The sequence below is a fragment of the Amphiura filiformis genome, chromosome 20 (genome assembly GCF_039555335.1).
Source record: "Amphiura filiformis chromosome 20, Afil_fr2py, whole genome shotgun sequence".
NCBI lineage: Eukaryota > Metazoa > Echinodermata > Ophiuroidea > Amphilepidida > Amphiuridae > Amphiura > Amphiura filiformis.
The window spans coordinates 45,503,930-45,576,018 of record NC_092647.1 but is presented as its reverse complement, the minus strand read 5'-3'; the positions used below and the strand labels follow the sequence as shown (position 1 = coordinate 45,576,018).

At 37.0% G+C, this 72,089-nt stretch overlaps 2 protein-coding genes across 3 annotated transcripts; both read right to left on the bottom strand.

The window, feature by feature from the left end:
• Positions 1 to 11,979: 11,979 nt before the first annotated feature.
• LOC140141825 (myeloid differentiation primary response protein MyD88-like) lies at positions 11,980 to 30,844 on the bottom strand. 2 transcript variants are annotated; one of them, XM_072163690.1, is made up of 6 exons: positions 30,097 to 30,844; positions 29,179 to 29,250; positions 28,309 to 28,383; positions 27,019 to 27,199; positions 22,808 to 22,899; positions 11,980 to 12,531 (listed from the first exon to the last, which is right to left on the bottom strand). In XM_072163690.1, exons 1-6 carry the CDS (start codon positions 30,782 to 30,784, stop codon positions 12,383 to 12,385), a joined length of 1,257 nt encoding a protein of 418 aa, XP_072019791.1. In that variant the 5' UTR covers positions 30,785 to 30,844; the 3' UTR covers positions 11,980 to 12,382. The 2 variants fall into 2 exon arrangements, with proteins under 2 accessions (XP_072019791.1, XP_072019790.1); XM_072163689.1 differs by lacking the exon at positions 11,980 to 12,531 and adding an exon at positions 18,452 to 18,644.
• Positions 30,845 to 36,129: 5,285 nt separating this feature from the next.
• Positions 36,130 to 68,426, bottom strand: LOC140142350 (monocarboxylate transporter 2-like). The gene is made up of 6 exons (XM_072164319.1): positions 68,183 to 68,426; positions 55,769 to 55,912; positions 53,986 to 54,081; positions 49,432 to 49,962; positions 38,482 to 38,703; positions 36,130 to 36,248 (listed from the first exon to the last, which is right to left on the bottom strand). The coding sequence occupies exons 1-6, from the start codon at positions 68,394 to 68,396 to the stop codon at positions 36,130 to 36,132; spliced, it is 1,326 nt and encodes a 441-aa protein (XP_072020420.1). The 5' UTR covers positions 68,397 to 68,426.
• Positions 68,427 to 72,089: the final 3,663 nt, after the last annotated feature.

The window sequence follows — 72,089 nt, the reverse complement described above, 5'->3', positions numbered from 1 at the left end:
TTGGTCGTTCACAGCATCTTGCGAATGGTAGTGAGCTTTGGCAAAAACTGCATTGCTCATTTCATTGCAAACATGTAGAAGAATTCAAATATCACAGATATATTTTATAGGTCCTGTGGTTCTTGAGGTATGTTGTAAAGAGGGCTGAAACAACAACACTTTTGTAAAACAGACATAACTTATTAACAACAATAAATTAAGCAAGTTTTCAAAGTATAGGATTTGTAGACTGAACTTTTGCAAATCATCAAGGTGTTAATTTCAATAATATATTGATTTAGATAATGAAAATTTATTTTTTTGGGTTGCTTCGACCTACAAAACCTCGTCTACCCTTAAAATGGGTGATGCACATTAACTTGCCTGGTCATAGAAGACAAAAAAAGTCCAAGTGAGGTTCAATTTTGTGATTTTTATTTACAGTTGATAAACTTCGAAGAACATAGGAAGTGGTGTTTTCTTGCATGAAAACAACTGACTACCTGTTATGTACCAACTCCAACTTAAATCCTGGTATACACAAGAACGGCACAAATGTATGTTTTCCCTCAAAGTGTTTTGATTTTGTAACAGGAATCACATTTAAACACAACATGAAATATCTGCAAATTCAGTTAATAGTGAAATGAAACAAGGCGGTTCTCGAACCACGAGTCTCGCCTGCTTTCGCGATCGCCTGCTTTTACGATTACTTTTGGTAGAAGTAAATGAACCTGCAACAACCCATGGCGATTTGCCTGTTCAATTTGAGCTTGATTGGACCAATATTGGAATTTTACCTTTGATCCCTAAATTTTGGTGGGTCTCGGCTGGGCACAATTACCTGGCTGATGGTGACCTCGGATGACCCCAAAATAATCTTCCGAACATTTGACTCTAAATGTTGATTGTACCCACCAAGTTTCATGCCCATACGACAGTTTTAGTAATTTGACCTCAGATGACCCCTGGTGACCTCAGATGACCCGAAATAATCTTCGAACATTTGACTCTAAATGTTGATTGTACCCACCAAGTTTCATGCCCATACGACAGTTTTAGTAATTTGACCTTAGATGAACCCTGGGTGACCTCGGATGACCCTGAAATAATCTTCTGAACATTTGACTCGATGTAGCACCCCAAAAGAGACCATTTTTGACATAAAACTCGTTTTAGACATTTTTTGAAAAAATGCTTCCTTCACCCTAAAAAGGTGGTTTTAAATGTTCAGTTTCCTATACTTTTGTACATGAGAGACATTCTTCAAAGTCTTTTTTTGGCCTAATAACTTGGCCTACATGACCGAAATTGATATATATCATGCGCAATATAAAAACAATATTTCATTAAATTTTGGACCCCCCCTCAACTTCGAGTGTGTGGGAGGGGGCCATATGGGGGGGGGGTACTAGTGTGCATGAAGACTACATTGTATGATAGACCATTTTTGACATAAAAACCTGTTTTAGAAATTTAAAAAAAAAAATGCTTCCTTCACCCTAAAAAGGTGGTTTTAAATGTTCAGTTTCCTATACTTTTGTACATGAGAGACATACTTCGAAGTCTTTTTTTGGCCTAATAACTTGGCCTACACGACATTAAATTTTTGACCCCCCCTCAACTTTGAGTGTGTGGGAGGGGCCACAGGGGGGGTACTAGTGTGCATCCTCTGGTCATACTACCCCTACCACATTATGTTGACCGTACCCACCAAGTTTCGTGCCCATACGACAGTTTTAGTCATTTGACCTCAGATGACCCCTGGATGACCTTGGGTGACCTTGACGCATTAACCAATACAAACTTGTTCTGTCTGAGGTGAAGATGCACCCACCCACCAAGTTTGAAGAACGTGCGACCCCTGGTCTCCGAGAAAATAGGTTTTTGCATATTATGCATAAATTATGCAAATTAGGTACTTAATTACCATATTTTGCGCTGAAAATCAAATCGGGTTGAGATCCTCTGGTCATACTACCCCCTACCACGTTTCATCATCATAGGGCTTAGGGATCTTACGAATCCCCCAGATACAGCTCCACAAGGCGGATTTCTTCAGATTTCCAACCATATTTGTAGAATCGTTCCGCATAAATTATGCAAATTAACAACTAAATGCGAATACTTATCGCCGAAAAACTAATCAGGTGATCAGCAGATGTGTATCATAGCTGCCACCAGGTTTTAGATTACCATGCGCCCGACGGATCTTGAGATAGTCTGTCCACAAACTCAGCTATCAATTTGCGCTGATTTTCAAGATAAATTATGCAAATTAGCTATGTTAATTTGCATATTTTTCCCCGGAAACATACGATTACGGAGCAAACTTGGATACCCTTCCTCCCACCAAGTAGCGTCGCCGTAAGTCTTACGGTTCCCCAGATACAGCTCCGGACGGACACACAAACATCCACACACACACCCCCACACACACCCACGGACAGACAGAAATAGTGATTACTAAGTCCCATCCTGAACAAAGTTCAGGTGAGACAAAAAGGGAATATCTTTATCTGCAGGAGATTGACTAATGATTGAGAATATGCTCTAATGACATGAAAAAGTGTGGGGGGATTACATCAGTCCCAGATCCAAATGTGAGAGATATATCACCCATCCCCATGTGATCTGCGGCCATCAGCCAGCTTTTGATCGGCAGATTTTGGTGATATTTTAAAGTAAAAAAACCTCATGCCAAACCAACTGACCAACGCTACTTAAAAGATCCACCCACTCTTAGATCTTGTTTTATTTTGCCGTCTAAAAGGAATTTCAGTTTCTTATCTCCCTTTCTTCCTCTCTTTCATTGATTTCTCCCGGGCTTTCTCTTCCTTTAAAGCCATATTGTAACATTTCCATAAGAATAGAACTGTATTCCTTTTCTACAAAATGTTAGTTTTCACTGTCAGCTATGTCCCCTTTTGATTTTGACTGGATGACAGATAAGGCAAACAAAGAAAATCGCTATTTAATAGTAGCGCATGTTGCTAATGTGTGTCACTCGTTCATAATGAGGTCAGTCCTTTTGGTGTGTTATTCCTGCATGACATGTATATACATACAGCATTATTTAAGAGGCTACTCAAGTAAACAATAGGTCCTATGTCACCTGATCGATAACGCAAAATAACGAAACATCCTAAAAAATAAAAAAAACCTAAGAAAACACAGGAATATTGCAAAAAAACACAAAAATTCACATTCTCTAAAATAACGGAAAATATCAGTAGATATTCTAGGATAACACATATTCTAAAATAACTTGATTTTTAAAGGATACTTTGCGTTATCGATCAGGTGACATAGGACCTCTTGCTTAAGATATGCCGGGTGAATTTCCATGTAAAATTACCTGCCTGGCAGGGTGGAAGCTATATTGTGCTACACATATTGACCGACCACACACACTGCGTTGAGGAACTCACTTCGATTTGAATTTGATCGCTTTTTTTTATTATCTCCAAGTCCAAAAATAATAGGGTATTTCCGCTTGCAAAAATCAAAACGAGAAAGATTTTTTTCCGCAAAAATGTGTACTAAAGTGAAAAGTTGAAGGCAAAAATGGGCACTTTCCTTAATTTTCAGTGCTTTGAAATTCAGGGGGTAAAAATATGGCCAATTTCGAACATATTATTTCCCCCAAAAAAACCCCACCCACCATACCCCCCTATTTGGGCAATTTTCAATTTTTGGTCATTGACGAGGCCCTATGTCACCTGATCGATAACGTAAAATAACGAAACATCGACATCCTAAAAAACCTATGAAAACACAGGAATATTGTAAAAAACACACAAATTCACAACATTCTCTAAAATATGGAAAAATATCAGTAGATATTCTAGGATAACACTGAATTTCAGGAGATATTGTTTTTTAAAGGATACTTTGCGTTATCGATCAGGTGACATAGGGCCTAACAATGAGGAAACTGCCTCAATGTAGCTGTGCCCTCAGTTAGGTAGCCAGGAATTTTCAGAAGAAAATTGTTAATAAAGGTAAAACTAGAGCGGTTACCGCACCATAGCTGAACCATGGGGCATTGGCAGTATATTGTGGTACATGTATGACCGCTTTATGACCCCTTAATGACCTTAAATGAATTTTAAATATGTTTAGTAAATAGAATGTCATAAGGATCATTGCATTTAAATATCAGCTCAATTGGAGCATTTTTGGAAACTTGACCTTTGACCCCTTAATGACATTAATTGAATATAAATTATTTTAAACATATTTAGAATGTCATAAGGATCATTGCATTTAAATTTCAGCTCAATTGGAACATTTTGAAAACTTGACCTTTGACCCCTTTATGACCCCTTAATGACCTTAAATGAATTTTAAAATATTTTGAACATGTTTAGAATGTCATAAGGATCATTGCATTTAAATTTCAGCTCAATTGGACCATTTTGAAAACTTGACCTTTGACCCCTTTATTGACCCCTTACTGACCTTAAATGAATTTTAAAATATTTTGAAACATGTTTAGAATGTCATAAAGATCATTGCATATAAATTTCAGCTCAATTGGAGCATTTTCGGTTAAAATGACCTTTTTTGACCCCGTGACCCCTTGGATAACCTCTGACGTTGGGAAATATTTTTATTATATTCTTTATGTTTTCCTCTTTCATATGACACCACTCATGGGGTCATACCTTCGTGGCATTTAGAGATATGTCCATTTCAGACCAAATGGTTAGTCAGTTAGTAAGCTAGTAAGCAAGTAAGCTAGTAACTTAGTAACATTCACTCATATAGGCTGATACCATTTCATGGTTCAGCAAAAATGGATTCTTTGGCATACCTTCGTGGCATTTAAAGATATGTCCATTTCAGACCAAATGGTTGGTAAGGAAGTAAGTAAGCAAGCAAGTAAGTAACATACACTATTATAGGCTGATACCATTTCATGGTTCAGCAAAAATCTTTAAAATCAGGCTATCCAGCATCGGGGGCCACTTCACACAGGTGGAGCAGCTGCCATCCTCTCCCCTTGGCTACACCACTGATGACCCTTGCTTGTATACCAGATGCAAAAAAAGCAATTCTCAATCCCAGGCTCTCAATTGCTGCAGACAAGTGTCAGAGCTGCATACTAAAGGAAAACAAATACATTAAAAAAACTGTCCTCATTTTGTCCTTTATCTTGTATTACTTCCACATTTGTCTCATAAAATGAGATTCCTACGTCAATTAGATTAGGTATCACCGATTAGATCTATTCTGGTTGAGGGTCATTTCCTTTAGCACTATAGAGTGGAGCTTCATTTTCCTGCCAGTCACTCTCATTGACGATATTGGTGGAAATGGGAAATCCCCTTTCTGTTATAATCATACCATTGTAGTGTCAGCCACTTTCTCCCACCAGATCAACAGTTTGATTGAAATTTCAATGTTAAAAAAACACAGCAGGTAATAGATGGTATCTCAGAGGCTCTGAGTAAGCAGTTAAAGCCATAATTTATGGTTTTGATCAAATTTTAATTTTGTTATTCTTCATGTTCTTTGCCAAAAAATATTACATAATATTATTGGGGCTCGAGCAAACTGGCATATGAAAATATTGAGAGAGAAAAAAATCAGGACTCAGCGGGGATTGAACCCCGGTCGCTGGATTACCGGTCCAGAGCTTTACCACTGTACAACCTGAGTTCACAGTCGGTACTCGGGCAATCTCAACTTAAGTCCCCATGATAACTCTCTCATTGTGTCTCAAGCGGCCAATTATATATTAAATAATGAAGAAGGAGGTGGCCTATATGCTTCACCCTGGCAGGGCGTAAGACAATGCGAAACACAAATGTTTCGCATTGTCTTACGCCCTGCCAGGGTGAAGCATATAGGCCACCTCCTTCTTCATTACATAATATTATTAGTAGTAACTGTCAATGAGGTTTTCTGATCATTCAAGCCACAATAATGAGGTAAATGAAGGAAAACTTGTGGGAGAATTGGCAAACAGTGGCGGCGTCAGAAATTTTTTTCCGGGGAGGGACATTGATGGGGCAAAGAGAATTTCGAGGGGGGCAAAATCAACAAATTTCATGCAAAATTACCGCAAAAAGGTGAAATTTTTGTAATTTTGGATTTTTACTGGGGGGGCAACAGGTGGGGCAAGAGTTCTGACTGGGGGCATTTGCTGTTGGCAAATAAAACATTATAACTCCAGTAATACACATCAAAGGTGGCATACATGGTACAAAGGCGATGGCATACTCCTATATCGTGGGCTAGAATACTTTGCTTTGAGTCACTTTATTCCCAGCCCCCAACTCAACACAAGAGTTGGCAACCATGAGAGTTACCAAATCTTTCAAAGACCCCCTTTGCAATGATTTTTCATCAAATTTATCCCCTTTTTATGCAAAATCGAGGACAAAATTTGGCCCAAAACAACCCCTTTTTTGTAGTTTTCAATGACTAGAATTTCAAACACCCATTTTCAATGACACTAAATGTTGACATAAAATTAGCGGATTTTCCCAAGTACCCCTTTTATCCAAATTTCACGGACAGTGCAAATTAAATAACCCTTATTTTGCTGATTTCACGTCAAATTTTGCGGACGGTCCAAATTAAATACCCCCTATTTTGCCAATTTTGCGGTCCTCGCTACTGGTAAAATGATTACCCCTTTTCCGCGATATTTGGTAACTCTCATGGTTGCCAACTTTTGTGTTGAGTTGGGGGGGGGCTTTATTTCTATAAACATGAATAAGATATTTGCAAACACTTCTTGCTTTCGTAATCAATTTATTTTTATGTCATATCAGATTATCACATTCAGGCAAGCCATTATAATAATACATATAAATAATTGTGATTTTATGTTTAAAATCAGATAATAACTGGTTTATTAAAACAATACTGATTTCTGAATGGGAGGGTATCTTTACTTTGGTAATCAGGTATGTGTGGGAATGTGCAGCTTGCAATGGTGTGAAAACTAAGCCCTTGAATAACGTAAAATTAAGCAAATCATTTGATTAATATTTACATAATTTCAGTACAAAACTAGAACTTTTTTGCACAAAATTTGCTGAACTGAAATTACGGAACAATTTTGTAAACAGTTTGATGCAATATTGACCCCTTTTACCTGCACATATCCCACATGTAACCACCTTTCCACTGGTAGATGTCTTATTTAAGACAGACCATCTCGATATGCTAATTAGGGTCAGGGGTTACGGGGGTTAGGGTTAGTAACCCCTAAACTTAATTAGCATTTCGTGATGGTCTGTCTTTAAATGAGCCTTTCCACTAAAGAGACCACCCCATGTTTATAAACAAACAACAAAACTAAGACGTAGATGTTTCAGTTTCAGAATCAGCTATTGAATAGATAGCTTCATTAATCTGTTAATCTTTTATATGAAAATACAACACAGCCATCAGGCCATACACAGGATATCATTTGGGGGGTGCTGATTTTGAAAAAGTGGACTTTTTTTTTCCACGGGGCGATTTTGTGAAAAGTGGACCTTCTTCCCAAAATTCAGACCTTTTTTGTCCAAAAGAGCGTAAAAAACCTGAAAATTCTGACATTTTGGGACTTTTTGTATACTTTTCCAAATGGGGGGGCACCCCCTGAGTACGGGCCTGACAGTCATCATTTAGAGTCATGTAATTTTAACAGTTGATACATTAAATACATGTTATCGGTATATAAAAATATTAATATATAAATATGCTATGTGACCCATAACTCAACACTTGGCAGTTGTCAGAAACCCACATTTAAAAATAATCATTTATGAAAATAGGTATGAAAAATATAGATACTTGTTGTATTTTTGGAAAACTCCTCATTTGAATCCATGTGTAAAATGTAAACTTAATCTAAATGTATATTTTCTATGACACCAAGTGAAAGTGTAAAAAAGCTGCATAAAGTGCATAAAAGTGAACAAAACTGTCATTTTTAAAATGAAAAATTTGGCAAAAAAAAAGTAAAACAGCAGTATTATCGCCAAAGTTGAAGCACTGAAATGCTTGTCGCTAATTTCTCTACTAAGTAGAGAAACCATAGATTCATGTAAAATGTCTGAAAATGTCACAAATGATGTTTGAAAAGCGGGATATTTATAAGTAGCTACTGTGTAACTGGTAATGTTCGCGGATGCCCAGTTTATGCCCTATACTTGCAATACTAGTACATTACATTTCATATATATATATTTGTGAGGTGTTAAATTTTTGGATGATACTCCAATCATTGCCAATCATGAATTCCGCAAAAATAAAACCCTCACGAAAATTACCATTTATACAGTACTTATAGATGTGAACCCTCAATTAATTTAATAAAGGTCAAAGTAAACCACAATAATCATAATTTTTATCATTTACCAGTACAGTAAGCATGTATGCAGAACTGGGAATTCCACTCGGTGCACTCAGTGACAAAAAATTGACGTAAACCCATTGTTCGATCCATTTACAATTGAATGCAAGTTGTAGTCTAGTTGTATAGTTCTAAAGCTACAGACATCTGACCTTTCCAAGTTTAATTGTTGTTTAAAATGAATAATATGAAGGGGAGATTTCTTATTTATAATTTCATGCTTTATCATACTCGTAAATGACTTCATTGTAAGACATCATTTCCCTTTCCAAATCTTGGAATTTCACAAAAACAAAGTTATATTCTTTTCACTCCACCCAGTGTAAAAGTAAAGTTGTTTTATACTTGATCACTGCAACTGGTAACCACTAAATAAACAACTATTCAACCAAGGCACGCGAACAAGACCAGGGTCCTACTTTTCCTGATTGTTCTTTACAGATAAAATCCCCCCTCATGATTTAAAGTTCCTCACAGTTGATGCCGGGAGTTGATGTTGGCTATTTTTAGATATATTACTTTGAGAGAAAGTTATCTGATATTCAGGCCCGTATGCAGGATTTTTTGGGGGGGGGTGCTGATTTTGAAAAAGTGGGACTTTTTTCAAGAGGGGGGGGGGGCAATTTTGTGGAAAGTGGACAAAACATAAAAAACCTGAATTAATTGCTTGCTACACTCACAAATTAAGATATTTTGGGACTTTTTGTACACTTGGAATGATTTTAACATTTTCATCTATAAAGCAACATTAGATCTCTGTCAAAAATGAGTACAAACAAACGCACTAATATGTTTAGTGGTTCTTGAGATAGCTCCTAATATTTTGAGAAAACATTTCAAATCTTTTACTTTTTATGTTGAAGCATGTTGCCAATGCGCAGAGCTAGCATCTGTAAAGCATCATTCAGAGAACCGTCATCTCTGATGAACTTTACCCACACCTCTCTGTTGTTTATTATTGTAGTATACAGACACCCGGCTGAAAATGAGAAATGAATAAGTTGGAAACTTAATTTTTGTGTTACTTGAAGAGACACAAGTATCAAGCAGTTCTTGCTGAATTTTTCTTCATGTTGTTCTTTTGCTTTGTTTTTTGTCTTTGAGTTCTTTGTGCTAAAATGTTGCAGCGCTATAGAAATATTTAAATATATGTATTCGTAGGTGTGTGTGTGTGTGGGGGGTGCGTGTGTGTATGTAGGGGTGTAGGGGTGAGTGGGTGTTTGCCAAAATAAACAAAAAAAAGACATTTTGCAAATGAGTGTATTTCTTTGTAAAAATACAGTACCATCTCACCTGATATTTGTTGTTTACACTTATTGATCAAACAACAAACCACACTAAAAAGGGAAAGTTTTCGGGCATAAAAGACAACAGAATTTACAAACATAAATAGATTTTGTAAAAAAGAAAATATGTGTAAGTGGGTGTACCAGACCACCCTAACTTTTTGAACAATAAAATAAAAAGGCTTAGGTCATTCAGGATACAACAACATCTATTTCTTAGTAAACACCCACCAAACCATCATGATTAGACTATAGCATCTCACCTAATGTGGGTTTTTTACACTTTTTGATCAAACAACAAAAGACACTAAAAAGTCTTAACAAAAATAAAGACATGAAAAGAAAGTGGGTGCATCAGACTACCCTAACTTTTTGTAAAAAGAACAAAAGACTTTCCCTGTTTTACTTGTTTATTATATTTCTTTGGATTAGGTGGCATTGTTAAATAGCCTCAAACTAGTCAACCTTGTAGACTGACTAAGGTTGGACCTGACGTCAGCAAAATATTTGAGCTAAAAAGGGCAATTCAAAACTCAAGTCTTTTGATAAACAACTTAATCAACTAAAAGCAAGTAAATGAGAATTTTTTCAAAATTCAAAGGTCATGTGAAGGGAGGGGTGTAAATGTTATCATTCATCCTGGTTTTACATGACCCTTCAGAAATCAATTATCTCCATCATGAGTACTATATACCTGCTGATTGCAGGTGGGTCGGGAGGTGGGTGCAGGGTCTTAGCTAGAAATTGTGGGTTGCCCATCATTTGAATAAAATTGCCTGTCCTAATTTGACCTTTAAAACATTTACCCAATGTCTATAGCCTATTGGGGGTTCAAAGAGTTCAAATGTGTGCTGATTTGGCCTTGGGTCTACTAAAAAGGTCAATTAGCTTATCAAAACATACAATTTATAATATGGCATCTGTCAAAGGCATTAATTTTGCCCGTCCCAGGAGCAAACTGGCCGTCTGAAATGACGGCCAGACGGGTGGCTAGCTAAAACCCTGGGTGGGTGGACTGCAAAGGATTCTATTTTAAGTTAAGTTTTAAGTATTTAATTAGTGAATCATATGTCACAAAAAACAAAAGGAAATCAAAGGAGATATTTCCTTTATTTGTATATATCTTAAAATGAATATTTTTGACTTCCTACTGATTTTCCTTGATGACATCATAATATTATGTGACATGATCAAGGGGAATGAGTTGCATGTCGGCCCTGGTCTAAAATGAGTTTCACATGTTTCTAACGAGGACATTTAGAGCTTTTAGAAACTGAAAATTCCATGTTAATACGACCTTTCTTTCTGAAATTACATCGATTTATCAATCGCTGAAAACACTATAAAACAAAAGAATTTTAACACTTTCTTTGCCAATATCTCAAAATCAATATTAGCGACATCCGACTCATTTCCCTTGATCGTGTCACATATATGCATATATTGAATAATTAACTAATTAAAAAGGCAGTAATTCAAATCCCTGATTGTACGATAATGTTGTTTACATCTCATTACCAATACAAATAAAATACTACCAATTTCTTTGAAACTCATTGCTTCAATGATAATAATAATACCAATAATAATATAATAATAATCAGTTTAATAATGATAATGATAATAACAAAAATGGTAATAGTAGTAATAGTAATAATAATTTTGTGCAATTATCTATTTCGCTTTCATATTTCAAACTTGTATCAGTGCACTGTTCAGTCGTCATTGGAACATGTTAATAAAACTTGTCCTCAGTTCAGTCGTCATTGGAACATGTTAATAAAACTTGTCCTCAGTTCAGTCGTCATTGGAACATGTTAATAAAACTTGTCCTCAGTTCAGTCATCATCGGAACATGTTAATAAAACTTGTCCTCAGTTCAGTCGTCATTGGAACATGTTAATAAAACTTGTCCTCAGTTCAGTCGTCATCAGAACTTGTTAATAAAACTTGTCCTCAGTTCAATAGTCTCTTCCATATTATCAGACTTGCCGATTTTAGTCCTCATATTGTAACATGGTTGTCCTCATTGGAATACCTCAGACTATAGCATAATGCACTTCATTTATAAATTTTGTCCTCATATAATTTTCAGATGTTATAGGGGCACGGGAGGGAGGTTGGCACATGCCCCTCTCCCCATCGATTGCAAAATCCCATAGGAAAATTGCCAAAAAATGTCTTATGCCCCCCCCCATCATAGTTGGTTCACCCCAATCTGATGACCCACGCTACACCACTGCATTGAATGGTCTTCGTCAGACTTTAATACATTGAGACACAATGAAATCATCATTGAATGGTCTTCGTTTGTGTGTATATTATTTTCATTCATTTCAGACGCAGTTTGTCATCATTAGAATGGTCTGTCCTCATCTGTTTATCTGCTACACTCAGGAATGCATTTATAAATTTCATTTGTCCTCATTGTAATATAGTTGTCCTCATATAATTTTCAGACTTATATTGGGACACAATGAAATCATCATTGAATGGTCTCCGTTTATGTGTATTGTCTTCATTCATTTCAGACACACAGTTTGTAATCATAAGAATGGTCTGTCCTCATCTGCTGGTCTGCTACACTCAGGACTGCATTTATAAATTTTGTCCTCATATAATTTTCAGACTTACATTGGGACACAATGAAATCATCGTCAAATGGTTTTCGTTTGCGTGTATTGTCTTCATTCATTTCAGACGTACAGTTTGTCCTCATTAGAATGGTCTGTCCTCATCTGGTTGTCCGCTATACTCAGGATTGCATCAATGCACAATAGAGCCTTTGCCAAAACCATGGTCTCATGTCTTCCTTGGTGTAATCACATAGAGTGATGTGTTTTAGAATACTGGGAATATCACACCATTCCAACATCACTGGTACTATTAGCTTCTTTCTTGCACCTGTAGAAAACAATGACAATGATGTGTCAGTTTCTAGACAATTTGAGACAATAATGGGTAGGTACTTGATGACCCAATTACTTCACTTCAGCAATTAAGTTACATTAAAGAGGAAGCCCTACAAGAGCAGTCCTGCTAGGGTGTACCAAACCTGCATGGTTATCAAAATAATCAGTGACAAGGTTATCTCTGAAGTTGACAGTGCTAATTGATGCAATAGCATTAGCACCTGTCAAATTCAGAGATAACCTTGTCACTGATTAATGTGATAACCAGGCAGGTTTGGTTCTCCCCCAGAAAACTGCTTTGGTGGGGCTTCTTTGTATATATTTTAAAGGGGCATAATCCAATCATTTCACGTTCTGTTTTCTATCTTCATAAATTGAGGCCTATCAATAAAAAAATATTTGTCAGCATTTTGAGTTGTATTGCTTCAGCAGTTTTTATCAAGAAGCAGAAAATAATGTACAATACAATGCCCACAAGGATAGTTCATTCACATCCAAAGTGGTCACCATAATTCACCAGGTTTTTGTTCACACCATCTATAAGACTAAACATATCCTGGGTGTTATTAAAATTTTACTGGGGTAATTAGAAAATTACAAGCTTTCTTCTGATACCAAAATCTCAGTTTTTATGAAGAAAAATGGGGAATGACATTGTCAATCGGGTGATAACCCTTTAACTGGTTTTACTGTTGTTTTATTTTGTTAGTCATGGTGTTGACATTATGAGTGTAATGACATGGATTAGTAAACATGTTTGAGTTATCACAATTGTGTCTCCAGGGGCGGATGCAGGAATTTTCAATAGGGGGCGCCGAGCCACCACCGCAGCGCCCACACAAAGTCAGGCGCCGCGCTGCAAAAATACACAAAATCCGCCCTGGTCTCTCTTGCGCTAGCAAACTTGTTTCATCTGACAGTGAGTATCTTTAAACTGCTATGACTCCTTTGGGAATCATTTTCAGGTTGAAAGCAATATTAACATACTGGTAATGTACCGGGTACTGTTAGTTTTCCATGAGCCACCACTATTACCACCACTGAAGCTGTTGTTGGGTGTTATCATGATTTAAGATATGATGCAATCAAGCAAAATCAGACATTTGTCAGGCAAATCCAAAAGTAAGTTTTCAAGTTCAATCATTTTCACAGCTTTATTTTGATGAAAAATCCAATGGACGTACAGTTACAGAGATACAGTCATTTTAGTGTTGCATGAACAATAGAATACAATGGAAGTTGAGCGCTTTTATTGACTACTACACTACAACAATATTAGCGACAAATGACTCATTTTGCTTGATCATATCACATATGTGTACATCTCTATCAAAACAACGTACTTGTCGGCTGCTACATGTGTCTCATTTTACATAAAAGCTAGGAATAAATACGAGACTCATCTCAAATCATCCCAAAGTCACATAGTTAAAGTCATAATGTACGATCTTTTTTCAGAATTTACCTTTATTTTTTTCAAAACCGATTTTTTGGCATATTTGTAATACTTACATATGTTCTAACTTAAATCTATGAGCAAACTGTCAAATTCGTCCTATTTGTAGTAAAACGGGACGATTTTCTGTTGGTCCGACATAAAGTCATAATTTTTTTAGATTATGACTTTATGTCGGCCACGATCGTCAACCGTAGTCTCGTACAAAACTAGCAGTTACGCTCCCTCCACATGTGGAGGGCGTAACTTCAAACTGGTCACAGAGGAGACTAACTCTGAAGCCGCACTCGCTGTCCTAATTCCAAATAGTGCGAGATGTTTCGAGTGATAGAAGTGAAGATTATGATGCTGTTTCTTTGCAAATTCCCAATGTTTTTCGCGTCCAAATGTATTGGGAACTTTCATAATGATTGCATATTATCATTTTAGAAGAAAAAAAGAAAAATCTAAAAACTTAAAAAGATCGTACATTAAGGCTTTAAGGAATGTTCTCTATATTCCTAAACCATGTGACTTGGGATGATTTTAAATGACCTCCACTTGAGATGAGTCTCGTATTTGTTCCTAGCTAAAAGAGATGTGTAGCAGCCAACAAATGCGCGGTTTTGACACGGATCTACAGATATTATATGATGATCAATTTCAGTCTACTTTTCAATCTAATATTTAGATTGATTTCTATCATCAAAAATTAAAAGATTGAAATATTTCAATTTAGAGTAAGTGACAATTTTTTAATAAATGCATTTAAACACATTCATAAACACCCATACAGACCAGCTGCTGGTGATTTTATTTTATTTTTTTTCACAAGGGTTTTATATTTGAGAACTTCACGAGTAGAGGTGAAGGCACAAAAATACGAAGATGCAAAATACAGTTTTTATATAAGGCCAAGTAAAAAAATATTAGTTTCTCATCCCAACTTTTTTCAGACAGGAGGATAAGGGCACCCCACAGTTTTTTCCCCAAAGATGATAGATCTAGTGTCTTTTCGGCAAGACTTTCATATGTATGGCTATGAATCACACAAATAAAGTCTGCACAAAAAGTAACTCAGCTGTTATAAATACGCCTATAGATTCAGAACTAATAATTGTTTTCACAATATTTCAACATAGAAAGAAGCATGATTTATTTACACGCATTTTTATACCCAATTCGTCAAATGTCAGTCAATATTAACAACACAGTAGTGCTATTACAGAAAAATACCAGAATCTAAAAGTTGCAGTTTACAGCGATCAATGGTTATTATTATAATGCCAGCACTATAAACATGTAAAGCCCGCCATTATCTTCGCGCTTACTTCCAATCAATACAAATAACTGTAACTTTTAAATTGGGGTATTTTTCTTTCAAAACACTGCTGTATTGTCAATATTGAACAAAATTGGACAAATTGGGTATCAAAATGCACGTAAATAAATCATCCTTCTTTTTATGTTGAAATATTGTGAAAACAATTATTAGTTCTGAATCTATAGGCGTATATATAACAGCTGAGTTACTTTTTGTGCAGACTTTATATAGGTAAGGAACAAACTAGCTGCAAACAAGACTAGAAAAGGTACTGACAGCAAAAATCAATCAAAATTTCATCTTTTTAAGCTTTTTTTATAAACAAAAACTTTTTTGATGCGGCAGCCAAAAACGATGCGGGCAGGGACGAGAAACTTTTTTTTTTACTTGGCCTAAAGTTACTTTACACTTAATACATAAATTTTTGCAAAATAAACAACTCACACAAAAATTTCTAAAAACAGGGTATTATAGATTTTATGGAAGCTCTGGAAAAATACTTGTTTAGGGTCCGTTTTGAAAGCATGATATCCACATCAGTCAGGCTCTTCCATAGCATGTCATTCATAAAGAGCAAATTATTGTATTTCTCCATACACCAAATAAACTTCAGTTGAAAGTTTGTTCTATTTTGCAATCTTTGTGTACGCTCTTAAAGTTAAAGGTTGAAAAAAAGATAATTTTACTCTAAAACCATTGCCTAAAGTGATTTATACTCTAATGGAGACAATAACGAGACCCAAAGGTTTCCACAATTCCATACCACCATTTATTACTCTGGAAAAGGGTGAAATTCACTCTGGAAAGAGTGAGCAAAGAACAGTAAATCACTCTCAAAAGAGTGATCACTGAAGGTGATTGGAATTTCATTCGTTTACATTTAGAGGAAATGTGTTATGCAATTGTGTGGTGCAAAATCAGCTACATATGCATTATAATACCAATTATCTTTGATTTTTGGATTTTGATGACAAAATGTCAAAGGTACACTCTTTTGATCACCATGCATGATAAACCAATGTGGCAGATTTAACCCAGCTTTATGCATGGGGCTATCCTGAATCCAGAATCTTTAATGATGGTTGGATCGAATTATGGAAACCTTTGGGTCTTGTAACTGCTAAATTGTTGGTCTAAGGTATGTATTTAGATTGGCAAAGACTTGATGAATAAACCAAAGAGGTCAAATTTGGGTAAAAATGCTCAGTTTTGGATCAAATCCCACCACAAATGTGATTTTTTTAAATTAATTTTTAAACACTAGATATAAATATCTAGGACCAATAAAATAGGTAATGGGGCTACAAATCCTGATTGGTAAACTGTTCATTCTTTCTTATCTAGGACCAGTTATTTTATTTTTTAGTATTTTGACAAGTACTTTGAAATATTTTCACCAAATTTTTTTGAAAATGCCCAATTTTGCACAAAAAAAAGTATAAAAAAAAACATTCGTAGATATTTATATCTAGTTTTCGAAAACATTAATTTTAAAATACTTTTACTGAAGAATTTGTTTGTTATATGGTCCAAAACAATTTGGGTAAAAAAACAGGCTCCAAAGCTGAGGATTATATTTGCTCAAATTCGACCTCAGAGATGGATTTATCAAGTCTTTGCCATTCTAAATATGTATACTTTTATATACCTTAGACCAAACTTTTAGCAATTATGAGGCCCAAAAATTTCCATAATTTCAGGGTTAGAAATCCTTAAATCTAATCTTTGTATCATATGTCAAATATGTACAAAATTTACATCATATTTTACACAATCAATTTATTTATTTTATTATATTTATTTTATGATTTGCATCAAGAGGTGTGGCATCATAGGGAGATCAATCAGAGTGAACATTTGAACACTTATGCTACACCTCTCAATTCTAATATAACTATACAAATAACATCACAATGTGCAAGTTCTGTCTTCTCTCACAGCTTATCTCACTTCTGTGATCATTATTTTGCATACAATACTGTATCATTCACATTTTAGCATTTATTTTATTCCCTGCCGTCTTCTCCATACAGACCTGCCTTGGTGCATATTTACTCCCTTCACTTGAATTTTTAGGCACAATTTAAAAGTGCCCTCATTTAAATTTCCCATCAGCAACTACACCTATGTTTCAGATGGACATTTATTTTATTTTTGAAAAGACCATACATACAATACATAAAAAAATATTTCGTATAGCCCCTCACAAAAACTAGTGCATTGCATACATTGTACGTACTTGCTCAATTAGCATTTTGTGCAAATTTTATTACACAATTTATTGCCGTTCTTTTTTATGGACATTTTGTTACATGTAAAGTCTATGGAGATTAATATTAGACAAGGCTGGAAAGGGCGCCATAGCCTAATTTTAGGCCGTTTTAGGCACTTAAATACTCATAAAAAGAACGGCAACAAATTGTGTAATAAAATTTGCACAAAATGCTACTTGAGCAAGTACAAATATAATTAAAGGGGGCTATAGCTAAAACAAAAAATGTCATATACCTTAGTGGTTATGAAACAAAGGTGACTAAGGGCATGGACCCTTAGTTCTTGTTGGGATTGCCGGAGTAGGGAGCTTAAGTGAAATTTACTCTAAGGCAGAGGAGACTATGCGCACCATTAGGCGAATCTTTAAGGTACCGTACTTCCTTCCCCCATCCCAAGGAAATGGTGGGGCTTACTTTTAAGTACATTCATGTAAGCACTGCCCCCACTATCCCATTGGATCAAAGTCCATTTCAAATCAAAGTCCAAAATTTCAAATTCAAAATGTTGGAGAAAGTCAAGAGAATAGGTTGTTAATCATCAGAGGGATACCCACAACTCCGTAAAACAATACAAATGACCATACTATGATGTGCCACAAACTTGGGTCACATTTTCGGCCATTTGATATATCAATGACCCCTTTTTCTAGGCCAATTTTGGTATATGGATTTGATGGGTTGTTTTTGCTCTCAAATTTTCAATTTTTTTTTAATTGCTGAATTTTGCTTAACTGTAGCCAATTTTGTTGAAAAATTGGTACATATGGATGAGTTGACTTTCAAATTCTCAGTTCATCCCTACTCAAACCAAACTTAATCTTGATGTTCATCTTACTAAGCACTATTTCTCCCCAAGCATGAGAGTACCCCACCCTTAAAAGTCTCCTGATTATTTAGTGTCTTTAGCACTCTTTGATACAATAATCACTTTAGATCAAGAGCATGAAATAGTCGTCTCCAGAAGTACGGCCTTACTGCTTTCTTGGTGTAGTCGCAAACGGTAATATGCCTTAGAATACTGGGTGGTGTGCAAGGATTGATCATGATGGGTACCATGCGTTTATTTCGAGCACCTGCAATGGAGGATAGAGTGCATGAAAGAAGCAGGAAATCAGCCAGATGTTAGTTCAAAGATATAAGCCAGGAGGTGAATAATCCCTATGAGAACTACCTGCCTATTGGTCAAAAAGGAGTTTAGTTTTCAATTATGAATTGGACCAATCAGCAACATTGTTAGAATAATTTCACCATGCAAAAAAATGGGGGTGAATTGTTTGCAAAACTCAATTCTGATTGGTGATTAAAATGAAGATATCATGTAATTGACCAATTGTATTGCTCAGGGGGTTAATATCATATGATGCCTCATTTCTTAATAATACAGGCAAATCACAGCAGCTGAAGGGAGTATCCCATTATGCTTTGCAGTACCTTAATAGAACTCAATGTGCCATTGAAAATGTACACAAAATCCCTCACTTCAACTTTCAATAACTCACTTAAATCAGGGAAGCTTAGACTTTTGTTTGCAAAAATATGGCCCCTAAAGTATTGTGAAACTATCCATAGCTCTCAATATCTAAGCGGCTCTTGTTGATATTTTGTATATATTTGCTATGGGGCATGCAGATATACTGCAATGCTTGATGGGATAACTTGAAATTTAAAACAATCTGCCAATTCTAAATGTGAAAAGCTCAAAATTGTGTGATCGCTTCAACAACATTGTTGCTGGGTATGGCCATTTGGTGACCCTAGTTAAGGTACCCCTAGTTTTAAACCAGGGTAACCTAAAACCAGGGTCACCAAATGGCTGTATCCGACTTTGCGGCTAGATGAGGTAAAGAATTGTACCATAAACATATGTCCATTTTTTGGACGATTAATTATGACCCCACCTTAACCCCTCACTGGCTTTCTCTCTGATTATAAATGTTAGTAGACCAATGTTACCAGTAGCGTGCATTGAGGAATTTTTCAAGGGGTGTGATGATAAAAAAAATGAAATGGCAGCAGAAGGACCCAAGCGCGCAACAGGCGGCTTAGAGGTGTCTGAGGGGATGTGCCCCCCCTCAGAAGTAGGAAATTTTGCAAAATGAATACCTAATTGAAGTGATTTGGCGGACCATTTTGGCACTATTAGTGTGTAAAATATTAGTTTCAAAAAGCCGAAAACTTGTGAAATGACGGTCTATGAAGCCTTTCGTGAACAAGTTTTCCTCCTCAGAAATGTTGCAAAATGAAGGTCCAATTGAAGCCATCGGTGCATTATTTTTCCACTATTTCAATGCAAAATACTGTCTAAATATGCTTTATTTTAACATATTCTTTTGAAAAGCGATTAGATTTACATTACAAAGTAAAAATCATCTATAGCTTGCAACCGGTTTTCAGCTGATAACAGGGCGCAATGCGGTGTAAGAAATGCAAAAGCGTGATGATGGGGTTGACAATTAAAACCTTAACGTACGTAGGCCTACGTTGCCAGGGGTGTGATGATGGGGGGGGTTGACATGTATCAACAATTAACACATACATATGTTACCGGTTATGGGGTGAGATAATTTGTGTGGGGGTTGTTAAGGCTATAGACGAATCCAAATTCACGCATTCCTATACCTTAATGGCTGCCAAAGTTGGGTCCCCGTCGGCTTAATCTCACATAAAATGTGAAATAATGCGGCTTGGAGGGTATTTTAAACTGCATTCTATCACTCGTGTTACACGTAGACAAAAGAATGATGACAGTTTACAACACAAAAGAATCTAACATCGATTTTTAAGCGGCTTTAATCCACCCAATTGGGCAGTCACTACACCAGTTTGGTGCATACGGGGACCCGTCATGGCCGACCAAATCCTGACCATGACTTGGCTCGTTGGATTCGTCTATAGGCCTATGATATTATTGTGATAATCATCTCCCACCTCTCCTCTTCCTATCTCCCTCCCTCCATCACCCTCTCTTTCTCTTCCCCCCCCTCTCTCTTTCTTTGCCAAGTTTTCTTTTCCCTCATTTTATTTTTTTGACAGATCCAAGGGGGGTGTTTCACACACGTAACACCCCCCCTGCGTACGCCAATGAATGTTACCCAATGTAATTAGTCGGAAACAGCCCATTAGTCTGCCGAAGAGTCATTAGTCCGTAATGGGTTAGAGAAAGGGTTTTGAGGAAATTTGGGCATTTTATACTAGGATAAGGGTTTAGGATAAGGTTAGGGTTGGCATTAGGGTTAGTGTTAGGGATGGGGTTAGGGTATGTGTTAGGATTGGAGTTAGGGGTTGGGTCGGAAAACGGAAGAAAATCATGGATTCGGAGGTACAACACGGAAAATGACATTTTTGTATGATGTGACAAAAATTGTTAAAAGATAAGAGAAATAAATGCTAAAAACAATCATGAGTTGTGTATGTCAATTTTTATGATAAAAATACTGATCAATAATACCGAAATAAAGGTATATTACCAAGGCAAGAACCCCTATATCCCTTCAAACATTGTAATAGTCGGCCTATTATCGTGAGAATATTCCAATCAGAGCATATTGCTCGCGATATTGAACACTTTATTGTGACATTAATATCATTGTTTATACATTTTAAGCTTTATTCATGACACGGATTTACAAATTTTACAACATGGATTACAACACGGAAAATGGATTTTAGAAAACGGTAAACTTCGGACTCTAAGTTAGGGTTTATAATAAAATTATTGGGTTTTCGGACTAATGACTTTTCGGACTATCGACCTATAACCTATTAGCCATGCTATTGACAATTTTCATCATGATCATGTTAGCATTAAGGGAAGGGGTATGAACGTTTGGACAGTATTTATTGTGGAACATTAGAGCACATCAGACATCAAATTGCATTCTGAATACGAAGAATGTCATTCTGATATCAAATAATTTTGATTTTTGAAATTATAATAATACACATTTTATGGCAAATCATTAAAATTGATATTTTTGATATTTAACAGTACTTGAAGTAAACTTTATAAATCTGATGATTTATACTTAAAGTGTATGTAGGTGGGATGAAAAGCCGACGATCAATTGAAAATTTTGACCTTTCAGTATTGAAGATATGGATTTTTTCCCAAAACACCAAAAAAAAATAGGTCTTTTGGGAAAAAATCCATATCTTCGATATAAAAGGTCAAAATTTTCAATTGATCGTCGGCTTTTCCTCCCAGCTACATACACTTTAAGAATATATCATTAGATTTATAAAATTTATTTCGAGGACTGTTATATATCAAAAATTTGAAAAATATCAAATTTTAATAATTTGTCATAAAATTTACAAGTATTATATTGTGAATTTCAAAAAATGAAAATTATTTGATATCAGAAAGACACGCTTCATATTCAGAATACAATTCGATACGTCTGAGGTGATCTCATGTCCCACAAAAAATACTGTCGAAATGCCATAAACGCTCATTCTAGATCCCTTAAAAGAGCATGTATGAAACAGTTTTGTTCATAAAAATTTTGTTTCCTCATATAGAGACTGGAGTTCAGCCTCAGAAAATCAATGTGTGAGAACAGGCGACTCTTGTTTCTTGTAGAGTCACCCAATATCATTGTCTCGGATCATTTAAAACAAGTCGCTAAAGTAACAGTATATTGCTGCTAAGTAAATTAGATGTTTTCGGTAGTCATAATTTATTTTTACATGTTGGCATTTAAATTGAAAGGAGTGAATATATTGAAAACATAACAATAACAATGACAATGCACATATATTCCCTGTTTCGTTTCATATGATATATCATGCACATCCCAAGCAAGATGGAAACCAGATAAGCCTGACATAGCACAATCAGTAACATCAAATTGATCAATTTGAATTTAAAAACTTATTGATACCAGGGGACTAGGCTGCCATAAGTGTTTGCAAACACAAATTTTAGAACAAATGTTGTGATTCTTTCCAATTTTTTTCCACCTTTTTCTCAAGTTATTTTTTGTCACATTATACTGTTTAAAAAAACTTTAAAAGTATTTACAAATCTTTTGAAAATGTTCTGTCCTTTTTTGTGTTTATGGTTTATCACCTGTCACTTGCTGGTCTTCCTATGGTGACACCCATGGCCACTTGACAAATTAAAAAATTTAAATTGATGAATTCCATGCTACTGACTGACGATGGTTACTCCTGATGATAATTATCGCCATAAATGTACATAAAAAGAAAAAAATATGCTGTACATGAATCTTACCTGGAGAAAGAGCAAGGGCAAACTTGGCCTGGAAATCACAGTGTCCACTTTCCAAAAATTCAGGGGACAGAACTACTATCATCCTCTTACATCTGTGCAATAAAAGAAGAAATAAACAAGATTACTTATTTTGTGTTACAAATCCAAAAATTGTACTCACCACAAATTAAAAAATTGTATTCACAACATGATAAAGTTTTTTTAATCCTACAATAACAAACGAATACCAATCTGAGATCAAAATTGATTTTAACTTGTTGTATGTAATATGTAAAGCCACAAGATACAGAAAAACAGAAAAATTCACAGAATTCGGGTTTGCCCACAGAAATTTGAAAATGCCACAAAATAGTAAAAAAATGTGTAAAATGTCTAACTTTTGTGCTGATTTGCAAAATAAAACAAAGAAAAGTGATTATTTAGCGGTAATCAAGCATTAAACAATACATTTTAGCATTAATTCTAGGTCTACTAGGTACTGTAAAATGTAATACAAAATACACTTGTTTGTTTTCACTTTTCAGTGCTTCATATTGGAAAACAGAAAATCACGGAAATCATCCAATTTGTAACACAGAATTTTAATTTTGTAACACAGAGAAATCGTGGCTTTAGTAATATGAACAAGTGCCTGTAAATGAAAACAAGTAAAATGACACTTTCATGTTAATTTGTTTAAAATAACAACCTTCAATGGTAAAAAATCATTTTGGACATACATGTATTTCAAACCATTTTTGGCATTTGACAGACCTGCCCCCTCCCAAAAATAAAATAGAAACAAGAGAAGGTAGTTTCTGGTTTTATTACAACTTTTATTGATATAAAGATCACTTTGGACATTATTTCATACCATTTACGGTAGCCCATATAGTCCTATAATAAACTTTGCTACCCTTCTAACGGAAAGGTATTGTGTGTTAAAAACTAGTATTACATCCGACAGGAAGGATGTATACTTGGGGAATGGTGGAGGTACAATTTACATAGGCATGTGCAAGATAGGCAACACCTTGCATCCTGAATTAACAATTGTATTTGGCTATGAAACCACAAAATGCGTCATTTGTAGATCGGGGGGGTTGTGAAAGAAACCACACATCACATATGTCTCAATATTATTATAACTGTTACATATCACAAACCTTTCAGTTTCACCTGCCTTTTTAAAGACATATTGATTCAACATTGAATATCAATGTGTAATAGATTTCAGTAGTATAACCACAGGATTTTTCAGGGGGAGCAAAATAAAAGGGAGCAAGGTGTCGACTGTCAAGGGAGGCAAAATTTGATAGAAATTGTCAAAATAGGCTTAAATATCTCAAATATACCAGTATCCCTCATTTTCTAAATTGCTAAGATTGGGAGAAAAATATGAGTCAGACTTACTTAAGAATAAGATTGAAATATTCAATCTTTAGATTAGAATCCAACCCAATTCAATTTAGGACTTGCTGCGGATTGCAATCACTTGGATTATTGATTTTGAATCTAAGGTAGTTTAGAGAGAGTGTGTGTGTGGGGGGGGGGCAAATTCAGTTATTTATAAAAAGGTCGTGCATGTATTAAAATAACACCTATGTGACCCAACATTTTCATGATGTTTGCGCTGAGCTCAAAAATGAAATTCCCGATGGCTACGGGCCTGCCCATCTCTTTAGTGAGTAACAGTATTATATCAGGGGGTGTCATTGGGTCAGCACAGTGGCGTAGCTATGGGGCAAAGGGGGAAGCTTCCCCCTTGTGAAAAGTCTGGCTTCCCCTTCCCCCCACCAATATTTGAATATTTAGGCCCTTTTTATACTTTTGAGCCCATTTTTGACCATTTTCGTCAATGTTTGCCCCCCCCAAAATTTGTCTTGCCCTCCTTTGCACACCCTCTGAAAAAGTGCTGGCTACACGTACCACTGGGTCAGCATCTTTTTAGAATTACTGACCCAGCTGGTGTTATGGTGCAGCCATATAGTAGCCGCAGTGTATGCCCGGACTTAGTGAGTGTGTAGCGTGAGGTGTTCAACCGAGTATACTAATAGCAACAGAGCCTGAAAATAGTGCTAGTGCAGCCATTGCATAAAAGTCAAACAAATAACTTTGGCTAAAAATATAGTTTTAAACAAGAATGTTGGCCAAAGAATCCAATTATTGATCTGCCATAGCTTTAAAGAAAATTATTACATACTATTATGTTGAGTATGTGATTTTGATTTGCACATTGTTCCTTTCCTTGGGGAATTCCTACAGGATTTATGATTACATAAATGAGTCAGTTTTCAACATTTTTATCATCATTAATGAAGGAAATGTCAATGATTCATATTGCTAAAACCACATCAAAAGCAATTATCAAGATATGAACAACTATTGTGCCACTGCAAAAAAGAAAGCAACAGGAAGCAGCACACTTCAAAATCATTACATTCTGCTCTTTTCTTGATAAAACATGGAAAAATGTGTACAATTAATCAAATTGGTACACAAATTCCACTAGTTTGAATCCAAGTTTAGGGTTAAGTGTTTGATTGTTATCAGATTGTTCCAGTGGGACCCTGGATGGAATTGTTCCTTGAGTTTGTCATTGGCATGGTATGTTGATATAAACATCAAAATTAGTCCAAAAATACCAATATGCGTAACTTCATTGAATATGACTGTTCTGGCATGTATCCCACTCACTTTCCGTGATTCGGAATCACACAGGAAAGTGCCCACTATTTTGAATCAAAGTTTAGGGGAAAATGTCCACAAATCCCACTGAATATCTGTATTTTCATAGAATTTTCAGGGTAGTCAGAATGAAACTGCAGATTTGATCTGTATGAAAGCATAGACAGTATGAAAGGGCTTTGAAATGGGCACATGTGCGCTGCAATGGTTCAATGGCTTCAAAGACAGGTTGTAGTATGCTCACACAGAGGGCCTTCTGCTTAGGCCAAAAAAAAAGGTTTGTCTCAAAGCTCACAAGTGGTTTGAAAACAAATGCGGAATGCGATTTTTTTTAAATTTTTTATTCTCGACTTTTTTTTACTGTATTTTGAGGAAAAAAGTCTGATTTTCGCCGAATTTTTCTGGAAACACTAAAAAAAAAAAAATTTCTGAAATAAAAAAAATTTCCGCATTTCTTTTTTGTCAAATTGCGCGATTTTACAAATGCGCGCGCAAGCTTTGAGACAAACTTTTTTTTTTTGGCCTTAAAGCAACATGGTTCTCGGGCAAAAGTTGAGGATTCTATTGAGTTGTATGGACAGTTGGACCCGCACACGATTGATTTTGAATCACAATTCTTGAGTATGCCGATCCATGAGAATTCTACGACCATCTGAACAGGACTACATGCATTGTATAGAAACCAGTAGTAGCTTTTCAACCATGACAACAAATATGTATGATTATAATACCCTGCGCTGCAAACAGATATATGTACATGACTTTGTATGTACACATGACTGTAATGTGAAATGCTTGGCATTAAAAGAACAATTATACTGAAACGCTTATAAAGTTATAAACGCAGAATAAAGTAATACAAATACAATGACAAGTTTCAGTTTTGCTGTAAGACAAACATGGTAATTTCAGCTCTTTTTTTAAATATGAAAAAAAAAAATCTTGTTTTTATACATATATGGTATTTAGTTCTTTTGCTTCTCAACAGGGTGGGCATACTAAATACTAGACATTCACATTTTCTGATAACAGGCCAAATAAAAAAGAGGTTTCTCTCAGGAAACTGCACATATATAGCTTTTAAAATTCAAATTATAAAACTAGTTTTTCACATTCAGAATAAAAATGAAAAACTAAGGGGGGGGGGTTAGCATGTAGCGAATAGCCATTTTTACTAAAAAGAAAAAAAATAACACAACCGCTTTGCCTTTTTCCATTTGCTCCTCAGAAAAAGCCTTTTTTTACCAAATAAAATTTTGACCCCAAAGCAAACTTATTACTTAGTCATACAGTGGGACTGCCAGAGCAGTTCCTTTGGGGTGAACCAAACCTACCTGGTTATTAAATAAATCAGTGACAAGCTTATCTCTGAATTTGACAGGTGCTAATTGATGCAATAATAATAAAACATCAATTAGCACCTGTCAAATTCAGAGATAACCTTGTCACTGATTAATTTGATAACCAGGCAGGTTTGGATCACCGCAGAATAACTGCTCTGGCAGGGCTTCATCTTTAAGTGGTACCCCTAGGTAATAACCTACCTGTTTTCAATAAGTTCTGCTGTTGCTGTAGCATATGAACCACCTGGTACTAAATCCCTCCAGTCAGTGCAGAACCGTAGATTATATGGTGGTTTTTCCATTGCGGATAACATGTCTAATACAAACTTATAATCCGTATCAGGATTGTGGCACACATAAGCATCAAAGGTTTCTACTGGACCTGGGAATAACAGGAAGAATAAAACATGGTCAAATCAACAGTGGTGGTGCTACAGGGGGGGGGCAAGGGGCATTTACCCCCTCCCAATATTCCCCCCTCCACTTGAGGCAAAACTGTCCAAATTATGTAAATTCCTACTTTTTGCAGCAATTTTGTGGAAAATTTGTTGATTTCGCCCCCCTTAAATTCACTTTGCCCCCAATGCCACACCCCCAAAAAACCTAGTGCCACCACTGCAAACCAAATGGTTATTTTGCACTCAAAATGATATTAATATCAAAAACTTCGGCCAACATTGTGACCATTTATAATGGGGTCATGGTGGCGCAGCTGTCTAAGACTTTATCCCATAATCGTGAAGTAACTTAAGGTTGTGGGTTTGAGTCCCTGTGGCATCAACATGTTATGCACTTAGGCATTGTTCTTCACCCCCATTGCCTCTCCTCACGCTGGTGTACAAATGGGTACTGGGCCCGACATAATTAAATGATGGGAAATTAATAGACTCACTGTGCAGGCGGTGTAGCGATCCCCATGCAGCAACATGAGGGATTGGAGTCTGGCTTTGAAAAAGAAATAAGCACTCCAGGGCCGTAGCAACGTTGAACACAGGTTTGTCCCCTAGTTTTTTTTACTAAACGTTTTTAATCTTCATTAGGCCTATTACAAAATGAGTACATATTTCAAAACAGCATTTAATGCCTCTATTTCCATCATGTGTCCTCAATAATTATATTGGATTCTGGACTGTAGGAATAGCTATTCCCATATCTCTGCCCGGGCTCTGCCCCAGATCTCTGCTATTGGATGACATCAGGTAGTTTTAATCTTCATTATTACAAAATGAGTACATATTTCTTAACAGCATTTAATCCCTCTATCATGTGTCCTCAATAATCTGGACTGTAGGAACAGCTATTCCCATATCTCTCCCCTGGATCTCTGCTATGTGATGACATCAGGTAAGGTTTCACCTATGCCTCTTACTTCTTGAGTTCACAGGTGCATTAACTGACACCAGATAGTGATATAATTTAGACCTCTAACCCATATTGTGATTTAAGATTCTTAAGCAGTGGAAGATCTACTCCCATATCTTTGCTACTCACCATCAGGTCTGTCATTGAGTGTTATGCCTCTTAGTTCTGGGGTCACAGGAATATTAGGGTAACAGGTACCAGATACTGTAAAAGATATAAAAATGATGAAAATCATACATGTACATCAATTTTGTCCTGTCACAAGATGAAATGTGTAAAAAGGGCTGAATTTATCACAGAGCACAGTGGGCCTTGTTGGTAATGCAGGGGCAACATTTTGGGAGATAAAAAATATCAATAAAAAAGAAAAATTAAAAAAAAGGAGGGGGATTTGGAATAAGTTGTAATGTGCATCTCTTCCTCTGGCCCAGTTTTAGGTCACAATTGTCCTCATTTTGCCCCCATTTTAGCATTAAAATCATTGCATTTGTCCCAATAAAGTCATTTGAGGAACTCAATCCAATCCTATGTGTAAAATAAGAGCTAGTCTATTTGCAAAGCACCTTGCTTGAGCAGTTCACTTATACCAGCACCTCTTTACATCTATATTAAAGGATATCTTCCTTCAAATTTTGGAATTATAAAACATGCTGATATCAAAAACTCAATTAATAATCAAACTGTTCCTGGTTTCATGAGACCAGGTCAACGTTACCCATCTCCATGAACAATGAGCACGGGGGTGAGGGGTGGGAATGGGGGACATTCCCACAATATTGTGCCTTGTACAGTACCCCTCCTAAACAATGGGGGGAAATTTCCACTTTTGGCAGGAAAATTTTAGGTAAATTAACCCCCCCTAAAAAAATCAGTTTGTCCTAGTGGTCCTAGTGCCGCTGTACCCCTCCCCATAATGATGATTGTCAGTAGCATTATAAAAGCTATGAATCGCATCAGTCACTCTGTCAGGGGAAGATACAGGGAAGAAAAGAGACTCACCTACTGGCACCTGTACTGGTCCAGGCTGCTGCTGCTGAGCTGTCTTCTTTGTCCAATTTTTGGCATCTTTTTCTGTAACCAACATTAGAACATTGGTTTCATTAATAAATCTTTACAGATACACAATTAATTCACAATGTGATGTGAGCTATTATAGGGCCTTAGTACTGGATCTAAAATAAGGCCTTGAAATAACTTTTCTCTAACTTGTCATCAAATTGTATTTTACTTTTGTACAATGTCATTTGAATGGTGAAGTGCAATATAATGCCAATAATTCTTGTACATCCTCAAAGTCAAATTGTGATGTGATCGCGATACAACAAATTTTGAAATTATCTAATCTCTACTACACTCTCTCCCAGGCCCATAACTAGGGCGGCTGATCACCAAAGGCCCAAATAGTCCTCTTTTTTAACCCAAAAAGTCCAATTTGTGAGCGTAGCAAGCGAAAAAAATAGGGTCTTTTTATGCCTTTTTGGTCAAACAGGTCCAAATTTTGAAAAAGAATGTCCACTTTTTCAAAATCCGCCCCCATAGTCCAAAAAGGTCCACTTTGTCAAAATCAGCCCCAAATAAATCCTGGTTACAGGCCTGCTGCCTCCTGGACCTCAAGTTGATTTTTTGGGTACAAAACAAAAGTTACAAAATTTAGTCATCTCAACTTGTAAGGAATACTGTCCTCATATAGGGCCTACATCTGAACAGTGGTGTAGCCAAGGGGTGGGGGCAAAGTGGGGCAGCTGCCTCCCTGTGAGAAGTCTTGCCCCTCCCCCCTCTTGGATGCTGGTTGCTGTCCACCCTGATATTTTTTGTACTTTTTAGCCCATTTTAAACTATTTTCGTCAAAGTTCCCCCCTAAAATTGTCCCCCCCCCCTTTTGCCCAGTGTTGGCTATACCACTGCATCTGAACTTACTTAATTGCTCTTTCAAAGCCATTAGAACATCTTCTCTCTCCAGATCAGTAATCATTTCAAGCAATGCTCCAATTGTACTATCCCTCCTTGTCACCCATTCCTTCATCACCTGTTCCATAGGGTCCTTATTCAACTCAAAATTCTGAATTTCCAACATGCTAAATCCCATGTAATCTGCTAAGCCTTTCCAGTCATTGCCCATCAGTTTTGGAGGGTTCATATGCATAGCAAGAATCCGCCGTGTCATATGTCCAATGGCAGTAGCATGTAGCTTCATTATGGTGTCCTGATCAGGGAAGTCTGATGGTGATTCTACCACTCTATGACAAGGTGCTGTAGTTTGTGAAGAATACGTTAAGAATTTCCCTGCTTTAACTGGCGGGGAACAACTACATGACGTTCTCCTCTCCTTTGGTTTTGCCCCGCTAGAGTCCGACCCATGAAGTGTTCTACGATGATCAATGTTCTTTGGCGTAGTTTTGGGTGAAGTGTGCGGGTTGCTTGAACCCATTTTGGCTAATTCAACCTCAGAACTGTCTATCCATTCCCACAAACCTGCCTCTGGTTCCTTGAATTCAATGATCTCTCTACCACTGGTACCCATTTCTGCGGGGATTACTTTAGACTTTTTGGTGTACCAGTTCACGAGGCGCTGGTAGTCAAAGGTGAAAAGATCATATATTTTCATTGCAGTGCATTTCGTGGCACGTTGTGTTAGATACTGACATCGTGTGTAATGGCGTGCTAAATGAAGCGTTGGCGTATTTATACCATTTTACAGAAATGTTCGCATTGACATTGACGATTTTGTACGTCATTTTGTTTACTTTTTATCCCTATATATAAAGCAGTTCAAGTTCTATATATTATATATTTCCTAAATAATCTTGATCAAATAACCTTAGCATCAACACAAAAACAGAATTGTATATAAAACTTCTTTTGTTGCAAATTTACTGCAAAACTAGCCGGTATCATTGAATATTTACTGTCGAAATTTTAATTGTAGCAGGGTGGAGAGAGAATTCCCCAAAATGGACCGGACGATTGCAATTATAGGAAAGGGGTGTTTATTTTGAGGATCGTTGATATTTTACTGTAATTTTAAATTTATCAATTAAAATTGGTAAATTCCAAATTGTAATGATATCTTCCCTTCCAAATCGGAGGGAAAAGTTGCACTGCTTCTTACTGTTGATCAGCAATGGCGAATTATATCCGCGCCAATACGGTATAAATTGTACACCCCGGCCCTACCCTCACATGTTTGGGTTCGTCCAGACAAAGTCAGTCCACAGTAAGTTTTCCAGGCAAGCGGGGATTCCCCCTTTTATGTAAGAATAATATAAGAGACCAAAGGTAGACCAAAGGTACATGGGTGCCATTGGGTGGGTAGGGTGGAGCCGATGAAAATTTGAGATGTTGGCACCTTGTGTAGCCTGAGGTACGTCTCATTTTTGCGAATAACTTGGCCCAGAAAATCAAGTTATAGGCCTAATAGCTGTTTTATTTTAATTTATAACAAGTAGGCCTACAACACAAGGTAGGCCTAGTGATTAGTTTTTCCACACATTTTTGATTAGAATACCATCAGTAGGCCTACAGTACAGTCATCAGTATTATGAAATATTCTCGGGGGCACTAAAACTTTTGAAATGATGGCCCGTTTCTGAGGTCGAATATCTCCGATGAGTGTGATGACCCCCTCTTTAAAACTTTTTTCAAGTCCTACTCGATGACCCCACCCCACCCCGCTATAAATTGGTACACAGGGGTGAAACAAATACATGTCTTTTTCCTTTTTAAAAATATTTTTCGACTTATTTAAAAAAGTATTTTGTGGGAACTTATAAGTTGTGGACCATATATATTCCAGCTACACCTTGTGGCATAATGCTGGACAAATTCCATTCACTGTCAGAGGTGTAAATGCAATGGAGCAAATAAACATGTAATCAAGATAGCATTGATTTGCTAAGAATTGAACAGGGCACTTGTCTCATCAAATCATTCTAATACCTCTTGGAAACTGAGAGGTGTCATCGCAGTTGGAATAGATAATAATTTGGTGTAATATTTTAAATACATTGACAATTTGGAATAGTATTTCAGTGAAGCTTCAACATGAGTTCAACTTGACCATATTTCTTGGGGATAATAAATAGGCTGGATTAAGCTACATGTAAGTAAATTCCAAAAATCAATTTATTCCAAATCATCAGTGCCTTACTTGCTTTCTACCCCGATTGCATGAATAATTTGTTATAAAACAGTCTTAACAACAAATAATAAAGAAACAATTTCATGTTCATTTGAAAAGAATACATGTGTTTTAATTGTGTCACATGCAGTGATCAATTACAGGATGTCAAAGAACATGGAATGCTCAGGGTTTTTAAAAGTAATGTGTTTGCAGGGACAGTTGCTTTAAAAATGAACTTACATGACGTTGCAGGTTGCGAGTATTGCACTCCATATTGATTTGAAATCATTTTGAAGAAACCACTGTAAAATGTCAATATCATACTTCGGAAAATACTAAAATTTGAAAATGATATATTCAATCCTTAAAAAAGATCAACTTTGACCGATGTTTTAACTATTTTTTTACAAACGTAATCAGACGTTCTGACCCCCTCCCCCATTAACGAAAGGACTTTCGTTTATAGGGCTTCATCGAATTTTTGGGTTGTTCCCTTATCTTTAGATGCTGTATTTTATTGAGTTATCATGTACCTAAATCGCAAATTTCAACAAGATAGTGAACATGGAAAGAGTAACCATTGAAGTGAAAAGACGTCACATTTTGCACTTTGAGTCGACTCACATACAGGAGAATGTGACAACTATAGTTTTTGTCCCTCACCATGCTCACGTAACGTGAAAATCGGGTAATGAATCCACAGCTCCTTCAGATTGAGAAGTTTGATCTAATCCATTATATACAGTGGCGTAGCCAGGATTTTGGAACCGGGGGGCACAACTTGTAAATGTACCGACGGAAATATTTTTTGCCGACGGAAGTTGTGAAAGGTTGCCCCAATTTTTTTCTATGGTTTGAAAAAGTTAAGAGCAAAAAAAAAACCCAACAAAACAAATGGATATATCAGGCGCTATATAGCAACCGACAGCAACTCATTTGATGTATAGTTCAATTGGTTTCATAATTTTTAATACAATTTTCCATTTATTCTTTCACCACCGTGCATAATCAAAAGTAAATTATTAGTCCATTGATCACCCATTTTTTTTCACCAACACCTTCCATCTACCGACGGCCTCGCATGAACCGACGGCCATTATGAGCGGGGGACCGGCCCCCCTGGCTACGCCACTGATTATATATATAACTTGATATTAAAATCGGAATAAAAAAAACATTTTTAAGGCCTTAGACAGGATTAGATTTCCTTATATGAACACGTAACGTCTAATGATTCAAGAGTGCCAATTGGTTACAGCGGTTGAAGTGACAACGTCACACCCTCGCGAACTGCATCCACTTGCAAACATCTAATTGTGTTTAAGGCCGCTAAATCTTCAACAAAAACTCTAGAATATACTGCTGATTTGCGAATCTATGTCCGGCTCGCGGGATTTCTTTTTGCAACAATAATGGGCCTCTTCGTGTCAGAATTTGCAGTATAGGGCGAATCTACTAGTTCTTCAACAGCTACGCATGGCGATTTTGTTGGAGATAGGCCGAGCGACTCAGGCTAAGTTCACCACCTGTACAATAAAAAGACACGTTTTTTTTTTCACTACGAATGTGGCGTTGCCATTCATCATATTATTATTATTATTATAAGCTAATTACGCATCTTCAACGTTGCCAAGTTTAAGGAAATTCGATTTTTGTCAGTTTTTGTTTTCAAGGCACAGACTGTAAGTTCAAAGCGCAGATAGGAGCTTACCATATTCTTTCAACACATATATTCAACTGCAAGTCAAGCAATAGGTTTTAACAAAATACCAAAAATCACGGGATATATTCAAGTATTTAACGTGTTTAATTTATAATCTTAAATAGAATTTCAAAAGAATCTACACCACCAGATTGTATTTTGTTTTTCATAATGATAGCTAGGAATAAAATCAATTCATCTCAATATGCAACTATGTGCTCTTATTGTCATTGAGGTTTCTATTCTATACCGACAGTCCGACAGTGAGACACTCGAAGTTTAATAATATGATTTAGGCTGGATATTTTGAAAGACAACTCATAGCTGAATTAATTATATCGCTGAGCTATTAGCGATAGTTTTTTAGCCAATGATTGGTTTTTAACCAACCAATCGCTCACCGAGCGCGAGTATAAGTTCAGCTTACTTTGTAATAGCAGCTACTCTCAGCAGCCTGCGGGCAGTTCTTAAACGTGGTTTGATGCAAGTCGAATTTTCATTGGTTCGTTTACTGCATATACAAAATAATTCTTTACCTGGTGTGGACGATGTATCCCATTAAAGGGCAGGTCTATTGCAAAAACAACATCATATCATTGGCAAGCTAATATTATGAGGACAATGAAAATTACTCCTTTTTTTTGAGAAAAAAAACCAACTTAAAGCCATATTATAACATTTTCATACAAAATAGATTAGCATTTCTTTGCCATAAAATGTTAGTTTTTACTGTCAGATATATCCCCTTTTATTTTTGAGCCGAACAACCACGGGCAAAGCAAAGAAAATGGGAATTTACTACCAGTGCATATGTCGCTAACACGTACCACTCCTTCGGTCATGCTATGGTACGACCCTTTGTTGTGTAGATCACCGTACCGCACGCCGTGTACGTAGTACTGTGTGTTACATCGTGTATGCGTTCAAATATTAATTCCATGGTAATAATAAGACGCCGGTTCCGGTGTTTTATTCAAAATCTCGGATTTTGACAAAATTACAACACCTAGAGTCTTGATTTTGCAGGGTTTATTGGTTTAATAAAGTACAATATAATCGTGTAAAAAAGGAATTTTTAAAAAGTCAGTGAGGGTGTCCTCCTCAGCAAATGTTATAATATGGCTTTAAGCGGTGAGTTCCTACGAACGAGTCAGATTTGGCCTAGAAAAACGCTGACGTCATGAAATGAGATGTGCCCGCTTTGAGAAAAGGGACTATAAACGCTCTCAATGGACAGAACGTATACTGTTGTTGTTCATAGAAAAAACTCTAAATTAAGTATTACAAATTTATGGTTTTTAAACATATCATCAGCCGCTTCTTTTTTATATATTAGTACTAAATTATTGTGATATTACAATTCATATGTATATCAATATCATGAGAAATATTAGGCCTGAAAATAAATACATAATTTGAGCTTAGAATTTCATCTGAGACTAGCATATAAACCGTGTTAAGTCCACAAACTTATGTATCTGATTTCCCTGTATATTGCAATGTTATAGTTTCAGTTGGATGAAATATTACATAGTAACAATATTGTGTGAGCTTTGTTCCGAAATGAGAACAATAGTGTGTATATTGTTATGCAGCATTGTTATGGTAAATAATAGTACAACTCATTATTGCTAATGTCAAACTTGTCAAAGTGATCGTGATTACATGAGGAGAGTGTCCGCTTCGTTTACCTACGTCATCAGCCAAACGGGGGAAGAACACGTACGCTTCAAACGGGGGAAGAACACGTACGAGGCTGAACTTTACCCACACAATTTCTCCTTTTTCAGGAGAAATACGCATAAAAAAATCGCAACGAGTGTCAACTTGTAACTTGTGTAATATTCTCTTCGAATAGAGATAAACTTGTTTTTGCAATAGACCTGTCCTTTAAGGCTCCCGTTTGCTTCTCTACACTTACCTATCATAGTACCTGGATTTTGTGGAAGTAATTTAAGATGATTGGATTTCATAGCTACTGTATCCATTTGTAAGTTTACAAATCTGTAATTTAATATTTAGATGAACCGTGCAGCATCACGGATATGAAATAGAGTGATACTGATGTCCACAATTATATTACATACTTTTACATAATTTATATAGCTAAATATCTTATCATAGAGTTTTAACCAGCGCAGTGAGAGAATATTCTGCCGATGTGAAGAATAAAAACGGCCAAGGCTTGTATGACACCAAGTATCACATAGGACCAATGATAACTGCTGGTCACCTGATATATCCAACCTATGGGATACAAAAATATGAAAAGTATTATGTAAATCTTGAATGTTATCAGTTATTTTACACCAAACAGTAACATACTGAAAGGAATTTCGGGGAAAGGAAAGACTACCTTGTTAGCATGAAAGTTAATCTGTATTTAATAGAAAAATTCGTCAGCGGAATGACCCGATCGAAGTATGACGTAATAATCGGGACATAGACCTTTGGTAACCGTAACTTCAACGCATCTCTCGAACCATCGGGCTCCATCCAAAAGTCGGACCCGGCCGTCCAGGTCAACGCGACTGCGCGGCGATTCAAGGTGGATGTGTTTGGAAACCTCGGACGAAGTTGTGCTGGGACGTCTATGTTCAAGAAATCTGGTCTTGAGAGAACGTTCAGTCTCTCCGATATATGATTTGTGGCAGGTTCTTCTTGTGGTCTGCCCCGTCATAGAATCATATACACCGGACCAGTGACGTATTTTTCTCGGTTTTGTCCTTTGGCGCAATATCCCAGGGTTTAACGACACTCTTATACCACATTGTAGAAAGATTTGCGAATCGTTTATGAAATTCCTTTGATAAAGGTAGCACAATCTGTCCTTTGGATATATCAGTACTGTCCCTGTTAGAGTTTGATTTAACGCTCTTGGTCTTGTTGATTTGTTTGAAAACCCGTTGAGGGGAGTCTCACTTATAGAGAGCTTGCGTTATTTGTTGCTTTTCTTCAGTCACATACAGCATGAGGTTAGTGATCACAGACTATGTACGGTGAAATATGGTTTGGACACAGATCCTGGAACTGTGGTTTGGATTACGTACACCAGTAATGGGTGATTGGAAGAAAAATGCAGACATTAGTCCGTGTGTATTGGATTGCGATATATTTTGATATCTAAGCTGCCGTCAGCTTAGATCACGGAAGATGTATCCAGAAACGCCAGAGAACTGTCCTCCTCTCCAGCAAAGTCGCACAAGTAGAATCGCTTTCAGATCTCGACTGTAAATCGGAAGTGCTTTGACGTGGACGGGTCCGAATTTTGGATGGGGAGCCCGATGATTCATAGACCCCCCCCCCCCCCCCCCGACATAAACCTTAGGGATGATATCAACAATCGACCGGAAAGAACCGGTGGTCAGGTTTTGATTTCATCCTCTAGAAAGAAAGAGTCGGTGGTTCAATAGAGGTGTTAACGAGGCCATCTACGTCAGGGCCAATCAGGCATCTCTGAACAGGGATGGAGGGCGCTACAAGTTGCCAAAGGTGTATGATCCGATTATTATTATGTCACATTATTTTCAAGAGTACTCGATCGGGTCATTCCGCTGACGAAGCCTGTAGTAGTAACAGCTAATCATTACGGAGGTTAATATTTTTGCATTGAGATCAAGAGTTGAAATCTTTCTATATAAAGACTATCTTGGTTTGAAAATACGTAAAAAGTACAGTACAAGAACCACCGCCACCATTTGTGCGTAGCGACATCAGGAGTGTGGGTGGGGTACAATGTCCAAAAATAACGTTACCGAGTATATTGCGGAAAACATGCCCTTATTCGAGTACACCCCGGCCCATACATATGGATAGATGCCAGCATCAAAAAATATTATACGTCTAATCTTGGACGTCCAAGATGCAATCTTGGATGCCCAAAATTGCATCTTGGACATCCAATGTTAGGCGTATAATCTGATAATTTAGCCGTCTTTGATGCTATCGGCCGTCCATACATAGAAGCCAGTGACGTCTAACGTTTTGCAGCTTCTTTCGTGCAGTCCTTCGCCGGTTTCGACTACTTCTTTCATTCTACACTGTGCAGTCCATTAGAATACCGAATACATTTTACATGTGTTGATCGGCAAATCGCTTGTCGCAAGGGTTTTAGTGTTAAATTCAGCTTAAAGGGGTATTTCGTGATCCTAGCATCCTCTTTTTATGACATTTTTCAGTACATATCCACGAAAAAAGCATATTCCCAAAAATACAGTTGATTCCGATTTTGCGTTTGCGAGTTATGCATGATTTAGACAATACGTTGTAATTTCGTTCTGCTGCACCAGAACGAATTTCAAATTTCGCGATATCTTTGCTAAACGAATTAATCTGCAAGAAATATTTTGTACATAAACATTATGTAGCCAGAGTATTCCAGTGATATAAAATCTCAACTTTTTTTGAGAAAAGTGGGGATGAGGCTGTGGATCACGAAATGCCCTTTTAAGCAACGCTCTTAAAGTAACATTTTACACACCTGGTAAAAAGCCACCAATCACGCGGCTAAATCCACCAATACCTCGTACCCATCCCATGGAGTTCACCAGTCGCTCCTTCCCAAATTCATCATATAGAACCACTCTATATGTAACGACCATCATTCCACTCCCCAATCCCTGACATGCTCCTAGGATCAACATCGCAACGTAGGAATCCACCAAAGCATCTATGACCAAAGTCACCGAGGTTATTGTTATTCCTATAGACACAAAGGAGTAAATTCAGTGTTACAAAATGTGAAGAAACGAATTTTAGAGATTACGGTTTTTACGCAGACTATAACTTCTGTCCCGGATATGAAAATGCTACGCAACCGCGTTAATAAACACGTCATAAAAGGGTCGATATTTTACCAGATAGTGATGTCGACATTTCATTGACAATTACGGTCCATTTTCGCCCATAACGATATTGAGAATCTCGTTTTTGCCATCTATGATTCCAAAAGTACATTACGCCATTAAGAGGGATATATTATGCTAAACGTCATTTAGGGCAGTAAATTCGCTACGGAATTTAAGGTTTGTTTTGAGGCTTGATTAACGAGTGATCCTGCGACTTCTACGCGTACGCCAGTGAAATCAATTGATAATCATTCACAGTTTAGAGTGGTTTTGATTCGATTTCACTGACGTATGCGTAGACGTTAGCGTTGGCGTAAGATATATTAGATATCACACTCATTCAATTATTTCATCGCCATCATCGCTCATACCCCATGCCTTAAGGAAACCGATAATGCATGGCTTTAAGGGAACAAACCAAAAGACCGATGACGTCTTATAAACGAAAGTTTCGTTTAGGGGAGGGGTAAAATACTCGATTACGTTTGTACAAAAACATCGGTCTGAAGAATGTGTCATTATTATTATTATGTCAAAATTTTCAACATTTCATTATTACGTTTCTGACAGGGAGGGAGGTAGCTCTAGTATAGAGCCTCTCTGCCATTGCCCAATAGCACAAGTAATTTATATGAGGTCTGACTACTACCATACCACAAGCACTACGCGCCTCGATGTCGGCGCTACGCGCCTCTTCACGTCTCGGCGTTACGCGCCTCGATGTCGGGGCTACGCGCCTCGAGTGTTGCTAATCTTCGAGTATCGAGTTCGAGTATCGAGTTTCGAGTTGCAAGTTTCGAGTATTGAGTTGCAATTTTCGAGTATCGAGTTGAAATTTTCGAGTATCGAGTTGAAATTTTCGAGTATCGAGTTGCAATTTTCGAGTATCGAGTTGAAATTTTCGAGTATCGAGTTGAAATTTTCGAGTATCGAGTTGAAATTTTCGAGTATCGAGTTGCAATTTTCGAGTATCGAGTTGAAATTTTCGAGTATCGAGTTGAAATTTTCGAGTATCGAGTTTAAATTTTCGAGTATCGAGTTGAAATTTTCGAGTATCGCAGGGGTACATGGTACCGTGGTATCCAACTCCCCTTACGGATGACTTTAACGTAACCCTAAAACGCTTTTATTTAGTTTTAGCACCCTCTACTTTTTATATAGCTCGAAAATCGTTCATTTTGGCATACGTCGAGTTTCAAACTCGAAAACCTTTAACATGAGCCTACTTCGAGTTTTAAATTCGAGAATCTGCAAAATTTTAAATGTTCGAGTTTCATTCATACCTCATAATGTAAGGTAAACTAAATTTACTTCAGATCATTAGATTAACCATATAGTCCAACGAAGGGGTGGTATCGTGGTATCCAGCCAACACGGGATCCAACACCCCAACAGATAAGTTTACCGTAACCCAAAACGCTTTTATTTAAGCTTTAGCACACATTTCTTTTGTGCATGCGCATGTGCGAAAAATGTATCATTTGTAACAGGAAAGTTTAACTCGAACTTCGTTCATTTGAGCGCATTTCGAGTTACAAACTCGAAAACCTGCAAAATGAGCGTTCTTCGAGTTAAAAATTCGAAAACCTGCAAAATGATTAATATTCGAGTCTCGTCCATATTTACTATATATGAAAGGCAAAATACTTCAGATCAATCTAGATTAACATTTGGCCTAATAATATGTGTTTACCACTTTGATTAAGGGCCGCATGTGCGACAAATGCATCATTTGCAACAGAAACGTTTAACTCGAACTTCGTAAATCTATATTTATTATATACAGTATATGAAAGGCAAAATACTTCAGATCAATCTAGATTAACCTTTGGCCTAATAATATGTGTTTACCACTTTGATTAAGGGTCGCATGTGCCACAAATGCATCATTTGCAACAGAAAAGTTTAACTCGAACTTCGTTCATTTGAGCGCATTTCGAGTAACAAACTCGAAAACCTGCAAAAGAGCGTAGTTCGAGTTAGAAACTCGAAAACCTGCAAAATGATCAATATTCGAGTGAAATCCATATTTACTGTATACAGTATATGAAAGGCAAAATACTTCAGATCAATCTAGATTAACCTTTGGCCTAATAATATGTGTTTACCACTTTGATTAAGGACGGCATGTGCGAAAAATGTATCATTTGCAAAAGGAAAGTTACTCGAACTTCGTTCATTTGAGCGCATTTTGAGTTCTCGAAAACCTGCAAAATGAGCGTACTTCGAGTTTCAAACTCGAAAACCTGCAAAATGTTCAATGTTCGAGTATCATTATACCCATCATAATGTAAGGCAAACTACTTCAGATCATTTTAGATTAACCCTAGTCCAAAGCAGGGGTGGTATCGTGGTATCCAACCCCCATGACGGATGATTTTACCGTAACCCAAAAACGCTTTTAGTAAGCTTTAGCACCCTTTACTTTTTATATAGCTGTGGGGTTTGGGGACATCCTTTGCGCTCATTTTGATGCCAAACGTGTTGGCCTATACAAAACCTTCCACTCGGGTAAAGGGATGGATGCCACTCACGACGACCTCCATAGACATTTCAAATTTGGGGGTGGATGCCCCCCCCCCCCATCGTGAGTGTTACAAATAATGGCTAAATTAGACTAGGGTTAACTTATATTATATATGTTACCATTAAAAAAGGGCACGTCGATAACGAGAAAAGCGGAAAATCTACATCAGAAAACTCAAACTCGTAAATCGTTCATTTTAGCATACTTCGAGTTTCAAACTCGAAAACTTGCAAAATGAGCCTACTTCGAGTTTTAAACTCGAAACCCTGCAGAATTTTCAATTTTCGAGTTTCATTTATACCTACTATACTTCACATCATTTTACATTAACACTATAACGCAGGGGTGGTATCGTGGTATCCAACCCCCTAACGGATGATTTTACCGTAACCCAAAACGCTTTTATTTAGCTTTAGCACCCATTACCTTTTTATTTGGGGCCTGGGGACATCCTTTGCGCTCATTTTGTTGCAAAAACAGGGTAGGCCTATTCTCCCCTCGGGTAAATGGGGTGGATGCCACTCACGACGATTTCAATAGACATTCTGAGGGCGGGTGGCAAACACCCATCCCCTTAGTTATGTTCGTGAGAGTTACAACTAATGGATAAATTATACTAGGGCTAACTTATGTTACCATTATATTAAGGGCACGTCGATAACGAGAAAAGAAGCAAATCTGCATCAGAAAACTCCAACTCGAAAATCGTTCATTTTGGCATACTCGAGTTTCAAACTCGAAAACCTTTAAAATGAGATTACTTCGAGTTTTAAACTCGAACATCTGCAAATGTACAATTTTCGAGTTTCATTCATGCCTATCATAATGCAAGGCAAACTACTTCAGATCAGTTTTACATTAACCCTTGGCAAACGAATGGGAGGTATCATGGTATCCGACCCCCCTAACGGATGATTTTACCGTAACCCCAAAACGCTTTTATTAAGCTTTATCACCCTATACTTTCTTTTTTATATAGCTGTGGGTTCTGGGGACATCCTTTGCGCTCATGTTGATGCAAAACGGGAAGGCCTATAAAGAATCTTCCCTTGGTAAACATGGTAAAGGGGTGGAGGCCACTCACGACGATTTCCACAGACTTTGAAAATCTGAGGGTGGTTGGCAAACATCCCCTCTTCGTGAGAGGTTACAAGAAATGGCCGAATTAGACTACGGTTAACTTAAATGTACATTCACCATTATATATATTAAGGGCACGTGGATAAGAGAAAAGGAAAATCTGCATCAGAAAACTCAAACTCGAAAATCGGTCATTTTGGCATACTTCGAGTTTCAAACTCGAAAACCTTTAAAATGAGCCTACTTCGAGTTTTAAAAATGTGAAAATCTGCAAAATGTTAAATGTTATCTACCTCTATAAACGGATATTTTTCGTGACCCCAAAACGCCTTTCTTTAGCACTCTTTGCTTTCATTTAGCTGTTGGGGACATCCTCTGCGCTCATTTTACGTGTTTAACTTCGGCACAATTGAAAAATAGAAATAACTTAAACACAGCAGATTAGAGTTAATAATTATCTTTTATTAAAGTCATTCACTAAAAACACATTTTCGTAAACAACATCAACTTAAAATATAAATCATCCAGTAAATAAGGTTACCTCCAGGGGTTACATTAGAATTTATATCATGTGCAAGATGTGATTCACCCAACCGCGGGTCAGTTGCCCGACTTTTTTCTACTCCAACTCAGGAGCATGATCAGTGGTACTAATACTAATAGACAATGATTAGATGCAACATTCCACTTTACATATTTTATAAAAGTTAAGTTCAGTAAAACATTACACATCTAAAGCTCCACATATCACTTATTGTGTTAGGCTACAACATGCAAAGCTATGCAAGGAAAAAATGTAACAGGGGCTGTTTCTCAAAAGGGTTGCGATCGATCTTACAATTGATTCCTATGGGATTCTGCCATTGCAATCAATCGTAAGATCAGACGTAACCCTTCTGTATGCAGACTACTGCACATCACACAACACCAATGTGGAATCACTACCTGAAAGGTAAAAATGTCACTTTATTCCACATTATGGTCGATGTTTCAAGCCAATCACTTTCTCTATACCTTTGACTACACGTTTTACTGGTGTAATGAGACTGAATGTCCTACCCATGAAATGTCCGCCCTGAAAGATTTAGATCTATTCAAGCACGGAATAAATTGCAATCAATGGTCGTTGTGAATATGAATAGATCCCCTTTGTTAGTAGGCCAATTTCTACCAAGTTCGAGTTTAACTTTCCTGTTACAAATGATACACTTTTCGCACATGCGGCCCTTAATCAAAGTGGTAAACACATATTATTAGGCCAAATGTTAATCTAGATTGATCTGAAGTATTTTGCCTTTCATATACTGTATACAGTAAATATGGATTTCACTCGAATATTGATCATTTTGCAGGTTTTCGAGTTTTTAACTCGATGTACGCTCATTTTGCAGGTTTTCGAGTTTGTTACTCGAAATGCGCTCAAATGAACGAAGTTCGAGTTAAACTTTTCTGTTGCAAATGATGCATTTGTCGCACATGCGGCCCTTAATCAAAGTGGTAAACACATATTATTAGGCCAAAGGTTAATCTAGATTGATCTGAAGTATTTTGCCTTTCATATATAGTAAATATGGATTTCACTCGAATATTGATCATTTTGTAGGTTTTCGAGTTTCTAACTCGAACTACGCTCTTTTGCAGGTTTTCGAGTTTGTTACTCGAAATGCGCTCAAATGAACGAAGTTCGAGTTAAACTTTTCTGTTGCAAATGATGCATTTGTCGCACATGCGACCCTTAATCAAAGTGGTAAACACATTTTATTAGGCCAAAGGTTGATCTAGATTGATCTGAAGTATTTTGCCTTTCATATATAGTAAATATGGATTTCACTCGAATATTGATCATTTTGTAGGTTTTCGAGTTTCTAACTCGAACTACGCTCTTTTGCAGGTTTTCGAGTTTGTTACTCGAAATGCGCTCAAATGAACGAAGTTCGAGTTAAACTTTTCTGTTGCAAATGATGCATTTGTCGCACATGCGACCCTTAATCAAAGTGGTAAACACATATTATTAGGCCAAAGGTTAATCTAGATTGATCTGAAGTATTTTGCCTTTCATATATAGTAAATATGGATTTCACTCGAATATTGATCATTTTGTAGGTTTTCGAGTTTCTAACTCGAACTACGCTCTTTTGCAGGTTTTCGAGTTTGTTACTCGAAATGCGCTCAAATGAACGAAGTTCGAGTTAAACTTTTCTGTTGCAAATGATGCATTTGTCGCACATGCGACCCTTAATCAAAGTGGTAAACACATTTTATTAGGCCAAAGGTTGATCTAAGATTGATCTGAAGTATTTTGCCTTTCATATATAGTAAATATGGATTTCACTCGAATATTGATCATTTTGTAGGTTTTCGAGTTTCTAACTCGAACTACGCTCTTTTGCAGGTTTTCGAGTTTGTTACTCGAAATGCGCTCAAATGAACGAAGTTCGAGTTAAACTTTTCTGTTGCAAATGATGCATTTGTCGCACATGCGACCCTTAATCAAAGTGGTAAACACATATTATTAGGCCAAAGGTTAATCTAGATTGATCTGAAGTATTTTGCCTTTCATATATAGTAAATATGGATTTCACTCGAATATTGATCATTTTGTAGGTTTTCGAGTTTGTAACTCGAACTACGCTCTTTTTGCAGGTTTTCGAGGTTGTTACTCGAAATGCGCTCAAATGAACGAAGTTCGAGTTAAACTTTTCTGTTGCAAATGATGCATTTGTCGCACATGCGACCCTTAATCAAAGTGGTAAACACATTTTATTAGGCCAAAGGTTGATCTAGATTGATCTGAAGTATTTTGCCTTTCATATACCGTATAGTAAATATGGATTTCACTCGAATATTGATCATTTTGTAGGTTTTCGAGTTTCTAACTCGAACTACGCTCTTTTTGCAGGTTTTCGAGTTTGTTACTCGAAATGCGCTCAAATGAACGAAGTTCGAGTTAAACTTTTCTGTTGCAAATGATGCATTTGTCGCACATGCGACCCTTAATCAAAGTGGTAAACACATTTTATTAGGCCAAAGGTTGATCTAGATTGATCTGAAGTATTTTGCCTTTCATATATAGTAAATATGGATTTCACTCGAATATTGATCATTTTGCAGGTTTTCGAGTTTTTAACTCGAAGTACGCTCATTTTGCAAGTTCTCGAGTTTGTTACTCGAAATGCGCTCAAATGAACGAAGTTCGAGTTAAACGTTTCTGTTGCAAATGATGCATTTGTCGCACATGCGGCCCTTAATCAAAGTGGTAAACACATATTATTAGGCCAAATGTTAATCTAGATTGATCTGAAGTATTTTGCCTTTCATATATAGTAAATATGGACGAGACTCGAATATTAATCATTTTGCAGGTTTTCGAATTTTAACTCGAAGAACGCTCATTTTGCAGGTTTTCGAGTTTGTAACTCGAAATGCGCTCAAATGAACGAAGTTCGAGTTAAACTTTCCTGTTACAAATGATACATTTTTCGCACATGCGCATGCACAAAAGAAATGTGTGCTAAAGCTTAAATAAAAGCGTTTTGGGTTACGGTAAACTTATCTGTTGGGTGTTGGATCCCGGGCTGGATACCACGATACCACCCCTTCGTTGGACTATATGGTTAATCTAATGATCTGAAGTAAATTTAGTTTACCTTACATTATGAGGTATGAATGAAACTCGAACATTTAAAATTTTGCAGATTCTCGAATTTAAAACTCGAAGTAGGCTCATGTTAAAGGTTTTCGAGTTTGAAACTCGACGTATGCCAAAATGAACGATTTTCGAGCTATATAAAAAGTAGAGGGTGCTAAAACTAAATAAAAGCGTTTTAGGGTTACGTTAAAGTCATCCGTAAGGGGAGTTGGATACCACGGTACCATGCATCCCCTGCGTTAGAGTAGGGTTAATCTAATATGATGTGAAGTAGTTTGCTTTTCATTATAATAGGTATAAATGAAACTCTAAAATTAAACATTTTACAGATTTTCGAGTATAAAACTCGAAGTAGGCTCATTTTGCAGGTTTTCGAGTTTGAAACTTGAAGTATGCTAAAATGAACGATTTTCTAGTTTGAATTTTCTGATGCAGATTTTCCTTTTTTCTTGTTATCCACGAGCCCTTAATATAATGGTAACGTGTATATATCCCGGTTTATATATAAGTTAACCCTAGTCTAATTTTAGTCATTCTGGTATCAATGTAGGCCTACTCGGGAGGGTAATACCCCCGAGGTTAATACCTATCCACTAGTAGGCCTACCCCTTTTATGAACAACTAGTGTGCTTTTACCGGGGCTTTTACGAATTCCGTGGAGAACGTAATAACAAATTGGATAGAGAAGGGTTAAACATTTGTGCTTTCTCTTCATGTCGGAGAGGGACATCCTATAGCCTACTTCAAAAGCAGATTGAAAATTAAAATTGCAACTCGATACTCGAAAATTGAACTCGATACTCGAAGATTTCAACTCGATACTCGAAAATTTCAACTCGATACTCGAAAATTTCAACTCGATACTCGAAAATTTCAACTCGATACTCGAAAATTTCAACTCGATACTCGAAAATTTCAACTCGATACTCGAAAATTTCAACTCGATACTCGAAAATTTCAACTCGATACTCGAAAATTTCAACTCGATACTCGAAAATTTCAACTCGATACTCGAAAATTTCAACTCGATACTCGAAAATTTCAACTCGATACTCGAAAATTTCAACTCGATACTCGAAAATTGCAACTCGATACTCGAAGATTTCAACTCGATACTCGACAATTTCAACTCGATACTCGAAAATTTCAACTCGATACTCGAAAATTTCAACTCGATACTCGAAAATTGCAACTCGAAACTCGATACTCGAACTCGAAACTCGATACTCGAAGATTAGCAACACTCACGCGCCTCTACTGTTTGGACATCGCGATCCGAGGGAACTGACCAAGTTCTAGGAGGGAGGGGGTCGGCTGAGAAACGAAACTAGTTACGTTTATAGGACGTCATCGATCTTTTTGGTTTGTTCCCTAACAGAGATGCCATAGTTAATCGAGGACTGGTATGCTACTCCGTCTTTAACTTGTTTGGTACTTGCCAAGCTTAATAGAACGTATACTCACCGAGCCTATTGTCTGTCCAAATAACTTAGACACCCGGTTTTTAGGATATATTTCGAAAAGTTTTCACTTTGGCAAAAAGTCATGAAAGAAAAGTGGCTAAACACGGTCAGACCTAACAGAAATTATTAGTAAAGCGATAAAAAATATTCTTCCTTGTCTACTTTTATTCAATTTTGACCAATTTACAGCAAGATATCTGGGTGCAGCCGAATATTCCTAATGACTTGAAACTTTTGATGGGATAATCTATTTACAGTAAGGGGTGTTTGAACATTGTAATCATGCATATTGATCAGTGATTCCACCCTTTTTTCTTTGATCCTTTTACTAATTCACTACAATGGCAGTCTACTCAAATGCATTCAACAAAAGCATGTTTGCAATCTACCGCGAGAGGTCGTCTCACACACATAACAAATACACTACGATCAAATAGGTTGATGACAATATTTGATTGAATGGACTACACTGTGCCATGATTTCGGTGAAGGACACCGGTTCAAATCCTTTGTTTGGAGCCAATCAATAATTTCATGCACAACCTCTATAACTCAAAAGATGTCACAGTTGGTGCATTATAACAAATGATAGGGCAAGTTACTATGCGTTTGGAGTGTATTGTGAATTATACTCCTCACCAATAACATCAGAACATTCATATGGCATACAATTTGTATTTTCTTAGAATTGTGCCAAGCCAAAAGCATCCACAGAAGAAGATTCAAATTCCGCGCCGAATTGTTGTAATTGGTTGAGGGATAGCTGGGATCACTGAGTTAATATAAACACAGCCAAAAAGAAAGTCTCCAGTAGTTCCATTCCCATTTAATCAGAGTCTGATGAGTTTATGGCAAAATAATTTATATAATAGTTTTCTATACACTTTCCTTCAAACGTTGATACCAAATTTGATATAAAAAGTTTACGCTACGTGATACAATTCCCTATGTCATTTTTAAAATTGCGCGAATTTCCAAACAACGGTTTCTATGCTCACGATGATTAAACTTTTGATATCAAATTTGGTATCAACCTTTGAAGGAAAGTGTATAGAAAACTATTATATAAATTATTTTGCCATAAACTCATCAGACACTGATTAAATGGGGATGGAACTACTGGAGACTTTCTTTTTTGGCTGTGTTTACTAAGAATAAATATATGCCAAAGAAACACTGTCTGCATTTTATGACCTGAATTATATTTTTCATTTTTATCAAATGTTTTTGGTGAGGAGTATAATTAATTACTATTCATCCATTCACTATCCAAAATCACCATACCTACAAATCTGTATAATGAGATCTTCCAAAATAATGGTGCCCAACTTCTACCAGATTATTTTTAAAGTGTTGACAAAACCCTTCCAATTTCAATAGAATTTCTGGTAAACTCTCACTCAATGCTTTGGAAACACAAAAATCCCGTTAGGTCTCAGCGAATGTTAACACTTTTCTTTCATGACTTTCTTTGAAAGTGTATATTTTTTCAAATAAGTAACAAAAACTGGGTGTCTAAGTTAATTGGACAGACAATAATCGGTAGCTGGAGTCGGTAGCATTTCATGTAGCTTATGAGGTAAATTAAAACAATAAAGAAATGCCCAGAATGTAGCTATAGTCTATATATCTACCTCGAGTCACCAGCACTAGCTTTGAAGTTCACCGTGTGCTGCGTTAGCTTAGCGTTGTTTCTTGCGTGTACATATGCGGCACGTTGATCGCACGCGTAAAAGTATTTACACTCACCAAGTAACGCTAAGCTAACGCAGAACACGCTGAACTTCAAAGCTAGTGCCGGTGACTCGAGGTAGATATATGGACTATAACATTTGACAAGCATACTTTCCATCATTTATCATACCTATTGTCCACAATGTCCTGCTTGATAGATAATTATTCGTCACACTGGTAACAATTCCTGGCAGAAGTTGTCCTACACCAACACCAATACCAGCCGTAGTAGAGATGAGAGATGCACTCAAACTTGACACGCCCTTACTGATAACATTGGGCACTAGATATATCACCCATGCCATCTGGGTAAATCGCATTATTGCACAAACAACAAGGATTCTAATAAACATTGCTTCTTTAAAAAGCGTAATATCTAAACTTTGGACGACTAAATTCCAGAACTTTTCAAAACCAGATTCATGATCTTTGTCTTTTATAGTCTCATATGATTCATGATCTTTGTCTTTTATAGTCTCATATGTTTTCTTATCTCTCTTGACTAACAGATTGTCCGGTCGCTCAGGATCTTTTAATATTGCTCCCAAAGCAGTTATGTTGAAATTAATAGCACCAAGAAATAACAGAGCCCCGCGCCACCCATACACATCAACCAAATATGCGGTCAGTGGTCCTAGTAGTGTAAACCCAAAAGATGAACCTGGCGTAAATAAGAGATACAATATTATTGATGAGAGCATGTGGGTGCTAGTTGGTAAAAAGAAAAGAGACTTAACAAACAACAACAACCCCCCTCCAAAAAAAAACCCAACCCCCCAAAAAACAGAGAAGCCACCTGGATAAGGAAGAGAGCACCGAACACAATGAACAGAGACGAGGGGCCCATCATCTTAGTCACATATACGACCCACTTCTGGGCGCTGGTGCGCCCTCTGTTGGTAAACAGAAGTTGCAGACAAAAACATCACTCTGAAGATGGCCATCGCCCAAGATGGTGGAAACTGTCAGGTCAGTAAAATAACTTTGGGTTTTGACAAGATGAAATGCATATAATGTATGAAGACATTAGTGATGCAGTAGCTACAAAGGCACACGAGGTGGTTGGTTTCAAAAGAAAAGGAAATTCAGACAGCTTATTCAAGAAACCAAACATCTGCTAAGCAAGAGGAGGGACATGGCAGCACAAGAAGTCAATGAACAATGAAAAATCTCCAGGGCCAGATGACATGTGGATGATATCGTAGCAGAAATTCTATTAGTGTGGAGAAGACACACAAGCATTGGCAAAACTCTGTACGAAATGTTGAAGAACCAACACTATACCATCAAGTTAGAAGAGTGCTAATGTTATTATCCTGCACAAAAAAGGCGACACTAAAGATCTTAAAAACTACCGACCAACTAGCCTTCTCTCGCACACATATAAACTCTTCACAATTACAGATTGACCACTCTAACTGGACGAAAATGAACCAGCAGAACAGCAGGGAATACCAGCTGCCCTTATGCCTTGCTTTTGTGGATTATGAAAAAGCTTTTGATTCGGTGGAAAGTCAAATGCAGTCATCCAATCACTCAAAAACCAAGGCATAAACACCATCTACATTATGACCATCCAGGAAATCTATACCAATGCCACAACTATTCTAAGACTTCGTAAAGGCAATGAACCAATTTTATCAGAAGGGGAGTACGTCAAGGAGATACCATGTCACCCGATTTTTTTTGGCTCCACAGGGGTCAAACATTTATAAAAACGTGGTAAAAGTAGTTCCACTTGTTTTATCAAACAACTTAAATATACACAAAGACCAGATGGAAATTGTCTTGTGCATTCACTAGCGGGCCATCAGTTAATTGCAACCTGTCTTGGGGAGTTTCGACCCACTCATAATCAGGACTCCCTCGAGGTGGTGGTGGTGGGGGGGGGGCTGCAGTGAAAAACACCACCTCCCACTGGTGATCTACTAATAAAACTATAACTAATATATGCTTCTAGTATGTGCTGCTAAATAAATAATCTGCTTCTCAGTAAATGTATCGGGCACATGCCAGCCAGCCAAAAGAAGAAATTAAGCACCAGTTAGCACCCATACTATGCCAGCTTGACAAAGCAAGACGCTTTGCCTGGGGATACCCAAGACGCTTTGCCTGGGGATACGCCATCACCGTCAAAAGGGGGATCTGTGTATATGTACCCCCAGATGACCAAACTAGTCTGTAGTAAGCTAACGGGACTCGGCACATCTAATCCTACCATGCAGCTGGAATCACTTAACCCTAGCTAACTGGAGTTGATATGAAGAAATGAGAACAAGTAAAAGATGTGGCTAGCTGACCTGCCTGATCTGGCTGAGGATACTGATGATGCACTTCACTTTCAGATTATCTACTCCTCTGAATATACTTGGATAACACCCACGACGATCCTGATTCTGCAGCCTCTGATGCTGCCCTGCTAACCATCTCTCTTCTATTGAAGCCTAGATCTCGCAACCACTTTTATAAATAGTGTACAACAAAACCACGGCAGCCGACTTCGAAAGGGTAGCAAGTAGCCTTCCACCCTCTATCCTTGCATTCTGCTCTCAATTCTAAATACTTGGTCAGTTTAATCTCGTGAATATGATCACTTCCTTTCCAGCCTCATATGACAGTTGTTCCACTTTCAAACAAAATATAAGACTAGTTTGCCATATCTCAGGTGTTTTTTACCTGGGGAACAGGGTAAAGGTCTTTAAAATACCACCATACAAGAGTTTTGGTTAAAACTTAAATCCTATTGCAACCAAACTTAAACCATAGCTGCACTATGTGAACTTGCATGTAATGGTAGTGTTCAAGGTCACACACCGAGATCAACCGAGGTCAATTGAGGTCAACTCGCTGAAAATGAACAAAAAAAAATGTCTCACATGAATATTTACTATGAGTGCTGTTCAATACTAGTAACCGAAAACCGATTCAATTGAGCCCAATACTAGCGACAGAATTGTGGGTCACTTATTAGGAAAAACAATACACCGCCACGTCAATGGGTCACAAATGTAATCATTCCTCTACCAAAGAAAGGCGACCTCTCTCTCATGACAAACTACCGTGGTATTTCGCTTATGTCCATTGCCGCAAAAGTGTACAACAAGATCCTTTTGGACAGGATCCGACCTCGCATTGATCCTTTACTGAGAAGCAACCAGGCTGGCTTTAGATCAGGTCGCAGCTGTGCTCAGCAAAGTGACATTTTGAGGAGGATCATGGAAGGCTTCAAGGAGTACCAACTTCCCTTGACAGTTACTTTTGTGGACTTCAAAAACGCCTTCGACTCCATCAACAGGTCCGTCATGTTTTCAGTGCTGCGGCATTATGGAATACCAAATGTTGTGGTAAATGCCATCTAGGTGCTGTACAAAGACTCCAATAACGCCGTTATGGTAGACGGAAGTATCGCAGAGCCTTTCCAAGTAACAACTGGAGTGCTTCAGGGTGATGTGTTGGCACCATTCCTGTTCATTATTCTGGTAGACTACCTTCTGAAGAAATCAACTTCAATTGACGCTGGAATTGTTACCTACCCACGTCGGTCAAGCAGATTTCCTACTAGGATGCTGAATGACCTGGATTTTGCTGCTGAAATTGAAAACAAGATCAATGCCTTTGTAACATCTTGCTACAGAGTCATATTAAACATCACGCGTGTGGATCGGATTCCAAATGAAACCATCTACAATCTGACGAACTCCACTCCACTGGTTGCCAGAGTCAAGATTCATCAACTCAAATTTCTCGGCCATATACTGCGTCTTGAAGATGACGAGCCTGTGAAAGAATATGCCCTTTATATTCCACCACATGGGAAGAGGAAACCGGGATGGCCGCGCACACTGTACTTACAGTATGTCCAGCACCTCCTGTGAGATACTGAAGGAATGCTGCAGCCAACAAAATTGTTTCACTTGCCCAAGATCGCAATAGTTGGAGAAAGCTTCGCAGCCGACTGATGATGATGATGATGATGATGGAATGCCATAATTGCAAGGTTAAAGCTTATGCAAGGGTCAAAATTGAAAGTTGCTCAAATTTGTTAAATCTAATTCCAAAATATTCCAAAATCAGGATTAAGGTCATGTATAGTTTGTCCTATCTACGACTTATCGTCCACATGGGTCAAAGCAGAATTTTCCTCCGATTTTGATGAAAATGGTCTCGAAAACGGAAATTGTTCGACTTGTTATAACAATTTTAATAAGGATTAGTTTACAATACCTGAGATGTTTTGTTGCCAAGGTAGCATCGTGAAACGGGTCAATACCCAAAGTCCTATTGGTTGTGACATATTTTGCTATGTTTCCTAGGTAACCAAATGTTCTAGATATTGCAAACTTCTTTTATTTTTCTTGATTGCTATTACAAGACAAAAAATTGGAGACTATTTCCAAATCTGAAGAAATTTTCCGTTTTGACCCATGTTTAAATCAGAAACAAATTCAATATCCAATAGTGCTGCTTTATTTATCATGTTTATGGGGAATTTTAATAATTTCCTGCTCTTTTTTGTCTATATGGTAATAATCTTATGTCACTTTAATTTCTTGTTTCTAGTATATGTATCTGGTAATAATTTTTGATTCCTTTTATTTATATTATTAAATATGTTGCATATCCAGTGCTAGGCACTGATTGCTGTTGCTTGTTTCAACTTAAAGAAGAAATAAATAAAATAAACCTGTCGTGGCAAAGCCATTGGCAAGACTGAAGTCATCTTGGAAGTACCGTCCCATTACAGCAAACGGGACATCGTTTGTGCAACCAAATCCAAGACCTGAAAATAGATGTTCAAAACAACAGGGGTTACATTGTTTCATAAAGATATATTTCTCTGATGATTCCGAAGGAATACCGTTTGAATTCGAGCTACAACTGCATAACGAGGGGAGCTAATACTCCCGGCTAATACTATACTGCGCCAAGAAAGTATCCTTACAAAAATAATCACAATTTCAAAACTGAACCATATTGGGGTAAATTTGTTTTTGTAATAGATGCACTATCTAATCCTGCACATTATGACACCACATTGAATCCAATGTGACCTCAAGAAGTAAAGTTACAAGCAATTGAATAGACGAAGGTTCAGTTTTAAAAGTGACAAATTGGCCTATACAAGGTGTAGAAAAGATTCCAGCAAGCGCAACAAAGAGACAACATAGTTTCTTCAATGAAACTTTATTTAAAGCAGTATTCATTTCAGTTTTTACTTCTCTGTACTTTTCATAACTTTCATTTTAAATGTCAGCTCTTTTGTTTCAGTTTTCTTTTGTTCCTTTTGTTTTAAATTAAAGACACACACAAATTAGCCATTTACCACTCTCAAACCAAATGTCTACTCCGTGGAGTTTTGAATAGGCCAGTGTGTCGCTTTTAAAAGGACCTTCGTCTAATCAAATGCTTGTAACTTTGCTTCTTGAAGTCACATTGGATTCAATGGGATGTCAAAATGTGCCGGATTAGATAGTGCATCTATTAAAAAAACAAATTTAGCCCAATATGGTTCAGTTTTGAAATTGTGATTATTTTTCCAAGTGTAAGGATACTTTCTTGGAGCAGTATACATTATTCAACCTTAAATCTAAACCCTCAATTTAACCTAAAGGCATCGGGTTATGAAATTTGAAATGAAAGATGGGAACTCGTCATTTTTGATACGGAGATCAACCTAGTATGTAGACCGCGATCTGAATCACGCAAATTCCGGAAGGCTACTATAAACGAATCCAATTTCACGCATTCCTACACCTCAATGCCAGCCATAGCTGGGTCTCCGTCGGCTCCATCTCACCTAAAATGTGAAATGATGCGGCCGTGGAGGGTATTTTAAACTGCATTCTATCACCTGTGTTACACGTAGACAAAAGAATGATGACAGTTTACAACACAAAGGAATCTAACATCGATTTTTAAGCGGATTTAATCCACGCAATTGGGCAGTAACAACACCAGTTTGGTGCAGACGGGACCCAGTAATGGCCGACTGAATTCTGACCATCACTTGGCTCGTTGGATTCGTCTATAGATACACAAATCTATTTGAGTGTGAAATTGGTTATTAGCACATGAAAAATATATCATCCTGTCCTGCCGCATGTGTGTATAAAAGAGATAACTTAACTTTTGTTACCAGTGTGTTATTATTCTTTGAGAAAAATGCAAAAATAGTCCCAAATTTATCAAGGGTGTAGTACCACCTTAAGTGAAGAAAGCACTTTTGACATTGGGCTCTCTAACAATATTTGAGGGGAATAAGGAAGGAAAAGAAAAAGGGAGGGTTATACTTCTCAACGACATAGGTATACTAATCTCACTGAACTAGCAGAGCGGGTCACCGGTTCGAGTCCCGCTTCGGTCACATTTTCCTTGCTCGTCTTCCTTTCAAGATTGCCCAATATGTTTACAAAAAAGCCTACTTTTGCCAGTTTACAATTATTTTTTTCATCTATAAGAATACATACCCATGCCAAGAAATAGAAATACTGTGAACTGACTAATATCGTTTGCTAAAGAAGCAAATACCAATCCTGAACAGAGGATGAAACCACCTAGCATTACAACTGCACGACATCCAAGTCGCTTGGATATGCCACCAACTAACGGTCCTAAAAATTCAAAAGAGAGACAAACACACCGCTAACAATAGAAACACATTACATTATATAAAGAAAAACAATGTTGAAAATGTTGCCAAAATTTATTGCAAAATATTTGTTAGCATTTAAAGCTGATTTTGCGTTTACTAGTTATGCATGATTATGTGCTTTACACTGCTCCATATGTCACTGTTGTATTTCGTTCTGGTGACGATTATTTTGCTGAACGAATTAATCTGCAAGAATTGTTGTACATAAACATTAAGTAGCCAGAGGTTTCCAGTGGTATAATAATCTCAACCTTTTGGGTGAAAAGTGGGGATGAGGCTGACGATCACGAAATTCCCATTTAAAGGCCCATTCAGTGATCCCAGCGAAAGGTCATTAACATTGTCATTAGGTAATTTTGAAAATTTGGCAAAAACCGAGGAGTACCATGCAGACTATAATTTCGGCGCCCGCGAATTTTGAATATCGCGTGTTGAGACATAGACCCTCCCTCGGGTCCGTGGAGAACGACTGGTAATGTAGATTACATAGCATTAAAAATCAACCCAATACACGGACCCTCCCAGTCTGTAGCAATTTGACTTCCAGCTCCCACAAACTGCTGGAAGTTCACTTTTACGGATTTGGAGTCACGCAATCTTTCTATATACCACGTCCATGTTTTCACTACATTAACGTTTGTGTAAGCGACTAAACAACGATATTGTATCCGACCAATCAACGCAGCTTGGCAGCGCGGGGATATTTGAAAAGGTTTCCCTAGCTAAATGATGTGCAAACATTTGCAAACCGCACGCGATAATGTACGCAATATGGACAATAGGCCTAAGTCCGAGTCGAGTGGTTGCCTTTTATTATTGCGCGTACCATGGGTCTATCAGACGCGTGCCACTTGAGCTCAATACCTCTCAGTTGTTGACAAGTGTCCCATCCGATCTTGCGTCACATCCCGCGGCATAGCTTTGTGCTACCATATTTGAATTGAAACTGGGGCGGGGCTTTCGTAATTGACATCGGAATCACCGTGCTTCGTTGAACGAATATTTGGAAGTGAGATCTCTAACAGATTGGACCAGTCTCGGAATCAGCGCTCAATGGACTTTCGCGTTCACTTATAATACGAGTATATTTCTATATTGCTGCATGGTTGACTGTGGTGGGTGTAATTAGTGGCGTCGATTTGTGGATGAAGAGGAATGGGTTTTGGCATTGAAGAAAATAAGGGGGGGGGAGTTGGCATTTTTTTTCATAGGGCATTACGTAATTATTTATTGTTACATTATCCAGAGATGGAACCGAACCGAGACTGGGGGCCAGTCTAGTTGAGACACGGCTATTTTAATGGTCAATATGAGTTTGTTTAAAATAAAACCATGTGATTCGTGCTTGATGATAATTTTCTTAACATATAAGGCATAATGTTGTGATTGCCGGAGACTTCCTTTAAGGCACAGGTCTTGTAAACCTGAGGTCCTGGGTTCGATTCACGGGTGAAATCATTTTTCTGCTTGTCTCTTTTATTTTTTGCGACGTTGAACCTAGTGAAAAATTATGTTTATTTATATAATTCCCATCAATTATGCCACTGTTTTTCCAACTTTTAAAAGTGTTCCCTAAAAGTAACTGCATCCCATATGCGCCAGCGAGGGCAGTTTTTTTCGAAGACTTTGTTAAAATAAAGATTGATTGAAAAAATGAAGAAAAGAATTCTAAATCGACTTAAAAGAATAATATATACTATGATTAACTTTTTAGCATTTTGTTGCAGCTGATACAACTAATTAATTGTTTAAACAATATAATTAAATTTGTCATAACATATCAATAATAATAATTATTAGTATAATATAAACTCTTAGAAACGTTCACTTGGCCTTTAGAGCCATACAGTGAAATCAGAGAAACCAGGTGCATTCACTAGCGGTTACACTAAAAAAATATTTATTGAATTTACCCAAACAGCGTTTAATTCAGTAGGTAAAACGTCATCACGTGTGTTAATTGCATTTGAAAGACACTATCAGCGATTCTTAAAAAAAATCATCGAATATCAGATTTTTTGAATTTTTGTAAACATTATAGGTAAGCTAACATAGGCCTACTCTCCAAGTATTAAAACTTTAATGTACGATTTCCGTCAAATTTTAATTTTGTTATTCTTTATTCAAAATGTTGAAATAATATTAGTAATAACTGCCGAGAAGGGTTGCTGTCCATTTTAAGATGAAATAACAAGGTAAAGTGAAAGAAACCCCACTGGTTATTTTGGCCATTTAACATGCAGTTCTATGGGAGGACATATTATCATAACTTTTAAATTATGATAATATGTCGAACTTTACTCTGTTGACCTACAAACACAACAAATTTGTCCGATTCCATTTAGGTACAAGTTGGGACATGTGTAAACATTACAAATATGCAAAAAAAATCAGGTTTGAAAAAAATAAACTAAATTCATATTATAAGATCGTACATTATGGCTTTAAAAGGGCATTTCGTGATCCACAGCATCACCCCCCACACTTTTCTCACAAAAAGTTGAGATTTTTATATCACTGGAAACCTCTGGATACATAATGTTTATGTACAAAATATTTCTTGCAGATTAATTCGTTTACCAAAGATATCGTGAAATTACAACACATTGTCTACACATAAGTCATGCACAACTCGCAAACGCAAAATCGGAATCAACTGAAATTTTGGGAATAAGCTTTTTTTCGGAGATATCTACTGAAAATGTCATAAAAAGAGGATGTTAGGATCACGAAATACTCCTTTAAGACCTAATACGACCTGATAAAAATAGTGTTACTACTTATAGTGGCATTGAGTGTACGGTATACGCAGCAAAGGAAAGATTGAGAAAATACAAACCTCTTTAAAAGGAAGAGCTTGGTCATAGGTTACCAGCACTTAATAAAATATAATCAAAAAATAAATACAGAAACTCAATGTATGCACGATAATGAGTTAAAAAAAATATGTGAAACTATCTGATCCAATCAGACCAAAGTTGTCACTGGCCCCTCATAAAGGGAGTGCTTGGCCATAGATTACCATATCTTTAATGAAATACCTAAATATTAATATAATAAAATCCCTTTATAGGGACAGGGCTTTGCTAATTCAAATAGGTCTAAATATATCAATCAATCAATCAAGTCCCGGAATCAAGTATGCTATACATCATCAATTCCATCAATCGACCGATCCATTCAGTCATTATATAATTTTTCTCAATTCAATTAAAGAAAATCAGCACACATTGCTCCAAGTACATACCTTAACCTGCCTACTTTCCTTTCATATAATGTACCTATATATATATATATCTACCCATGCCAATAGGTATACCAACATGTATACCTACCAACCAACCACCTAAAACCCCACACATCACACATTACATGTTCAGAAATTGTCACAGAGTGGGTAATGTAATGGTGTCTCCAACCAGGGAAGTGCAACTGACGAGGCACAAGACACACCATGCAAGGATCAAATTATCAAACCCAGCAACCCCTGGCTATAAGGCTATAAAGTGCTCGGTTCTTACCTACGAAATCCCCGAATGAAATTGATATAGAAACTATTGTACCAAGGAGCCACACATCCTGATTAAATTGATCCTTTAATGTTAGCAGAAGTACACCGAAGGATTTATGCAATCCGATGTTCAAAGCTTTGATGGCGAAACAACTAAATAACACAGCCCATTTCCAATCCCACAAAAAGCTTGTTTTGACAGCAGATAATGGCGAATTCAGCTTCATAATTTTCCCAATCACTGCCAGAGTCTGTTTAGTAATTCAACTGGTCATTCCGTACATGAAGAAACATTATAATTTTATCTTATTTTCAACGAGTTTTTAAAAGTTTGTAGGGAGTAAGTCCTATACGTGTTTGTGTTCAGTACGACGTCAATAACAATTAGTGTGTATTATTACAATGGCTATGCATTTATTCGAATATTGGCATTTCAGTTCTTTCAGTGATATGTGCGCATACACACCATTCGTAAAATTAAACTTAAAACTAAAGAGACTGGTTGACCGGGCTGGTTGAACAAATTTATCAGGATCGGTAGAGTAAACTCAATAACCAAAGTTCTTGATATCTGATCCAGAAATTGCACTAACTTTGTGTACGTTTCAGCAACACTGGCAATCGACGCTAGATGTATCTCCAGCGTAGGTCTTGGTGTTGCCAGTTGATTTTCCATTTGGAGATTTTCTTGTTCCCAGTTCTAGAAACTCATCAAAACTGTGTGAGAGTTAATACTGTCCGTCGTCTCTGTTCATGGTGGTGCCCCTCCTCTTTCTAATTCCAGATGGAAAATCAACTGGCAACACCAAGACCTACGCTGGAGATACAACTACCGTCGGTTGCCAGTAGGAATCACTCATCATCAAGTGTTGACAAAGGCAATAGTGTTGCTGAAACGTACACAAAGTAAGTGCACTTTCTGGATCAGATATCAAGAACTTTGATTACTGAACTAAAGAGACTGTTAAGACAGGGATAGAGACACAGATAGACAGACAGACAAACAGACAGACAGACGGATAGACACTATTGAGCTTCACCAAAAAACCCATAAAAACCAAAGAAAGAAAAAGCGGGCCGCAACAAATGTAATGTTATCTTAAAATGTGTTTTAAGCAGTCATTCATTGTATACATAGTTACATAAACGTCACAATCTTTTAGCTAGCGTTTGCAATAAATTTGAGTTCATTCGATTTAGTCATTGAATTTTGCTAGTTTGGTTCCCATCCTACCACACAAACACCAAACTGTCTGCGAAGGAGACTTCCATATCATCATCCGGGCCGGGTCAGTCATAATTATTTCCGTTGTCTATGCAAGCAAGATTCGTGATGAGCAGGAAATTTCAAAGATGAAGACGCAATAATATTTTGCACATTTCAGTGCACATCCAGAAGTTTAAGGTGGTACTACACCCCCTGATAAATTTTGTGACTAATTTTGTATTTTCCAAAAAAAGTAACTACACACTGGTAACAAAAGCTATATATATTATAGGTGCAAGGAATCCAATTACTTCACTGAAATTTCAGTGATTCAAGATAAGTGGTTCGTTATTATATGTTAAGAAATGAGGTACATTCAAGCGGTACTTCTTGTCATAAATAACGTACCGCTTGTCTTGAGTCACTGGAATTCCAATGTAGTAACTGGATTCCTTGCACCCTATAATATACATCACTTTTGTTATCAGTGTGTTATTATTTTTTGAGAAAAATGCAAAAATAGTCTCAAATTTATCAAGGGAATCAGGGAATTATACAGGATGATTTAGGGATGAAAATAGCGTGTAAAACGCAGTGTGGTCGTGGTGGTACTTGAGCAAGTTGAGGATAGAGAGTTTGCGAAATGCAGTTCAAAAGCAGAAACTTCAACGTCTAGAGGATTATAGAGGATTATGTATTCAAAACCACTCTGCCATTAAAGCCTCTGGAAGTCGAACTTAACTTATTATTTTCTTTATTCATTCCTTTATTTTATTTTCTCTGTACTTATTCTTTCTTAAGCCTACACATTAGGGGCCTATCACTTCCTCGCTCTCCTTCTCCCTCTCGTCTTTCTTTCTTTTTCATTTTGACTTCTTCCCAACCCCAGTCCCTCCCTTTCGATCGCCCATCCGCTTTTCCTCTTTTTTTTTTTTTTAATGATACGGCGCCCACTTACCCTTGGCTTTTCCAGTTCTCGACGCTCTTAAGATCTCTGTCGTCAAGATTTGACTTTATTGAATAGGTCTATAATCATGATAACAAAATATACAGCGAAATAGTTGCTTGATAAAAAGCGACGCAGATAGAAATGGACCTATTACCTGACAGCCACGCCGCGTTAATTTAAATGATGCGCCTCAAATAAGGTAGGTGGTAAATAACTGCACAATTGCACATCGACGGTTTAAGTGTGCCTTTTTGTGCTAGCAGCTACTCATCACAACTGTGGAATGTATGAGTACAAAAGGTACCTCTCGCTCAAGTAAGCGCTTTCACATAACTTTCTTTTGATCACCTATTGACAGTAGGCTGCCTGGTAAAGCGTTTATATGCTGTCAGATCAGTTACCGATTTAATGGCGGAACCTTGGCGTCAGCCACCTCCAATTGTTTCTTTCTGACAACTGCACCTATCCACTCCTTTCGGAAGCCGTATCTTACTTATTATATTTAAGTATGAAGTATAATATACTTAGGCCAAAATATCACAATTAATATTGATTTGAATATTTTATCTTCAAATTTCATGCAAAAAAATTAAGCCAAGCATTTCACTGTTTCGTAGTGAATCAAGGCTGTGGATGGCGGCGTGATACCATTCATACTACAGTTCATTCATAATATCAAACGCACACGATAGTATCGACCATAAGGTATATTCGAGCCAAATTTGGACACCATCCGGGTATTTTCCCTTTGATATACCATGCAATATGATAATTGGTCGGACACCACTATATGCCAATATTTGGCAAACCATTACACAAATATTATACAGTGCGCCAGAAATTCCGTGTCATTTTTTGACACGGAAAACAGCTTCTCTTTTGATGTTTACTGAGGTATGGAGAGTGTGGCCTTCAACACGTAAAATTGGGAAGGCTTTTTAGCATAGCAAATGGTTAATACACTGTGGAGCAAGGAAAGTGGTTATTTGCATAGTAAATACACTATTAAACCTTTTTTCTAGTGCATTTGTGTATAAATGATATGTCATGAGGCCAATGGTGCTCCAATTGTATTGGATGTGGACGGCGAGATGTAAATTGGGTGATGATGTCACAGCTCATTAGAGTTTGTCACTAGTTGTAGCTTCGGAAATACTAAAAATGGCATTTTGCCGAATTTAATTAAAAATTCATAATTAAAAAAGTAAATGAGATATTTCAGTTTTTCGTTTTGATTTTGAAATCATTAGTAAAATTACATAAAGTTGTGCAAATAAATGTGCTCGAATTTGATTGCAAAGGTGGTTTCTAGAAGTTAAATTTATCTAGTTGCAAAAGGCCTTACATCCACAAAAGGCGCGATATAAAATAAATAGGAAGGCTCGAAAGTTGTACCAAACCTATTCCTTTAGCTTCTATTCATCAACACTTGATCCAAAACCAAAATGAATCAAATCGAACAAATAATAATTGCACAATTAAAAAAAAAGCTGTTTTTTCCCAAAAAAGTCAAAAAGTGCATGTAAGGGCTTTGGCAACTAAATTCTTCATATACACACATGTAACCTTGTATAAAATTTAGATTAAAGCTAAGAGCAATTTACCCACATGGTTTAATTTTCGTGAGCGAAACGGCAGAGTGTACTAGCAAAACAGGAAAAAAATTTTTTTGACTGGACTGTTGGGTCTGTTTATAACATTTTCACTCAAAAAGCAGACCCATGTGACTCTTTCTCCAAAATTTGGTTCTTTTGAGGCATATTTAAGCATATGTACACAATAAAGTGGACTTTTTGTTATGATGGCGGTAGCACCCTGCAACCCCCTGGCTAAGTACTTGGTTCTTACCTACGAAATCGCCAAATGAATTTGATATAGAAACTATCATACCAAGGAGCCATATATCATGATTAAATTGATCCTTCAATGGTCGTAGAAGTACACCCCAGCACACTGGTCCGATTTTCAAAGCTCTGATGGCGAAACAACTAAATAACACAGCCCATTTCCAATCCCACAAAAAGCTTGTTTTGACAGCAGATAATGGCGATTTTAGCTTCATAATTTTCCCGATCACTGCCAGTGTCTGTTTAGTCATTCAACTGGTCATTCCGTACATGAAGAACCATTATAATTTTATCTTATTTTCAACGAGCTCATAAAAGTTTGTAGGGAGTAAGTCCTACACGTGTTTGTGTTCAGCTACGTCAATAACAATTCAAATTAGTGTGTATTATTACAATGGCTATGCATTTATTCGAGAATTGGCATTTCAGTTCTTTTAGGATATGTGCGTCGAAGATGATACACGCCATTCGTAAAATTATAATTAAAACTAAAGAGACTGGTTGAACAAATTCATCACGATCAGTAGAACTCAGTAACCAAAGTTCTTGATATCTGATCCAGAAATTGCACTTACCGGCAGTGGCGTATAAGTAGGGTTGGTAGCGCCCGGGGCAAGAAACAAAATTGGCGCCCCTACCCCCAACCCCGTCCACCCCACCCACCCCACCCGAGAATATCTTTGGACAAATAAGACCTACCACTAATTAATTTTGGTTACTAGAAGTCGAATATCGGTCTTTAAATGTTCTTTCAATTGATTTTGTGCTGAAAATTTTGACTTTCATCACTTGGAGGGGCGCAAAATCAATGCTGAATTGGTCAATTTGGTTGAAAATCTATGAGCAGCCTAGTGCTGTTATGTGGTTAATTTCAATAATAATTATTATTTTCTTTATTCATTCCTTTATTTTATTTTCTCTGTACTTATTCTTTCTTAAGCCTACACATTAGGGGGCCTATCACTTCCTCGCTCTCCTTCTCCCTCCACTCTTTCTTTCTTTTTCACTTTGACTTCTTCCCTCCCCCAGTCCCCTCCCATTTCGCCCATCCGCTTTTCCTCTTTCACTCCTCCTTCCTTCACTCCCTCACTTTCCCCTGGCTTTTAAAGTTAATATTCGAGATATTAAAAAAAAAGAAATTAAAACATTTGACTTTATTGAATAGGTCTATAATCATGATAACAAAATATACAGCGAAGTAAGCGCTTTCACATACCTTTCTTTTGATCACCTATTGACAGTAGGCTGCCTGGTAAAGCGTTTATATGCTGTCAGATCAGGGCCGTTCTGACCATTAAGCCAGGTAAGGCGGTCGCCTAGGGCGGCAAACGCAGAGGGCGCAAAAAAAAGGGGCCGAAAAAGAAAAACGGGAATAGAGAAAGAAAAGGGAAAAAAAAAATGAGGGCGGATAAAAAGAAAAATGGGCACTGTACAAATATAATAAAAGTTAAACTGATGAGTTTTCAAGGGGGTACCCCCCCTTAACACTTATTTGGTATGCTTTGGTGGGGCGGCAGGGAGTGGCTTTGCCTAGGGCGCCAAAATACCTAGGAACTGCCCTGTGTCAGATCAGTTACCGATTTAATGGCGGAACCTTGGCGTCAGCCACCTCCAATTGTTTCTTTCTGACAACTGCACCTATCCACTCCTTTCGAAAGCCGTATCTTGCTTTACAAATATATTTAGGCCAAAATATCATAATTAATATTGATTTGAATATTTTATCTTCATATTTCATACAAAAAAATAAGCCAGGCATTTCACTGTTTCGTAGTGAATTAAGGCTGTGGATGGCGGCGTGATACCATTCATACTACAGTTCATTCATAATATCAAACTCACACGATAGTATCGACCATAAGGTATATTCGAGCCAAATTTGGACATCATCCGGGTATTTTCCCTCTGATGTACCTTTGATGACACCACTATATGCCAATATTTGGCACACCATTACACAAATATTATACAGTGAGGCAAAAAAAATTCCGTGTCATTTTTGACACGGAAAACAGCTAGCTTCTCTTTGATGTTTACTGTGGTATGGAGAGTGTGGCCTTCAACACGTAAAATTGGGAAGGCTTTTTAGCATAACAAAGGGTTAGTTCCCAATACACTGTGGAGCAAGGAAAGTGGTTATTTGCATAGTAAATACACTATTAAATCTTTTTCTAGCGCATTTGTGTATAAATGATATGTCATGAGGCCAATGGTGCTCTATTGTATTGGCTGTGGACGGCGAGATGTAAATTGGGTGATGATGTCACAGCTCATTAGAGTTTGTCACTCGGTCTATGGCAACTTGTTTAATAACCAACTATGTTGTAGCTTCGGAAATACTAAAAAATGGCATTTTGCCGAAATTAATTAAAAATTCATAGTAAATGAGATATTTCAGTTTTTCTTTTTGATTTTGAAAGCATTAGTCAAGTTACATTGTGCAAATAAATGGGCTCGAATTTGATTGCAAAGGTGGTTTGTAGAAGGTAAATTTATCTAGTTGTAAAAGGCCTTACATTCACCAAAAGCTCGATATAGCTAAAGTATATTTTAATAATACCAAACAGTAACGGACATTGAGCCAAGACTATGTGAGAAGTTTGGGTATGTTCATTCATAATATCAAACTCACACGATAGTATCGACCATAAGGTATATTCGAGCCAAATTTGGACATCATCCGGGTTTTTTCCCTGTCATTTTTTGATACGGAAAACAGCTAGCTTCTCTTTTGATGTTTACTGAGGTATGGAGAGTGTGGCCAAGGCAGCGACACTACCTAATTTGCATATCCAAATGACCCGTCTCCTCCGCAGCCAATTTGGTTCCGCTCCATCGAAATCAAGCTGGTCACGGAGGAGACTACCCTCCTTTGTGTTTGTTCATTTGTGTATGGAGAGCCCTTTTTGGAGTCCGGAATGACTTAGGCTACGCTCTCAGCTAGAGTCCGACGCTGGATTGCACTAGAAATACCTTTTCTGTGAAATCGCTATAGAGCCAACCGGGAGCACGTATTCGTTTTGAAAATATAGCATTAAAATTAGTATCACCCTTGTGGCCCCGTGCAGTGGAAAACCTTAATTCTTTCATTAAAGGAAATGAAAATTAAAAAAAAACACGGATCTACCTGTGCACCAATAAAATTGGCACAGCAATTTGTCTCAAATATGAATGAATTTTAAGAAACATACGGGGTATGATGAACATTGACCTGACGCCATGATAGTAGGATCTATTAGTCGTTTTATATACAATGTAGCCTATATACCGTATTGTCATAATACCAATATTTGTCATTATATATAATGAGTAATATTTAGCAACGTAAATGTGCAGTTCATATGCACAAACGAATACTGATCTTTGTGATATTCAGGTTTTTGTACATCACATATAACATGTCACATAGGAGGTCATACGTGTTGACCTTCATCTATTGTATTTGTTCATCTGTGTATGGAGAGGATTAGCGCCATTAAACGCCATTAAAACTCCATCAGTATTAGGGCGTAGTTCAGTGAACTCACCGGATTGCTATTCCAAGTACTTTGATAATACAGATGTATTAATGGGTCGAGGCGATTGCATTGAAAAACCTAATAAATTATTCATAACAGTTACGTAATCAATCGATAGTGCGGACACTTTTCATTTGCAAACCACCAAAATTTGTGATCTTTTAGCGTTGGAAAAGAAACCACGTGAATAGAGTGCCCTCTCAAGAATATCAACTCTCTGGTGTGGCCTTCAACACGTAAAATTGGGAAGGCTTTTTAGCATACCAAAGGGTAAGTTCCCAATACACTGTAGAGCAAGGAAAGTGGTTATTTGCATAGTAAATACACTATTAAATCTTTTTCTAGCGCATTTGTGTATAAATGATATGTCATGAGGTGCTCCAATTGTATTGGCTGTGGACGGTGAGATGTAAATTGGGTGATGATGTCACAGCTCATTAGAGTTTGTCACTTGGTCTATGGCAACTTGTTTGATAACCAACTAAGTTATAGCCTCGGAAAAACTAAAAAATGCCATTTTGCCGAATTTAATTAAAAATTCATAATTAAAAAAATAAATGAGATATTTCAGTTTTTCTTTTTGAAAGCATTAGTCAAGTTACATAAAGCTGTGCAAATAAATGGGCTCGAATTTGATTGCAAAGGTGGTTTCTAGAAGGTAAATTTAGCGAGTTGCAAAAGGCCTTACATTTACATCCACAAAAGGCTCGATATAAAATAAATAGAAAGGCTCGAAAATTGTACCAAACCTATTCTTTTAGTTTCTATTCATCAACACTTTATCCAAAACCGAAATGAATCAAATCGAACAAATAATAATTGCAAAATTAAAAAAAGGTGTTTTTTTCCCCAAAAAGTCAAAAAGTGGATGTAAGGGCTTTTGCAACTAAACTCTTTATATACGTACATGTAAGCTTGTATAAAATTTAGATTAAAACTAAGAGCAATTACCCACATGGTTTAATTTTCGTGAGCGAAACGGCAGAGTGTACTAGCAAAAAAAAGGAAAAAAAAATATTTTGACGGGACTGTTGGGTCTGTTTATAACATTTTCACTCAAAAAGTCACCTATGTGACTATTTCTCCAAAATTGGGATCTTTTGAGGCATATTTAAGCATATGTATACAATAAAGTGGACTTTTTGTTATGATGGCGGTAGCACCCTGCAACCCCCTGGCCAAGTACTTGGTTCTTACCTATAAAATCGCCAAATGAATTTGATATAGAAACTATTATACCAAGGAGCCATACATCTTGATTGAATTGATCCTTTAAAGGTCGTAGAAGTACACCCCAGCACACTGGTCCGATTTTCAAAGCTCTGATGGCGAAACAACTAAATAACACAACCCATTTCCAATCCCACAAAAAGCTTGTTTTGACAGCAGAAAATGGCGAATTCAGCTTCATAATTTTCCCGATCACTGCCAGTGTCTGTTTAGTAATTCAACTGAGTGCATTTAATGCAACTTTGCAGACTTTTTATTCGTTTTGCATTATGTTTTAACATTAACATTTTAAACATAATACCGCTAGCGTCACATTAACCAGGTGCGTACTTTTGAAACGTTTTATCGTATGACAATAAAATTTTTTTGAATGACATTAAAAATATGACTGTAAAATATCAAGTCATATTCACTTTAAACAAGCATGTCGTGATCCGCAGCCTCATCTCCCACTTGAGATTTTTATACCACAGGAAAGCTCTGGCTACAAATTGAATACATGAATTCAAAACCCACCCAAGTCCATGGGAAGTGATTTTGAGAAAAAAACATGTGTATCATTTTAATTCCTTCAGTTAGATTTACCTGGTCAATATGGTAAGTTTTACGTGCAAATGAGTGGGTTAAACTGTATTAGGTATGACGATTAGCATTTCAGGGACTTGGGGGTTCATTTTAAATGCTGGACTTGGGTGGGTGGTTTTTTGAATCATATACAAAGACAACAATGTTGGAATGAGATTACCACTAGTAAGATTATACAAAATAAAGCACGCAGGTATGTATAATGTTGATAAGCATACTGCCATGTAATATAAACCACACACTTTTCCTTGATTAAGCCCATTTTTTTTTCTTCAAAAGTCACTCTCCAGCAATGAATGTGTTACGAGTGGACTTTTATACATACTGGATTTCAATCAATGTGTTACAAGACTCAAATCCTGGACTTGGTTGGTTCTTTCATACATGCTATTTGAGTGAATTTGAGTTGTTCTTTCATACATATAACAGGCCTATGTATAGCAACAATTTCCCAAGCTTAACTCAATTTGGCCAAAGTATGGACTTGGGTGGGTTTTATATTCATATATTCAATTGTTTATGTACAAAAGATTTGTTGCAGATTAACTCGTTCAGCAACAATACCGACCACTTTGAATTACGTTCGGGTACATCAGAACGAAATTACAACACAGTGGCCTATGGAGACTTGCAATACTATGTCTATCATGCATAACTCTAGACTTTTCCATAGTCCATTTGCCCATTTTGTATACTCGGGCTATTACATTTAAGCATAAAACTCTGATTTTTACATCTGATTGCGACATGCTTTTAAATTCTTATCACTACTCTTTTGAGCAAGGTTTCATGTCTAGTTCACAACGCAATGGTGTGATTACCTTACTTCCAAAAAAAGATAAGGATCCTCTCTTTGTTAAAAATCATCGCCCTATTTCGCTTCTTAATACAGATTATAAAATCATCGCTAAACTTATGGCTAACCGTCTTACGCTTTTTTTTGCATGAAATTATCCATGATGATCAAACTGGTTCTATGAAAGGGAGGAATATTGGCAATAATGTTAGCACTATTATTGATTTGATTGATTATTGTGACTCAAATGACATTCCTGGCTCTATAGTGTTGCTAGATATTGAAAAAGCATTCGACTCTGTTGAGCATGATTATTATTTTGTTTCAGGTCTTGGAGGCCTTTAATTCTGGCTCAGATTTCATTCAGTGGATGAAAACATTTTATTGTAATAGGAGAAGTTATGTCAGTAATAATGGGGTTTCTCTCCGAAGGTATTTCTATGGAACGTGGCATTTTTCAAGGCTGTCCGATTTCGCCTCTGTTGTTTCTTTGCGCTATCGAGGTGCTTGCAATTTCAATCAAGGAACAATGAGAACATCAATGGCATTAAGATTGGTGATGTTGAGAAAAAATTGAGTCTTTTAGAAATTGGTTTGATTCTCTTAGGACTTTTTACTGGATGCAAGATAAATATGTATAAATCTGAGGATATTCATATTGGTAGGTTGAAGGGTAGTGAATTTAAGCCCCTCAGCAATGAGGGTCTTGTATGGAAAGAGAATACCTTTAAAACAATTGATGTTAATTTTTCATTAAATGTGGATGCTTTGTACGAGTTGAATTTTATTCCTAAATTGACTCAAATTCAGCAAATTTTGAGTTGTTGGCGTTCAAGAAGTTTGTTTTTAATTGGTAAAATTAATGTGATAAAGAGCCTTTGGCTGCCACAGCTTTTATACTGATTTTCGATTTTGTGTATTACAATTCCTAAGACATTTTTGAAGAGATTGAACACTTTGTTTTTTAAATTTATTTGGAATGGTGGGAATGACAGGGTTAAAAGAAATTATTTATTCAATGACTACAGTGATGGAGGGTTGCGTGTGATTGACGTTGAGGCTTTTTCACAAGCTCAGAAATTAGTCTGGTCAAAACATTTATTAGACCCCAATTATGATAGCTTTTGGAAACTTTTAGAAACACAGGTTCTTAAGGTATTTCATAACGATACTACAGTTTTATGGAAAGCTGATGCGCCAAATTGTGTTACGTAAACACCACATCTTTTAGCTATTGTTTGCAATAAACTTAAGTTCATTCGATGATCTCGAATGTAAAAATGGTTGCAGAGCATTTGGCGATTTTCATGTGGGTGCAGTTTTTACGTGCGTCAATCCGTGGAGCACTTGTACTATATTGCTGATTAATATAGACGATGGAGGCATTTCAGAAGTACCCCCATTCAGTCATTGGATTTTGCCCAGAGGGCAGTGGCGGCGCCAGGATTTTTTTTTTTCGGGGGGCATGGGGTAGTGAATGTCAAGGGTGGGCAAAATCAACAGATTTTGCACAAAATTGCACAAAAAAAAAAAATTTTTACAAAAAGTGGAAATGTGTGTAAGTTTGGGTTTTTTGCCTAAGTGTGTGGGGGGTGTGGGGGGGGGTATGGGGGAATACCCCTCTTCGCCAAGAGGGGTATTCAACAACACTTTTGTAAAACGTACATAACTCATTAACAAAAAATAAATCAAACAAGTTTCAAAGTATATATATGATTTGTAGAATGAACTTGTGCAAAACATCAAGGTGTTATTATTTTCAATAATATATTGAACTAGGTAATGAAAATCAATTTTTTGGTTGCTTCGACCAATAATACATCGTGTACCCTTAATTTATGATTCATCATGTAATAATCCCAGTATAACTTTAAGGATATGAAATAGGAATACTAATGTCCACAATATACGAGTCCACAATATATCTTATATACCATAAAGCGCCACGCCTGATAACATTATTATTTTATATTCTACATGTACTAGCTTGAGATTTTACAATAGAGTTTTAACCAGTGCAGTGAGTGAATATTCTGCCGACGTGAAGAATAACAACGGACAAGGCTTGTATGACACCCAGTATCACATAGGACCAATGATAACTGCTGGTCACCTGATATATCCCACCTATGGGATAAACAAATGAAAATATAAGTTGGTCATATCTTTTTGGGTTGCGCCATTACACCACACAATAATCACATCACACAATAATTTACTGAAAAGAATTTCGCGAACGGGAATAATCCAGGCATGGAGCCAAGCTATTCGCCCATTGCACGGTTCCGCCATATGCGGGAGAGCCTCGAACTGGCAATAGACATGAAAGAAAATATTACGTAACTTTACGCAATGTTATTATGACTGGTTCAATTCCCATTCATGCATGCTGCCAGATCGAGGCCCTCCTCGCACATGGGGGAACCGTGCAATGGGCGAATAACCCTGCTGAAGACCTTGGAATATCATTAAAAAAACTTGCTCCAAAAAGAA

What these genes read in the sequence shown, in the direction of transcription:
- LOC140142350 (XM_072164319.1), bottom strand. Translation starts at nt 68,396, where the DNA reads ATGAAGCTGAATTCGCCATTTTCTGCTGTCAAAACAAGCTTTTTGTGG. An exon ending in ATTTCTATTTCTTGGCATGG is followed by an intron (nt 54,082 to 55,768) that starts GTATGTATTCTT and finishes ATCTATTTTCAG; the next exon opens with GTCTTGGATTTGGTTGCACA. An exon ending in GATTGGTGGCTTTTTACCAG is followed by an intron (nt 36,249 to 38,481) that starts GTGTGTAAAATG and finishes TGTATCCCATAG; the next exon opens with GTTGGATATATCAGGTGACC.
- LOC140141825 (XM_072163690.1), bottom strand. Translation starts at nt 30,784, where the DNA reads ATGAAAATATATGATCTTTTCACCTTTGACTACCAGCGCCTCGTGAAC. An exon ending in ACCAGTACAGGTGCCAGTAG is followed by an intron (nt 28,384 to 29,178) that starts GTGAGTCTCTTT and finishes TATCTTTTACAG; the next exon opens with TATCTGGTACCTGTTACCCT. An exon ending in ACTCAATGACAGACCTGATG is followed by an intron (nt 27,200 to 28,308) that starts GTGAGTAGCAAA and finishes TGTTATTCCCAG; the next exon opens with GTCCAGTAGAAACCTTTGAT.